The sequence below is a fragment of the Zea mays genome, chromosome 6 (assembly GCF_902167145.1).
Source record: "Zea mays cultivar B73 chromosome 6, Zm-B73-REFERENCE-NAM-5.0, whole genome shotgun sequence".
In the NCBI taxonomy this organism is placed as follows: Eukaryota; Viridiplantae; Streptophyta; class Magnoliopsida; order Poales; family Poaceae; genus Zea; species Zea mays.
In genome coordinates this window covers 152,430,640-152,501,961 of record NC_050101.1, presented here as the reverse complement: position 1 = coordinate 152,501,961, position 71,322 = coordinate 152,430,640, and the positions used below count along the sequence as shown (strand labels likewise).

General features: G+C 45.2%; 4 protein-coding genes across 5 annotated transcripts; 3 read left to right on the top strand and 1 right to left on the bottom strand.

Annotated features, from left to right (window-relative positions):
* The first annotated feature begins 32,005 nt into the window (after nt 1–32,005).
* Nucleotides 32,006–36,028, top strand: LOC100501779 (Pentatricopeptide repeat-containing protein chloroplastic). The gene is made up of 2 exons (NM_001196439.1): nt 32,006–32,717; nt 34,811–36,028. Exons 1-2 carry the CDS (start codon nt 32,019–32,021, stop codon nt 35,582–35,584), a joined length of 1,473 nt encoding a protein of 490 aa, NP_001183368.1. The 5' UTR covers nt 32,006–32,018; the 3' UTR covers nt 35,585–36,028.
* A 16,159-nt stretch (nt 36,029–52,187) lies between these two features.
* LOC103630277 (importin subunit beta-1) lies at nt 52,188–57,242 on the top strand. Its single transcript, XM_008651340.3, has 3 exons — nt 52,188–52,524; nt 54,174–56,586; nt 56,685–57,242. The coding sequence occupies exons 2-3, from the start codon at nt 54,176–54,178 to the stop codon at nt 56,884–56,886; spliced, it is 2,613 nt and encodes an 870-aa protein (XP_008649562.1). The 5' UTR covers nt 52,188–52,524; nt 54,174–54,175; the 3' UTR covers nt 56,887–57,242.
* Nucleotides 57,243–59,240: 1,998 nt separating this feature from the next.
* On the bottom strand, nt 59,241–62,750 carry LOC100281100 (ATP binding protein). 2 transcript variants are annotated; one of them, XM_008649563.4, is made up of 5 exons: nt 62,339–62,750; nt 62,134–62,182; nt 60,403–61,159; nt 60,130–60,262; nt 59,241–60,047 (listed from the first exon to the last, which is right to left on the bottom strand). In XM_008649563.4, the coding sequence occupies exons 1-5, from the start codon at nt 62,517–62,519 to the stop codon at nt 59,464–59,466; spliced, it is 1,704 nt and encodes a 567-aa protein (XP_008647785.1). In that variant the 5' UTR covers nt 62,520–62,750; the 3' UTR covers nt 59,241–59,463. The 2 variants fall into 2 exon arrangements, with proteins under 2 accessions (XP_008647785.1, NP_001350868.1); NM_001363939.1 differs by having other exon boundaries at nt 59,267–60,047; nt 60,403–61,156; nt 62,339–62,664.
* A 139-nt stretch (nt 62,751–62,889) lies between these two features.
* Nucleotides 62,890–64,775, top strand: LOC103631498 (uncharacterized). Its single transcript, XM_020539538.2, has 3 exons — nt 62,890–63,566; nt 63,887–64,067; nt 64,140–64,775. Exons 1-3 carry the CDS (start codon nt 63,169–63,171, stop codon nt 64,761–64,763), a joined length of 1,203 nt encoding a protein of 400 aa, XP_020395127.1. The 5' UTR covers nt 62,890–63,168; the 3' UTR covers nt 64,764–64,775.
* The last annotated feature ends 6,547 nt before the right edge of the window (nt 64,776–71,322 follow it).

The window sequence follows — 71,322 nt, the reverse complement described above, 5'->3', positions numbered from 1 at the left end:
GCAATGGCGTTCAGATTGTGGGAGGATATCTCTATTGTTTTCCAGTCTGTTCGTGTTGCTAACGATATAACTGCAAGGGATGTTAGAGTATATTAGGCATGTTAGAGAATTTTAGGCAACTCCTAATATGTTTTGGTTTAAGATTGATTGTAATCCCGAGATAACCTTCTTGTACCTAGGATAACCTTCCTTATATCTAGGATAGCCTTCTTACCCTCCAAATCATATACTCCTATATATTTATTTCTAGAGGCTCAATGCAATATATCCCACACATTATACGCAATCTCTCCTTCCTACACCATGACGGCTACTCTCCCTCCTTGGATCTCCAACCGGGTCTGGATCTTCAATCTGAAGTTTGGTGGAAGTTAATTTTGTTGGATCTTTTATGGGCTTGGCCCATTTATTGAATAAACTCTATGGTGTGTAATGGTGGAGAATACCAATAGTACCACATTGGAAGTCCAAGGGTCTTTTGCCTTGACTTATATGGTGGGATTTATTCCACTTAACTTGAGAAGTCAAGAAATGGACAAGGGCGTGCCACACGCGCGCGCGCGCCGCCGCCGCCGCCGGCCGGGCCGGGCCGGGCCGGGACGGGCGTGGCGTGGCGTGGCGTGGCGTGGCGTGGCGTGGCGTGGCGAGGCAGGCGAGCGGGCGTGGTGTGGTTGTGTTAATTTTTAGCACTCACTAACCGCGTACGTCAGCCGAGTGACCCTGTCTCTTCGTCTGCCGAGTGACCCTGTCTCTTCGTCAGCCAGCCGAGTGACCCTTCTCCTTCAGCTGCCGACTTATGGCGTGACTCGGCGAGAGCTGGCCGACTCATGGCATAACTCGGCTAGAGCTGGCCGACTCTTGGCGTGACTCGGCGACCTTTCTCCTTCAGCTTCCCTCTGCGAGAGGTTAAATAGAGGAGCATCCCTGTCATTCGGTACACGTGAGAAACACTTTCAGAATCACAGTTCAGCCGCCGAGTGAGGGTATTTCCATCTCGTGACTCTGCGCGCACAGAGAAGCGAGAGGGCAGGTGCCTCCGGAGCCCTTGCCGTTCGAGACCTTGCACGAGGGATCGGCAATTAGGTTTTTGGGGAGCGTCTACGCGACTGCCCAAAACGTCTTCTTCCTGGTGACATGACAAGGGAAGCTGGACAAGGATCTGGATCATCAGAGCGTATGGGAGGGTATGATCAGTTTATTTCCTTACTGTTTTACGTTCTACAAATTACATATGTTTCATATATTCACCTCTGCTGTTTTATATCTAGTCATGTAATTATCTCTTCTGTTGTGCCATTTTATAATATGTTATATCTGTTTGTTTTAGTTTTACCGTCATACTGTTTATATTGCTATCTACTTATTTTTAGTTGCTCCATAATAATTCATGAACCATGTTTATATACTTATTATATTTATATGATTCACATGCTCTATGTTCTCTTGATTCATACTGGTATGGATCAATTTGAGATCACAATTTCTATGGTTAATTATTTGTTATATGTCATCATCATAATGTTGATTTATGGAATTAAAATAATACGGAAAATGCCTATAATTCTAACAATCCAAAAACCTAATATTAGGCATTTTTCTGTCAGAGGTTTTGCTGCTGTGCTAAAGCCTGATCCTTTTGATGGTAAAAACTTCTTGATATGGAAAGCTAAGATGGAATTGTGGCTAACTGCAATGTCTTGTTTTCATGCCGCTGAGGGCAAGCCTGCCAACTTACCTCATGAGGATGAGGCTAAGTTTAAGGCTGAAGACAACCTCTTTCGAGGTGCAGTGATTAGCGCACTTGACACTAAATTCCAGAAAAGCTATATCATCCTTCCCACAGGGAAAGAGCTGTGGGATGCTCTTGTTGGAAAGTTTGGAGTTACTGACGCTGGTAGCGAGCTGTATCTCATGGAGCAGCTGTATGACTACAAGATGGTTGAGAACCGATCTGTAGTGGAACAGGCTCATGAGTTTCAGGCACTAGCTAAGTAACTCGAACTTTTTCCTTGTCCTTTGCCTGACAAGTTTGTGGCTGGCGGTATAATCGCCAAGTTGCCACCTTCTTGGAAGGACTTTGCTACCTCTCTCAAACATAAGAGACAAGAGTTCGATGTGGAAGAGCTCATTGGTACTCTTGATGTTGAGGAAAGGGCTAGAACAAAGGACAGTGGAAAAGGTGTTGAGACCTCTACTGCTAATGTGGTGTAGAAGAGAAACTTCCGCAAGTTTAACAAGAAGAAAAACCAGAACAAACCAGAGAACGCAAATAAACCTGTTCATACAGCACAGTTTAAAAAGAAGAACAACAATAACAAGGGAAAGGGAGGATGCTTTGTCTGTGGCAGTGATCAACATTGGGCAAGAGAGTGCCCTGATCGCAAGTTCACTCAAGACAAGAAATCAGCTAATGTTGTAACCACTGAAACTGAAGGAGGAACATCTGGGTATGGTAATTATTTACCATTTGTTCTTTCAGTCTGTAATTCACCTGAGTGGTGGATGGACAGTGGTGCAAACATTCATGTATGTGCTGATGCCTCTATGTTCACTTCCTATCAGGTCGGGAGGTCTGGCGCCTTGTTAATGGGAAATGGGTCGCGTGCTCATGTTCTTGGTGTTGGTACGGTCATTCTGAAGTTTACTTCGGGAAAGACGGTGCCATTGAAGAGCGTGCAGCATGTGCCCTCTATCAAGAAGAATCTTGTTAGCGCTTCTATGCTATGTCGAGATGGATACAAAGTTGTTCTTGAATCTAATAAATGTGTTGTGTCGAAACATGGTACTTTTGTTGGTAAAGGATATGACTGCGGAGGCTTGTTCCGCTTATCACTGCATGATGTGTGTAATAAACTGGTGAATTCTGTTCATTTTTCTGATGAGTCAGATTTATGGCATTCACGTTTTTGTCATGCAAGCTTTGGCTGTCTTATGCGGTTAGCAAATATAAATTTAATTCCTAAATTTAACTTGGTCAAAAAGTCTAAGTGTCATGTGTGTGTTGAATCAAAACAACCCCGCAAGCCTCACAAGGCTGCTGAGGCGAGGAGTTTGGCACCTCTAGAACTTGTTCATTCTGATCTGTGCGAGATGAATGGAATTTTGACCAAAGGTGGTAAAAGATACTTTCTCACTTTTATAGATGACTCCACTAGATTTTGTTATGTGTATCTCTTAAAAACGAAAGATGAAGCGTTCAATTATTTTAAGGCCTATAAAGCTGAAGTTGAGAACCAACTTGAGAGGAAAATAAAACGGTTAAGGTCTGATCGAGGTGGAGAATATTTCTCTAATGTGTTCGATGAGTTCTGCGTGGAATATGGTATTATTCATGAGAGGACACCGCCATTCTCACCACAATCCAATGGGATTGCTGAAAGGAAAAACCGCACTCTAACAGATTTGGTGAATGCCATGTTGAGTACAGCGGGATTATCCAAGGCATGGTGGGGTGAGGCGATTTTGACAGCATGTCATGTCCTGAATAGAGTTCCAACAAAGAACAAAGAGATCACACCATTCGAGGAATGGGAAAAGAGAAGATTAAATCTCTCATATTTGCGCACTTGGGGTTGCTTGGCTAAAGTGAATGTGCCAATCAACAAAAAGCGTAAACTTGGGCCTAAAACTGTTGATTGTGTATTCCTTGGGTACTCTTTTCACAGCACTGGGTATAGGTTCTTAATTATAAAATCTGATGTGCCTGATATGTATGTTGATACTATCATGGAATCAAGAGACGCAACATTTTTTGAGAATGAGTTTCCCATGAAGAATACACCTAGTGATATAAGTCATGAGGCTATAATTCCCCATGAGCACGAACTGTCGATTCCTATAGATCATGCTGAGGATTCTCACGTGCACATCCCTGAGGAGGATGACACTATAGTCACTCGAAAGAGCAAGAGACAGAGGGTTGCAAAATCCTTTGGTAATGACTTTATAGTGTACCTTGTGGAAGACACACCAACTACCATTAGTGAGGCATATTCCTCTCCTGATGCTGACTTATGGAAGGAAGCAGTAAGGAGGGAGATGGAATCTATTATGTCTAATGGAACTTGGGAGGTCGTTGACCGTCCTTATGGTTGTCAACCTATAGGTTGCAAATGGATCTTCAAGAAAAAGCTTAGGCCTGATGGTACAATTGAGAGGTACAAGGCAAGGCTTGTGGCCAAAGGATATACCCAAAAGGAGGGTGAAGATTTCTTTGATACCTACTCACCAGTGGCTCGACTGACTACAATTCGCACATTAATAGCCGTGGCAGCCTCTTATGGTCTTATCATTCATCAGATGGATGTTAAGACAGCTTTCCTAAATGGAGAGTTGGATGAAGAGATCTATATGGATCAGCCAGAAGGGTTTATTGCGGATGGTCAAGAGAACAAGGTGTGTAGGTTGATAAAATCATTGTATGGCCTAAAACAAGCATCTAAGCAATGGCATGAAAAATTTGATAATACTCTTACAGCAGCTGGCTTTGTTGTAAATGAATCTGACACATGTGTATACTATCGGTATGGTGGGGGTGAGTCTGTTATGCTGTGTCTTTATGTTGATGACATTTTGATCTTTGGATCAAATCTCAATGTGATTGAGGAAGTTAAAAATCTTCTATCGAGCAATTTCGAGATGAAAGATTTGGGAGAGGCTGATGTCATTCTAAACATCAAGCTTGTTAGAGAAGCTGATGGTGGGGTAACTTTGTTACAATCCCATTAGGTGGAAAAGGTATTGAGTCGCTTTGGTTTTAGTGACTGTGATCCTGCTCCAACACCTTATGACCCCAGTGTGCTATTAAGAAAGAATCGGAGAATAGCAAGGGATCAATTGACATACTCCCAGATCATTGGCTCGCTCATGTACCTTGCAAGTGCAACAAGGCCAGACATCTCTTATGCTGTGAGTAAGCTAAGTCGGTTTGTGTCAAAACCAGGAGATGATCACTGGCGTGCTCTTGAGAGAGTGTTGCGGTATTTGAAAGGTACTATGACATACGGTATTCATTATACCGGAAACCTAAAAGTGTTGGAAGGCTATTGTGATGCCAACTGGATTTCTGATGCTGATGAGCTTTATGCCACAAGCGGATATGTGTTTCTGTTTGGAGGTGGCGCTGTTTCCTGGAAGTCTTGCAAGCAGACTATCTTAACGAAGTCTACAATGGAAGCAGAACTCGCAGCATTAGACACTGCTGGGGCTGAGGCCGAGTGGCTTCGTGATTTCCTATTGGACTTACCGGTAGTTGAAAAACCGATACCGGCTATTTCCATGAACTGTGACAACCAAACGGTGATTACAAAGGTTAACAGTTCTAGGAATAACATGAAGTCTACAAGGCATGTTAAGAGGAGATTGAAATCTGTCAGAAAGTTGAAAAACTCCGGAGTTATAACTGTGGATTATGTCCACACATCAAATAATCTGGCAGATCAATTCACTAAGGGTCTATCACGCAATGTGATAGAAAGTGCATCGAGGGAAATGGGTATGAGACCCATGTGAGATCTACTCTAGTGGTAACCTGCTCTATGTGATCGGAGATCCCGTGAAGTAGAGTAGAGAAACAAGCTAGGAGTAGATTGTGAGGAAAGATCCCTTCTTTAACTCATTTCTGATGCACATCTTTTCTATCTGTAAGGCAGGATGGTTTTACCTTAATGTATTCCAAGAGTCTTATAAAGGTGAGATGTTGTCCTACAGAACATCTTCTGAGGAATACACCTATATGAGTCAGACTGCTGGTCACAGTCTATGGGACTTGGGTAATCCCTAAATACTCATGAAAGGCACTGAAGTGTGACTTATATGCTTCTAAACAGCGGGAATACCCTTCTGCAGCCTAGTATCAGCAAAGGATTTGAGTGAATCTTATTTCGCACAAAACTGTCAATTCAAGGCATAGTCCATTGTTCAGTTGTGAATGAGTGAAACTCTTATTCTAAATGGATGTTCAACTTAACAGTCTCCATCGAAACACTGGTATATCAAAGGATTGTGATTCTGATACTTCATCATTACAAACCCTAGAGTTTGGTGGGGATTGTTGGATCTTTTATGGGCTTGGCCCATTTATTGAATAAACTCTATGGTGTGTAATGGTGGAGAATACCAATAGTACCACATTGGAAGTCCAAGGGTCTTTTGCCTTGACTTATATGGTGGGATTTATTCCACTTAACTTGAAAAGTCAAGAAATGGACAAGGGCGTGCCACACGCGCGCGCGCGCCGCCGCCGCCGGCGGCCGGGCCGGGACGGGCGTGGCGTGGCGTGGCGTGGCGAGGCAGGCAGGCGAGCGGGCGGGCGTGGTGTGGTTGTGTTAATTTTTAGCACTCACTAACCGCGTACGTCAGCCGAGTGACCCTGTCTCTTCGTCTGTCGAGTGACCCTGTCTCTTCGTCAGCCAGCCGAGTGACCCTTCTCCTTCAGCTGCCGACTTATGGCGTGACTCGGCGAGAGCTGGCCGACTCATGGCATAACTCGGCTAGAGCTGGCCGACTCTTGGCGTGACTCGGCGACCTTTCTCCTTCAGCTTCCCTCTGCGAGAGGTTAAATAGAGGAGCATCCCTGTCATTCGGTACACGTGAGAAACACTTTCAGAATCACAGTTCAGCCGCCGAGTGAGGGTATTTCCATCTCGTGACTCTGCGCGCACAGAGAAGCGAGAGGGCAGGTGCCTTCGGAGCCCTTGCCGTTCGAGACCTTGCACGAGGGATCGGCAATTAGGTTTTTGGGGAGCGTCTACGCGACTGCCCAAAACGTCTTCTTCCTGGTGACATGACAAGGGAAGCTGGACAAGGATCTGGATCATCAGAGCGTATGAGAGGGTATGATCAGTTTATTTCCTTACTGTTTTACGTTCTACAAATTACATATGTTTCATATATTCACCTCTGCTATTTTATATCTAGTCATGTAATTATCTCTTCTGTTGTGCCATTTTATAATATGTTATATCTGTTTGTTTTAGTTTTACCGTCATACTGTTTATATTGCTATCTACTTATTTTTAGTTGCTCCATAATAATTCATGAACCATGTTTATATACTTATTATATTTATATGATTCACATGCTCTATGTCTCTTGATTCATACTGGTATGGATCAATTTGAGATCACAATTTCTATGGTTAATTATTTGTTATATGTCATCATCATAATGTTGATTTATAGAATTAAAATAATACGGAAAATGCCTATAATTCTAACAAATTTGGCCTCCCAATCAACTTCTGCAAATGGTTGTTGTCAGTAGGAATTCTTTCTGCTTGCTTTGGTTTGGGTGTCGTCGTTTCAGACTCGATGAAGAATCTGTGCGTTCTATGCTTCAAGCATCCATTGGGGCCTTAGGGGATCGGCTGGCGATTCTGATATTCATATTGTCGATCGAGTCTTCTGGTTCTCAGTCTCATCCAAATCAGTTGGGCTTTCCATCTACAATTTGTGCCGAGATTCAGACGTGTGGATTTCTTGGTCTTCTTTAACTTGTGGAACAACGGTGGTGCAAATTGGCAGAAGGAATTCTTGAGTTTTCAATAGGAGGAGGCATCCACCTGAAAGCCAGTCACCAATCGAAGCTTCCTTTGTGGATGTCGTTAATCGTAAACCTATTGTGAGTAGGGCTAATTGTGTGCCTCTTAGCAGCGTCAATTCAGCCAGATCGTCCTATAATCGTTCTTCTGATCCAGGGTCTTCGCAGTTGGCACAATGGGTTTTACTTTTCAAACAGATTTTGTTTCAATATAAGAAGGCGCCACGATATCCTCTCCTGCTCGTCTGTGTTCTCTAGAATTCAATTGGATCTTGATAGAGCTCAGAAAGCGAAAAACACAGATACCTTTGGGAACCCATCGCAAAGGGTGTGTGGAATTCAGGAGAATTCGATTCTCAAACGTTCAAAAACTAATGGTAACTGTAGTCTTTAGTTGGGCCATGACCGATAGAGTTACTATAGCAATTAGAGCATGTCCGTTTTTATATCAATCCGTATGTATTGGATAGGATTGAGTGAGTTTAAATTTCTAGCAAATCAAAATTATTTCTAATATCTTCCAAAGTCATCCAATCCACATGGAAATATTAGACCTCAGATGTCGCGCTTGTTTCTAGGCTAGCCATGTAGTGGATTCCTGTTGTAACTAGGTTAAAAAGAAGCTAGGTGTCTAAATTGGGCCCTGTTGATACTTTCAATGGGGTAAAAATCAGATTGGGGATGTTTTGATTTTACTGGCTGGTTTCGAAATATCCCGCATCAATCTAAGGAGTCCATGCAGTCATATCTCCTAGTTTTACCTCATTTTTTGAACTTAGTCAGACCCTCCTATCAAACTAGAAGCATCACGTTTCACTTTTCTTGCCAACGCTTGACCTTGAACTAGAACACGCACGCTAATCCATGTCTTAGGCTATCCGCACTCATGGAACCCTAAATTTCTACTCTAAAAGGAATATTTCATCCTGGTCAGCGAGATTCTCTACTCTATTCTATAATCCTCCGCAATCATATTTACTCTAAATCTCTACTCTATATCAACTAACATATATTATATCATTTCTTTCCTCATGCCAACACAGCACATACAGGCAAGCACCTACCTCCGGACCACGATCAACCAATCACAGGCCAAAATGCCACAGCGGAGAGAGAACTAGAGTAGAAGTGTATGGACTCTATATATGGCGTACTCTCTGTCTTGTCTGCGTTTAGGGTGGCAGTTGAGGTGCTCCGCTGCAGGAGTTTTTTACTCCATACGTAGCTGTATCAGCATAGCGCATTGGTTTAGAGCTCCCACTGCGGACAGCCTTTACGATCATTCTGATCCAACGTCGTTTTGTCTTCCCCATGGGTTCCACTATCTCTCTGTGTAGTTTCGACCAATAGTGACTTGAGTAGTCTCGCACTCTGAACAACTTCATCATGAGGACTATGCAATCATCATTGTTGATCTGATGATGCCCAATACAATTCACTTTGTAAACCTCATAGTAGTGGTAATGCTATCTCTAAGAGCTTACTCATTCTCATCTCATATTTTAAACTTATTTCTATAAACAGTGCAGTCTACTGTGTAAAATAGTGTTTTACGTAGCCATATAAATGATATGTGGGCCATAGCCTAAGTGAGTTTCTTGAGGATCACTTGTGGATTCATGTGTGTGAAATCCAGGGCACATTTAGGGCTCACTCTAGTTCGGTTTGATCAGCTTTTTATCGACGGATAAACTTATTGTATCTAGTTTGCAATGGAAATGAGATAAGATCGGGATGGACTTTATAGTTGAACTACTTCGAACCCGAGCCAGCTATGAGTCCATCTAGTTAGTGGTGGACCGTTTAACAAAGTCGACTCACTTCATATCGGTCAAGACCGGCTACAGCACACATAGTATTAGCAGAGTTATACATGTCTCGGATTGTCTGTTTACATGGGGTGCCAAAGAAGATAGTATCAGATCGAGGAACACAATTCACCTCTCATTTTTTGCAATAGTTGAATGAAGCTTTGGGTACGCATTTGAATTTCAGTTCAACCTACCATCCATAGACAGTCAGACTGAAAAAACCAATCAAATTCTAGAAGATATGTTGAGAGCATATGAGTTACAAGACAAGTCAGAATGGGTCAAAAGATTATCCTATGTAGAGTTTTCCTACAACAACAATTACTAGCACAGTTTAAAGATGTTGCGGTTTCACGAGCTATATGGGTGGAGTTGTAGAACTTCGTTGCAATGGGATCAACCTAGAGAGAGGCAAGTGTTTGGGCTAGACATTTTGCCAGAAGCCAAAGAGAACATCAAAGTGGTTTGAGAGAATTTGAAGATAGCACAATCAAGACAGTGAAATTATGCCGACATCTAAAGAAGAGAGTTGAGTTTTGAAGTGGGAGATTATGTTTATCTGAAGGTGAAACCTATCAGAGGAGTCCGAAGGTTTGAAGTCAAGGGCAAGCTAGCACCCCGGTATGTTGGACCATATCAGATTTAAGCAAAGAGTGGAGAAGTGGCCTACCAACTCAACTTACCAGAAAGTCCGTCAGCAGTGCATGATGTATTCCACGTGTCTCAGTTGAAGAAATATCCGCGAGTGCGCCGTGCTCAGTGTCGTGTCTAGACCCACACACCTGCACCCCGCGCAGTGCACGATGTATCCCCCTGCACCCCGTGCGCGTGCTCGTGCAGTGTCTAGACCCGCACACCTACGGTCACTGACCAGTGAGCCTCGCCCACCATCCTCGCCTCCCCTCCTAGTGCTCGCGCCTGCCTCACTGCACCATGGGACACCCCCTATCAGCTCCACCCCCACCTCCCATAAACGCCACCTCTGCTCTCCTCGGCTCGACGCGCTCACGCCACGTGTCCATCTCGAAAACCACCCCTCATGCTCGGCCCCTTTTTGAACCCCCCCCCCCCCCGACGGACCCGCTACCTAGGGATGTAATCGGGTCGAATACGGACGTATATCACTAAAATCATATTTGTTTTTATATTTTTTATTCGGATTCGAATTCAAATACGGATAACTTTAGATATGAATACAAATGTTTTCTGATACACATACGGTTAGTTGCATGTCGAATACAAAACTAGTCGGATATGGATATCGTCAGTAACGAATGTTTTTCAGATGTCGTGTAAGACATCATTCCACACATATCATGGTTGTAATCATTTATCCACTCCTTTAGTCCAAACATTTTTTAGCATTATATGTGTACATGTGTCGCGTTTTTGTAAAAATTCATAAATTTTTAGGCTATGTGTGTATTATTAATTTATTTTTGCATAAAATCGTCGAAATGCAAATAAGTTACCAAGACTAATAAACATTCTATAAGAATATAACCTCAAGTATCCACATAAAAATGATAAAGTGAAGTATTGATTAAGTTGAAACTTGGATACTTAGAGTGATTTCACATGTAATTCACACAATAAGTGAGTGAAAGTGAAATAAAAGAAACATTACCATATTATAGATTTTATGGTCCAAATATTTTGGAGGATTATATGTGGACATATGTTATGTCTCCATAAAATTTCATAAATTTCTGAGGCTATTTGTGTATTATTAATTTCTTTCTACAAAAAATCAACAAAATGCACACAACTATCGGATATTCGAGAAGATATCCGGATATTCGATATCCAATGGATATTAAACATATTGTATTTGAATTCGATATCCGAACAGAATATCTGTATTCGTATTCGTTATCCGAAGAAAAGTCTGGATATCCGAAAATTCCATCCGAACCAGTGTTCACTATCTTCGAATCCAGATCCAGATGGATATTTTCCGAACCATACTACATCCCTACCGCTATAGATGGCCAAAAAGCACGAGGCCCGTGAGCCCGGCACGAAGCCCGCTTTTTGGGCCCGGTCCGAGCCCGGCACGGTAGAATAAGCGGGCGGGCTTGGACAGGAAACTAGGCACGGCGGGCTAGCCCGGCACGGCCCGTTTACCTCTAAGCCCGTTAAGCCCGTTTTTTTACACTAAAACGTGCTTACCGGCCCGTTTAACCCGCTTTTCGGCCCGTTTTTTTCGTGCTAAACGGGCCGGCCCGGCCCGTTTAGGCCCGCTGCGGGCCGGGCTTGGACAGAAAATTAAGCACACTGGCTCATCAGGCCCGGCCCGGTTTTTGGTCGGGCTTCACCGGGCCCGGGCCGGGCCGGTCGGCCTGTTTGGCCATCTCTACCTACCGCTACCCCCACTCACCCCCTCCCTCAAACCAGGTGTGCCCACACCTCGCCTCGCCAACTAGGAACTATCGTCCCCGCACCTCGCCTCGTCGCGCTGAAGCCTAAGACCATCGAGTTGTCGCCATGTTGTGTCTTGCTCCACCGCGCTTGGAGTATCGCCATTGGTCGTGCCCCATAATCCACCACCAATGCACTGGACCGCGCACTGCCAAGCTAAGTCTCACCCTTGCCTTCGTCCACGCGGGTGAGAGTCTACCCCCTTCCTTCCTTTCTCCCCTGTCGTGGTCGTTAGGCCAAGCGGCTAGGCCACCGTAACCTAGGGTCGTGCGGCGACGTCGCGCCTTTGTCCCCCACCTCGGTCAACACCGACGACCATAGATAGATGTCGCGCACCATGCTTCCACTCCATCCCCCTTTTCTCTTGCTAACCACCGATGCCCCACAAGCCCCCCTTCTTCTCTTCTCTCTTGTCCCAGCCACACCGCACATCGTGCCTCGACGCCGGCTAGCCCCTCGCCAAGAACCCCCCCCCCCCTCTATCCTTTGTGACTCATGCGACTGGAGAGAACCGGCAACCTAGACGTACAGGGCCCACCTGGCAGCCCCCTGTCGTGTCCTTCCCCCTCTCCCTAGGTCCCTAACTAGTGGACCCCACCGGTAGACCCCTCCATCGTGTTGCGCCCGCGCCACCGACCAGTCATTGTGGTCTCCCTCGCGGTGTCAGACACACACCAGGTGGTGAGAACGTGCAAGGGATGCCAGTTTTATGCATAGCAGGCCCACTTGCTCACATAAGCTCTTCAGACCATTTTGGTTACCTAGTCGTTCGTCGTCTAGGGACTTGATCTAGTTGGGCATCTCAAAAAGACGTCAGGGGGCTACACACAAATCTTGGTCGTAATTGATAAATTCACTAAGTGAACCGAAGTGTGGCCAATCGCGAAGATCACTTTCGAGTAGGCCATGAAATTCGTCACCAACATTGTCCACCGCTTCGAGGTATCGAACTCAATTATAACGGACAACGGTAGGTTCACCGAGGGCAGGTTCCTACAGTCCTGTGATAAATACTGCATCCGTATCAATTGGGCCACTGTGGTCCATCACCGAGCAAACGGACAAGTCGAGCGGGCTAACAGAATGATCATGCAAGGCCTCAAGACCCGGGTCTTCACCTGCCTCAAACAACTCAGCCAGTAGTGGCCGCAGGCACTAACCGCAGTCCTTTGGAGCTTGAGGACGGCCCTGAACCGCTCAACAGGCTACACGCCTTATTTTGTGTTCTATGGAGCAAAGGAAGTTCTCCCCACAGACATCGAGTACGGTGCCTCGAAGGTAAAGTTGTATAGAAGCGAACAAAATGAGTCGAATCTAAAGGACACGTTGGAGCAACTTGATGAGTCTCGCGATGTAGCGCTCCTACGGTCGGCAAGATACCAGTAGGCATTACGAAGGTACTATAGTCGTCACGTTCGAAAAAGGAACTTACAAGTGGGAGACTTAGTACTCCGATGAGTTCAGACCAACAAAGACCGACACAAATTGTCCCCGCCATGGGAGGGGCCATTTGTGGTCGGAGAGGTACTTTAGCCAGTCATTTAGAAGCTAAAGGACAAAAAGGGAAGGACGCTCGCCAACACATGGAACATAGAGCAGTTGCGGTGATTCTACCTGTAGCAGGGCCCCGAAGCTCCCAAGGTGACTTGTGCCCGACCCCAGATCATACGCCCAAGGGCTTAGGGGCAGGAGGGGGAGGAGAAGGGGAAAGCACATCACATCAGAGAGCCAACATCTTCCGTTAACAATTTTTGTGTCCTTCCAATAGGTATGACATTTAAACTCTTCTAAAAAAATATAGCCACGCTAACACCTCTCTTTTTTCTTTGTTGTCTACCCGACTCATGCAGGGGCTCGAGGAATTCGAAGGGAACAGGAACCGACCCGGTCACACTTCGAAAATGCCCTAGCCTAAGGAACTAGATGAACGTCGAAGGATCACTTCTCAACAAGGACCCGAACACGTTCACGGACGACAAGGGATCACTTCCTGGTAAGGACCTAGACCCATTAAAATTCCTTTGCAGGGACGAAGAGCCAAAAACTCATGGAAAAGCAGCCATGAATGTTTGGAGTTCAAAAGCCGGTCCACGAAGGCCTCGTGGTTGCTCTAGCAAAAATAAGTGAGGGACAGCCAGAGACGGGCACACTAGTGGCCAGGACCCTGACATATGGAGCGTTAAGGGCATCACCAGCTCGTGCCTGAATTCTAGGAGAATCTGACTCATGGTTTATCGTGGAGAGAGGCAGCGAGCCGTTGGTTTCAGTCGAACGGAATTGGCAACTATATGAGTCAGTGCCTGGCGGTATGACGACAGTCCCTTAGCGGACCCTGCTCTTGGATCCTGCGAAAGGAACCAGGGCCTCACTCGAATTACCCGCCTGAAGGTCACCGAGCACCATTGCTAGCCGTCGAGGAAAGCGTGGTTCTGCTCGCCTCCCCTCATTCCCACGAAGGGGTGCATGGGGGAGAGTAAATAGAAAAGGCAAGACAACCCCCACTGAAAGGGAAATAGGGTTTAACCTTTTCCTATAAATAATTTTGGTGGTTGAATGCCCAACACAAATAATTGGACTAACTAGTTTGTTGTCCGGTGCACCGGCAACACAAATAGGGTTTAACCAGAAGTCAGAACAGAAGTCAGAGGCACATCGGACAGTGAACAGTGCCTATACAGAGCGGCACCGGATTGTCCGGTGTCACTAGAAGACAAAGGCCCCAACGATCGTCTGCGCCCAAATCCTAACGGTTGGGTGACGTGGCTGGCGCACCGGACAGTGTCTGGTGCGCCCATCGACAGCAGCCAACCCCAACGGTTGTTTTGGTGGTTGAGGGCTATAAATACCCCCCAACCACCTCCACTCCAACAATCCAAGCATTCATCACTCTCCATTCAATACAAGAGCAAAGTGCAACACTCCAAGACACAAATCAAAGCCACCGATCCGATCAAAGTCCCAAATTCAATTCTAGTGCTTTAGGACTTGTGAGAGGATCACTTGTGTTTCTTGTTGCTCTTGTTTGCTTGGCTTGGCTTTCTTTTCTTTCTCACTTCTTACTCTCAAGTGCTTTGTAAGCGAGGCAAGAGACACCAATTGTGTGGTGATCCTTGCAGGGTCTAAGTGACCCGTGAGATTAAGGAAGAAGCCTCACTCGGTCTAAGTGACCGTTTGAGAGAGGGAAAGGGTTGAAAGAGACCCGGTCTTTGTGACCACCTCAACGGGGACTAGGTTCTTTAGAACTAAACCTCGGTAAAACAAATCACCGTGTCATCCACTTTATTTTCTTGGTTGATTTGTTTTCCCCTCTCTCCCGGACTTGGATTTTATTCTAACGCTAACCCCGGCTTGTAGTGTGTTTAAAGCTGTAAATTTCAATTTCCGCCTATCCACCCCCCCTCTAGGCGACTTTCAATTGGTATCAGAGCTGGTACTTCATTAGAGTCTAACCACTCGAAGTGATGCCGGGAGGATCCACCAAGAGGGAGATGGAAATGGCCACAAGCCACGGTAAGGCTCCATCAAGGGAGTCCGGCGCCAAAGGAAGGGAAGAATCACATCCCCGCATCAAGTCGCATCGGAGTGGCGACAAGAAGAAGAAGATGAAGAGAGTGGTCTACTACGAGACCGATTCTTCGTCGCCCTCCACCTCTGGATCTAACGTCGCGTCCGTCACTTCTAAGCGCCATGAACGCAAGAAGTTTAGTAAGATCCCCCTATGCTATCTCCGCATTTCTAAACGCGCTCCTTTACTTTCCGTCCCATTAGGCAAACCACTGGTTTTTTATGGTGAGGACTATTGTATGTGGAGTGATAAAATGAGGCATCATCTAACCTCACTCCACGCTAGTATTTGGGACATTGTTGAGTTTGGAGCACGGGTACCATCCGTGGGGGACGAAGGATATGACTCGGACAAGGTCGCCCAAATCCGGCACTTCAACTCCCAAGCCACTACTATACTCCTCGCCTCTCTATGTCGAGAGAAGTATAATAAAGTGTAAGGGTTGAAGAGCGCCAAGGAGATTTGGGACATGCTCAAGACTGCGCACGAGGGAGATGAGGTGACCAAGATCACCAAACGGGAGATGATCGAGGGGGAGCTCGGTCGTTTTGTCCTCAACCAAGAAGAGGAGTCACAAGCTATGTACAACCGGCTCAAGACCTTGGTGAATCAAGTGCGCAACCTCAGGAGCACCGAATGGGATGACCATGAAATGGTCAAGGTTATTCTAAGATCACTCATTTTTCGCAATCCTACGTAAGTTCAATTAATACGTGGTAATCCTAGATATAAGCTAATGTCTCACGAGGAGGTTATAGGAAAGTTTGTGAACTTTGAATTGATGATCAAAGGCTCCAAACAAATCGACAACTTGAAGCAAGGTGGCACCTCCACACCCGAGGTGCAACCCGTCGCATTCAAAGCGACGGAGGAGAAGAAAGAAGAGTCTACAACATCAAGTAGGCTCCCCATCGATGCCTCCAAGCTCGACAATGAAGAAATGACGCTCATCATCAAGAGCTTCCGCCAAATCCTCAAGCAAAGGAGGGGGAAGGATTACAAACCCCGCTCCAAGAGGGTGTGCTACAAATGTGGTAAGCCTATTCATTTTATCGCTAAATGCCCTATGTCTAGTGATAGTGACAGGGGCAACAACAAGAAGGGGAGGAAGAAAGAAAAGAAGAAGTACTACAAGAAGAAGGGCGGCGATGCCCACGTGTGTCGGGAATGGGATTCCGACATGAGCTCCCCCGACCCCTCCTCCGACGAGGATGCCGTAAACATCGCCGTCAACAAGGGACTTCTCTTCCCCAACGTCGGCCACAAGTGCCTCATGGCAAAGGACGGCAAAAGGAAGAAGGTAAAATCTAAAGCCTCCACTAAATACACAACATCTAGTGATGAGGGTAGCTCTAGTGAAGATGAGGATAATTTGCTTACCCTTTTTGCCAACCTTAACATGTAACAGAAAGAAAAATTGAATGAATTGATAGGTGCTATTCATGAGAAGGATGAACTCTTGGATATCCAAGAGGAATTTCTTATTAAGGAAAACAAAAAGCATGTTAAAGTTAAAAATGCTTATGCTCAAGAAGTCGAAAAATGTGAAAATTTGACTAAGAAGCTTAGCATTTGCCATGACACTATTTCCAACCTTAGAACTGAGAATGTTAGTTTAATTGCTAAGGTTGAAAAATCAAATGTTTGCCATGATTCAACTGCCAATCTTAGAAATGAAAATGCTAGTTTAATTGCTGAGATTGATAAATTGAATGGATCAATTTCTAGCCTTAAAACTGAAAATGCTAGTTTAAATTCAAAAGCTAAAGATTCGAATGTTTGCAATGATTCTATCTCCTATCTTAGAGATGAAAATGCCATGCTAAAATCTAAGATAGATGAGTTAAGTGTTTGCAAACCCTCTACATCTACTGTTGATCATGTCACTATTTGTACTAGATGTAGAGATATTAATGTTGATGCTATTCATGATCACCTTGCTTTAATTAAACAACAAAATGATCATATAGCTCAATTAACTACTAAAATCAATGAGCATGAGATAGAAAATAAAAAATTTAAATTTGCTAGAAGCATGCTCTATAATGGGAGACGCCCTGGCATCAATGATGACATTGGTTTCCAACAGGGAAGCAATGTCAAAATTAATGCCCCTAAAAGATTGTCTAATTTTGTTAAGGGCAAGGCTCCCATGGTTCAGGATAACGAGGGTAACATTTTATATCCTCCTAATTATCCTGAGCACAAAATTAGGAGAATTCATGCTAAGAACTCACATTCTATTTCTCATCATGCATTTATGTATAAGAATGAGGCATCCAGCTCTAAGCATTCTACACATGTTAAAATGCCTAAAAAGAAAACTCCTACTGCATCAAATGATCATAAAATTTCATTTAAGACTTTTGATGTTTCTTATGTTTTAACTAACAAATCAGGCAAAATAGTTGCCAAATATATTGGGGGCAAACACAAGGGCTCCAAGACTTGTGTTTGTGTATCCAAGGTGCTTGTTTCTAACATCAAAGGACCCAAGACTGTTTGGGCACCTAAGAACAAGGCCTAAATTGTTTTGCAGGTTTATGCATCCGGGGGCTCAAGCTGGATTATTGATAGCGGATGCACAAACCACATGACAGGGGAGAAAAGAATGTTCTCCTCCTACGAGAAAAACGAAGATCCCCAACGAGCTATCACATTCGGGGATAGAAATCAAGGTTTGGTCAAAGGACTTGGTAAAATTGCTATATCACCTGACCATTCTATTTCCAATGTTTTTCTTGTAGATTCTTTAGATTACAATTTGCTTTATGTTTCTCAATTATGTAAAATGGGCTACAACTGTCTTTTTACGGATTTAGGTGTTACTGTCTTTAGAAGAAGTGATGATTCAGTAGCATTTAAGGGAGTATTGGAGGGTCAACTATACTCAGTTGATAATAACAAAGCTAGACTCGATGCTTGCTTAATTGCTAAGACTAATATGGGTTGGCTCTGGCATCGCCGACTAGCCCATGTTGGAATGAAGAATCTTCACAAGCTTCTAAAAGGAGAACACATTTTGGGACTAACAAATGTTCATTTTGAGAAAGACAGGGTTTGTAGCGCATGTCAAGCAGGAAAGCAAGTTGGAACCCATCATCCACACAAAAACATCATGACAACGGACATGCCACTGGAGTTACTCCACATGGATTTATCGGCCCGATAGCTTACATAAGCATCAGCGGGAGTAAGTAATGTCTTGTAATTGTGGATGATTATTCTCGCTTCACTTAGGTGTTCTTTTTGCAGGAAAAATCACAAACCCAAGAGACCTTAAAGGGATTCTTGAGACGAGCTCAAAATGAGTTCGGATTGAGAATCAAAAAGATAAGAAGCGACAATGGGACGGAGTTCAAGAACTCTCAAATTGAAGGCTTTCTTGAGGATGAGGGCATCAAGCATGAGTTCTCTTCTCCCTACACACCTCAACAAAATGGTGTAGTGGAGAGAAAGAATAGAACTCCATTGGACATGGCGAGGACCATGTTTGATGAGTACAAGACTCCGGACCGGTTTTGGGCTGAGGCGATTAACACCGCCTGCTACTCCATCAACCGGCTCTACCTTCACTGAATCCTCAAGAAGACATCATACGAACTCCTCACCGGTAAAAAGCCCAATGTTTCATACTTTAGAGTCTTTGGTAGCAAATGTTTTATTCTTGTTAAAAGAGGTAGAAAATCTAAATTTGCTCCTAAGGCTGTAGAAGGCTTTTTACTTGGTTATGACTCAAACACAAGGGCATATAGAGTCTTCAACAAATCCACCGGGTTAGTTGAAGTTTCTTATGACATTGTGTTTGATGAGACTAATGGCTCTCAAGTGGAGCAAGTTGATCTTGATGAGCTAGATGATGAAGAGGCTCTGTGTCGCGCTAAGGAACATGTCCATTGGGGATGTGTGTCCTAAAGAATCGGAAGAGCCCACTCAAGCACAAGATCAACTGTCATCTTCCAATCAAGCATCTCCACCAACTCAAGAAGAGGATCAGGCTCAAGATGATGAAAATGAAGATCAAGAGGATGAGCCACCTCAAGAGGAGGACAATGATCAAGGGGTAGATGAAGTTGATCAAGACAAGGAAGATGATCAAGAAATTCAGGGTCAAAGACCGCCACACCTAAGAGTCCACCAAGCGATTCAAAGAGATCACCCCGTCAACTCAACTCTTGGTGATATTCATAAGGGGGTAACCACTCGATCTCGAGTCGCTCATTTTTGTGAACATTACTCTTTTGTGTCCTCTATTGAGCCATAAAGGGTAGAGGATGCACTAAGAGATTCAGATTAGGTGTTGGCAATGCAAGAAGAGCTCAACAACTTCACGAGGAATGAGGTATGGTATTTAGTTCCACATCCTAATCAAAATGTTGTAGGTACCAAATAGGTATTCCCCAACAAGCAAGACGAGCATGATGTGGTGACAAGGAACAAAGCCCGACTTGTTGCTAAAGGATATTCACAAGTCGAAGGTTTGGATTTTGGTGAAACCTATGCACCCATAGCTAGGCTTGAGTCAATTTGTATATTACTTGCCTATGCTACGCACCATGGCTTTAAGTTTTATCAAATGGACGTGAAAAGTGCCTTCCTCAATGGACCAATCAAGGAAGAGGTCTATGTTGAGCAACCTCCCGGCTTTGAAGATAGTGAGTACCCTAACCATGTTTATAAACTCTCTAAGGCGCTTTATGGGCTCAAGCAAGCCCCCAAGAGCATGGTATGAATGACTACGAGATTTTCTTATCACTAATGGCTTCAAAGTCGGTAAAGCCGATCCTACTCTCTTTACTAAAACCATTGCAAAAGATTTGTTTGTATGCCAAATTTATGTCGATGATATCATATTTGGGTCTACTAACAAATCTACATGTGAAGAGTTTAGTAGGATCATGATTCAAAAATTCGAGATGTCAATGATGGGGGAGTTAAAGTATTTTCTAGGATTTCAAGTCAAGCAACTCCAAGAGGGCACCTTCATCAGCCAAACAAAGTATATTCAAGACATACTCAACAAGTTTTGGAATGAAGGATGCCAAACCCATCAAGACACCCATGGGAACAAATGGGCATCTCGACCTCAACACGGGATGTAAGTCAGTAGATCAAAAGGTATACCGGTCGATAATAGGATCTTTACTCTATTTATGTGCATCTCGACCGGATATGATGCTTTCCGTATGTATGTGTGCACGGTTCCAAGCCGATCCTAAGGAAGTTCACCTTAGGGCCATGAAAAGAATCATGAGATATTTAGTTTACACTCCTAAGTTTGGTCTTTGGTACCCCAAGGGATCCACCTTTGATTTAATAGGATATTCAGATGCCGATTGGGCAGGGTGTAAGATTGATAGAAAGAGCACATCAGGGACTTGTCAGTTTCTGGGAAGATCCCTGGTGTCTTGGGCTTCAAAGAAACAAAACTCAGTAGCTATTTCCACCGTCGAAGCCGAGTATATTGCCGCAGGTCATTGTTGCGCGCAATTACTTTGGATGAGGCAAACCCTCAGGGACTATGGCTACAAATTGAGCAAAGTCTCTCTCCTATGTGACAATGAGAGTGCAATCCGCATGGCGGATAATCCCGTTGAACACAACCACACTAAGCACATAGACATTCGATATCACTTTTTGAGGGATCACCAACAAATGGGGGATATCGAGATTGCATATGTTAGCACCAAAGAACAATTAGTCCATATCTTCACCAAACCATCAGATGAGAAAACCTTTAGCAAACCTAGGAATGAGCTAAATATACTTGATTCTCGGAACTTTGATTGAAACTTTGCACACATAGCTCATTTATATACCTTTAATCATATCTCTTTTATGTCTACGACTAATGTGTTTTCAAGTGTATTTCTATGCTAAGTCATAGATTGAAAGGGAAATGGAGTACTCGACGAAGACAAGGCTTCCACTCCACTCTACCGGTATCTTTTATTCTTCGTCGTTACTCCGCTCTCCAAATTAGTATAATCTTCACTCATATTTTATTCACCAATGGCGGAGAAAGATAAAGGGCTCTCAAAATTCTCCGTTTTTTGCGATTAATGCCAAAGGGGGAGAAAGTATTAGCCCAAAGCAAAAGGACCGCACCACCACCTTTCGAAAATTTTTAATTGATATATTTCAAATTGGTATATTGATTTCCAATTGGTATATTTACTAAACTGGCATCTAAATATATTTCCAATTGATATCTATTAAAACCCTCTTGAAAGCTAAGAGGAGAATTTCATTTAGGGGGAGTTTTGTTTAAGTCAAAGGAAAGGCATTTGAAACAGGGGGAGAAAATTTCAAATCTTGAAAATGCTTCTCGAAATCTTATTCATATACCTTTGACTGTTTGCAAAAAGACTTTGAAAAGATTTTCCAAAAGAATTTGCAAAAACAAAACAAGTGGTGCAAGCGTGGTCCAAAATGTTAAATAAAAGAAAGCAAACCATGCATATCTAGTGAAACTATAAATTGGTTTAATTCCAAGTAACCTATGCACTTACCTTATGCAAACTAGTTCAATTCTGCACTTATATATTTGCATTGGTTTGTGTTGTCATCAATCACCAAAAAGGGGGAGATTGAAAGGGAAATAGGGTTTAACCTTTTCCTATAAATAATTTTGGTGGTTGAATGCCCAACACAAATAATTGGACTAACTAGTTTGCTCTAGATTATATTTCACAGGTGCATAAAGGTTCAACACAAACCAATAAAAAGATTAAAGAAAGAGTTCAAAAAGAAAGGAGCAAAGAAACCCAAGTGTGCGCTGGTCTGGCGCACCAGGACCGTACAACCCTGAACTAGCCACATTCGGGTTTCTCCAGCGCCACTCCACTATAATTCACCGGACTATCCAGTGCACCAAGCGGAGCAACGGCTCTCCAGCGCAACGATCGACTGCACAGTGCCCTGACAGCGCTACAGTACGCGACAGAAGTCAGAACAGAAGTCAGAGGCGCACCGGACAGTGAACAGTGCCTATCCGGTGCGGCACCGGACTGTCCGGTGTAACTAGAAGACAAAGGCTCCAACAGTCGTCTGCGCCCGAACCCTAATGGTTGGGTGACATGGCTAGCGCACCGGACAGTGTCCGGTGGCGCACCGGACTATTCGGTGCGCCCATTGACAGCAGCCAACCCCAACAGTTGTTTTGGTGGTTGAGGGCTATAAATACCCCCAACCACCTCCACTCCAACAATCCAAGCATTCATCACTCTCCATTCAATACAAGAGCAAAGTGCAACACTCCAAGACACAAATCAAAGCCACTGATCCGATCAAAGTCCGAAATTCAATTCTAGTGCTTTAGGACTTGTGAGAGGATCACTTGTGTTTCTTGTTGCTCTTGTTTGCTTGGCATGGCTTTCTTTTCTTTCTCACTTCTTACTCTCATGTGCTTTGTAAGCGAGACAAGAGACACCAATTGTGTGGTGATCCTTGCGGGGTCTAAGTGACCCATGAGATTAAGGAAGAAGCCTCACTCGGTCTAAGTGACCGTTTGAGAGAGGGAAAGAGTTGAAAGAGACCCGGTCTTTGTGACCACCTCAATGGGGACTAGGTTCTTAAGAACCGAACCTCGGTAAAACAAATCACTGTGTCATCCGCTTTATTTTCTTGGTTGATTTGTTTTCCCCTCTCTCCCAGACTTGGATTTTATTCTAACGCTAACCCCGGCTTGTAGTGTGTTTAAAGTTGTAAATTTCAGTTTCCGCCTATCCACCCCCCTCTAGGCGACTTTCACCCCCCCCCCCGATGGACCTTTGCATCGAGCAGGGGCGGGGCTCGGGTGCTCGCACTCCCTTTAGACCCAAGGAAGGCTCGAGACAAGGCAGGGTCAGGGGCCTGGAACCCATACATGTTATCAAAATAATCAAGTCACATGGGAAGCCATGGAAGATTACAAACCATGAGACTACAGACGATTGCATAAAATGCTTCCTTTACAAAGTATAGCCCCAAGCGTGATGATTGTAGCAACGTCAAAATCACCCAGCAATGGGTTCAGATCCGTAGCTAACAAATTCTACCGATGGCATTATGGTAATTACCACCGACGTGTGGTGGTGTGGTGACAATAGTCCACCGCCATGCCCAGTGAAGTTCTGAGCTCCACGGTCTCACACGCACGAGCTTGGAAATAATGAAGACATGAATCCTAGCCTCCATCACAGACAAGGGCATGCTTCATGACTCAAATCATGCATAGGTAAGGGATCGAAAGGTTAGGTTTCCGCGAATGACACAAATAATATCATCTACGAGAAACTGTAAAAACAACGAGGTAATTTTTTCTATTATTTCAAAGAGGTTGCACCAGAGGCACGCTACGACATCAGGTCAGAAGTACTACGAACGATATCATCCACAGACGGTCCACACACAACACGACCCGCTGCATCATCGTAATACTCTAGCACCTCTTTTAGACCCTCGTCCGGTAAAGCTAGGGGCTTACGACTTCTCGTAGGTTACAATCAGTCTAGAGCTCCCCGACGAGTAGTGTCGTGGCACCCTAGCGAGCACTGAAACCAGTGACACCCCAAACGTCGCGTGGAACGTTGTCCAAATGTCTCTCTAGAGAGGAGCCATGAGTCCCAACAAAATACAGAACCTGACCCAAACAAGAGCGTAGCTCCTCTACCTCGGCCTCTTGGGTTGTTAGAAGAAAAGGCGATAAGAGCGGGGGAACCGCCGAGGAATCTGGAAAGCAAGGGGTGAATGCCTTACAGGCCACACAACCATCGGACTCGGCAAGTCGGGAGCAGAGCAACTCGGCCTCGGCCTCGGTGGCCTCTTGCGCCATACAAAAGTTCCATAACTCTCCCGAGAAGCCCATGAAAGAGGAAGAGGGGATAGCGGCTCCGACCATGATGAACCAACAAACCATCCCTCGTAGATCCCATTTTAAGGTAAGAGCCTGCGGGTCAAAAGCTTGAGATAGCGGCAGGCAGACGCTCGCTTAAGTTTTTGAAAGAAGGAGCACTCATCCCCACCTTAAGTAGAAATCGACTGCGCCCAAAGATGGCACGCGAAGGGACGACCATCGCAATGGCTTAAAAGGTGGAAAGACAAACGTCTCCCAACCGGAGAAAATCCCCCTAAGGGGATATACACCCCTCGGGGCTCGGGGGCTACTATCGATGATATGATCCCCGGTCCCTAGGGCCCATCGGTCATCGAGCACACTAGGAAAGGGTCCTTGGCAGCTAGGACCCACTAGACAGTCGGAGGAGACATGTAATGTCTACCCTAGAAGGATCCGCCCCCAAACGAACCTGCGACACCGAGCCCAGAGTCGGATGTGGCAGAACCGGACAAGGGGGGTGGCGTGTCGAAGAGAAACCACTCGAGTGGATCCCACACTTGGCCCAAGACCGACCTATCGTAAATGACCGACCGCATTAAACTACACCTAGCGCCGAGCCACAACAGGGACACCAGTTTGCCTCCCACTCATGACCTATGAACCTCTCGGACGTAGACCACTCATGACCTACGATCCCCTTTGACCGCAACGCATTTATGGCCAACGCGCCCCTAGCCGGCGGCGCACTCATGACCTATCGGGATTAGGCCTGAGTGCACAGGATACTAACCGGGTGCAACATGATGAGCCGTGCCGAACCACAAGCCACGAATACCGGGGGGTCGGTATAGCCCAAATGATGACGCCCTGGCCCACGCTGCCCACGTCGTCCATAATAAAGAAGGTTTTATCCCATGATAAGAACATTCAGTTCTAGCTTCACGAGACGACTACTTCCTAAGAAAGCCACCGCTGGTCAACCCCCTTCCTTAGCCTATAAAAGGAAGAGACCGACCCCCGGGCGGACGGACGAACCCCAAGGAAGACAACACCTAGAAGACCGACAAACAGGAGGAGGACCTGGAGGCTGGAGCCTCGTCGCCAAGCCAAAACTTAGTTAGGACTCCACTTCGTAACCAACCCTACCTCGAACAAGAGACTTGTGAGCTTCTCCTCCCTCTCTCACTTTGCTTGTAACTCCTACTACGAGGTTTGATCATCAATTGTGCCGACCAATGACTAGATCTAGGGACGTTCTGTCCGAACCAGTATAAATCTTGCGCCCACCGCGCACGGGTGCTAGTCTGCTTCCCAGATTCTCCTACTAACTTCTTTTTAGTAGGGAGGCACCTGACATGAATCGCCTGCTAAATGCGTGTACAATTATTGTGCTGGTATGCAGGAGCTAGGAGGTATGCTTAAAAACATGTGGCACAAATGAAGTTAGACGATAAACCAAACAACTACGAGACTTTTATAGACGTGCATAACCTTAGACGTAGTAGCAATTGAAACAACAACCACACAATTATATGTGTGTCTAACCTTAGGCATGGTGATAAACGAAACACTTACCTAATCTTAGAGGGTGTTTGGTTACATGGGCTAAATTTTAGTCCCTGCAATTTAGTCCCTTTTAGTCTCTAATTTACCAAACATAAGGTCTAAAGAAGGGACTAAAACAATTTAGCCTCTAGTCCCTTAAGGGGAGGCTAAAGGGGACTAAATCTGATTTTTCCTTGGCTGCCCTTATCCCTAACCTGTGTCTGCCGCCAGCATCGCTCCTTCCTCCCGCCTTGCGCCGCCAGCACTCCCCAGCCTTCTGCCGCAACTGTGTCGTGCAGCTCTGTGCCTTCTGTTGTGCCTTCCGCTGCTCTGTGCCGCATCTGTGCCTTCCGCCGCCAGCATCGCTCCTTCCTCCCGCCTTCCGCCGCCAGCACTCCCCAACCTCCGAAGTGCAGCTGTGCCGACGTTCCGCCGTGCAGCTGTGCCGACGTTCTAGGGATTCAGCCGCTGCTCACCTCCGAAGTTGATGGAGAACAACCGCAACCTCCGAGACTTCTTCTCCCAAGCCGGATCTTCCTCCTCGGCTAGGATCCCCCATGGTCGTGAAGCTCCTGAAGAAGATCTGGGCGTCTTCTACCAGACGCAGTTGTCTCGGCCACCGTCTATCAGTGCCCCAGCCACTCGTCTACACATTGAAGATCTGGATCTCAACTCCCTTGGTAATGACTTCCCAAATTTTTTCCTCCTACCAAAAAGTACTCCAGTCGGATGGTGCTACACCCTACCTAGGGTTGCCTCCCTCAGGTCGTGGAATTAGAACAGGGCGCACACCCTGTCAATTTCCCCGATCCAGTGCGGGAGCCATGAGATCCAGAGGTGGCTCACAAGTTTTTCGTGGTCGAGGTGGATCTAGGGGATGTCGTGGAGGTCGAGGAAGGGCCACAGTTACTCGTGGTGGACGCTCTGGTGTCAACCCAACCACTGACCATGCCTTTGTTCAAGATCTGGAACATGAAGAAGAAAATGAATTGAACACTCGATCTCTAGTGGTAAGGAAATATGTATTCATTTTTGTGTTTACTAGCTGCCACTGTGTTTAATTCAGCAATACTAGTATTGTGAACTATTTGCTTTGTAATGCTACTGGTGAATATATAAGAGTATTGCTTGTTCATTAAAATATATAAGAGTAGTGCTTGTTCTCTGTCTTTTATTGTGTTTCCTATAATCAGTCATTTAAATTAGAACAGCAGCACCTGTGATCTGCTCATTTAAATTAAAATATATAAGAGTATTGCTACTGCTGCCCATGGACTTCTTTTTCCTGAGTATTAGACTATTGATGAGGCTCCTCCACTGCACATTGTGGTTTGATTCTCCTGACTGCTCGACTGAACATTGTCATCCAAGTCCATGCTACCAAATACTGAGATATATAGGATAGCTCGCAGAGAACTCCTAAATACTCACTGAACATTGTCATCTAAGTCCATGGCCTACGTAGTGATATATAATATATATGCATACCTGTACAAGCAAGTATAAATCACACATGCATGGATTGCGTTTTTAGAAAAGAAAAGCCTCACAGTGACACAGTATGCATGCTTTGAATTGGATCCTCCCTAGCAGGCTCTCAGACCTCAACAGGCTAGCAGATCGCTTGGGTACAGTACATTGCATTGCTGGCACTGAGGCGCTAGCTAGGCCCTGCACAGTTCCACAACTGTTGTGAAGTGACTGCTTGTGCAGTGAGTATTTGCCCTAGTAGTACAGCAGAAGTGGCTCTACTTAAATACCTACATCCCACTACAAAGCTTGCACACACATTGACACTGCTGCAAGCAGGCACCAATATAATGGCCACAGAGGTGTGGTGGATGCAAATGAGGATGTTACTTTCCTGTTTGCCTTTGTACTCCTTTCTGTTAAGTAATGTCATATGGTGCTGTACTAGACACTGATTGATGTCAGCACAAGCAGTTTCCTATAGAACTGGGCAGAAAACTCGAGCCCGAAGCCCTAAACCCGAAATACCCGAACCCATACCCGTTAGCCCGAAGCCCATTACCCGAAGTGTTCTAACGGGTAACAAAATTGAATACCCGAATTTAGTTCGAGCCTAATCGGGTTTTAACCCGCGGTACCCGAAGTACCCATTAAACCCGAAATTCAAAGAAGGGTTCTGAAGGATCCAAATTCTTTCAGCAGCTCCTGCTCTTTCCAGCCAGTGCAGCCTCTGTCGTACTTACTAGTTGGCCAACACTGTATCATATCCTAAGTTGAGTCTAGGCTTTACGCTTTTATGTACAGTCGACCTAGATCTTGTAAAATTCCCTCAAGGAGCAACATGAACTGTACAACTCTTAGATCCATGAGATTTTGGTGATCTCTCCTCCATGGGAATGATAGTGTTTGCCTGTATGTACATTATAAAAGCTACCAGGGGCATTTTGACGTGGGCGTTGGGTGCCATTCTCCATAATTTTTATTCTAAACTCGTAGAGTGGCCATTTCCAGGCATGGGGATCTGCCGGATTTTGCAGTATAATTTCTAGGATTTTTTAGGATTTGAACTGTCGTATGTTGCTAGCTCGCTATAGTGTCATGTTCTTGTTTGCCTGGGTTTAGGGTGTGTGTCGTGTTCTCCCAGCCTAACTATGTCGTGTTCTGTGAGTGTGGTTGTGTTGTGTAGATAGTGGATGTGTGTGTTGTTCGATGAATGTTTGGTAATATCGGGTAGGCTGCGGGTACCCGAACCCGAAATTGTGGTTGCCCAAAATTGCGGGTACCCGAAATTTCGGGTTCGAGTTCGGGTTGAGCTGCTGGAAACCCGAAATATTAAAAACCCGAAAAGCCCGACCCGAAATTTCGGGTAAACCCGAACGCCCAGCCTTAGTTTCCTATATATTTCACGGTTTACTGGTTCTTATTTGCTATCATGTACAAATGCTTAGTCAGTAGCAGTTACATGTGTTTTGTTATACATTAGTTCATAGTCAGATGCTTACTAATATAATTCTTAATTCCACTGGCTGCTCTTTTGTTTTGTACAAAAGCCTCGTGTTGACAAAGCCAATTGGAACGAAGAAAACACACACATTTTCTGTGAATTATGTGTTGAACAAATAAGAGCAGGGAACTGTGTTAGTGGTACAATGACAACAAGAGGTTACAACTTGATAAAGGAAGAATTCTTTGCTAAGACTGGCCTTAAACATGACAGAAAACAATTCAAGAATAGATGGACTCAGTGTAAGTCCATGTATTCTTTTTGGTTGTTTCTTAACAATCAAAGTGGCCTGGGTAGAAGGGCTGACGGTGTAGTTTTAGCTTTAGAGTCCTTTTGGAAGACTCATACTGAGGTTAGTTCACTATGTGTCTTGTCTTTCTTAGGATGCATGTAACTGTTTAGTAATGTTAGCTAAAGGGGCGTGTTACATTTGATTGCAGAAAAGAACTGAGTGCAGGAAGTTTCAATATGGGATTCCTACATACATGGAACACTTAGCAGAGATGTTTCATGGAATCGTGGTTGATGGGTCTAGTTCTTGTATCCCTGGAAGTGACAACAGACAATCAGAAGAAGTGTATGAAGAAGGAGATGATGGAGATGGTGAAGGATTCCTAAACTCCACACCCACTAGTAGCAGCCGCAAAAGGGCCAGTAGTACAACAGACACAACCACTAGTCCACCTAAAAAAGGAAAAAGTTCTATGATAAAGGTGTTAGAAGGAATAATTAATGAAATGCAAACATCAAGAACTGCAGATACTGAAGTTTTCACCCAAATTACAAATACCCAACAAAATAGAAGTACACTACCCATAGAAGAAATTGAAAGTTGTTTGAACTTGGCAGAAGCAAGTGGAGCTGATAAAGCATCAGATGAATACTTTGTGGCCACCAAGTTGTTTAGGGATGACTACAACAGAGCTATCTTCAACCGATTTGATACAACAGACCAAAGGTTCAACCGCTCAAGTGGCTGCAGAGATGGTGCAGGGAGTACTATGGTTGACTAGGAGATTATGTCATTTGAGAGTCTTTTAGTCTATTGTGTGGACTTATGTCATTTAAGAGTCTTTTAGTCTGTTGTGTGGACTTATGTCATTTGAGAGTCTGTGTTGTTACTGCTTCAGTTTTATGCCAAACTATTTACATAATATGTCTGCATTGTTATTGTGCTGATGCTAGTAGAATTAACAAGAATTGGTGTTATTCACTTATTCACTTGTTTCTGTGAAGTATATTTTTCTCTTATAATATTTGTGATGGTTATAAACTTATTCGGTGTCTCTGTCACTGAAGGTTGCAGGAACTGGTCTGGTGCAACAAGCAGCCATGCTTCTAAGAATGAGAAATAAGAGGAGAAGGTACATAGCATGTGCAGCAGCTGTTATTGGTATGTTTCACTATGAGACTTACATGAACAAAGGCTCTTATAGAATTCCAGCTCAATCTGGCTATGCTTGGGTAATGCAAACACTAGGTAATAGAACTAGTTGCTATAACATGTTTAGGATGAGCAGGAATGTGTTCGATAAATTGCATAGTGTGCTTGTTGAATGTTATGGGCTGACAAGCACTAGACGAATGTCATCATTAGAGGCATTGGGTCTATTTTTATGGATCTGCGGTGCTCCTTAGTCATTTCGGCAGGCAGAAGATCGTTTTTGTAGGTCACTAGAAACATGTAGTAGAAAATTTGACAAAGTTTTAAATAGTGTAAACAAACTGGCAGCAGACATCATTAGGCCAGTAGATCCTGAGTTTACATGTGTTCATCCAAGGTTGCAGTCACCTAGATTTAGCCCTTTCTTTGACAATTGCATTGGAGCCATTGATGGCACACATATCCCAGTTGTGGTTCCTACTACCAAAGTAGTTCAACATACTGGAAGACATGGGTACACTTCACAGAATGTCATGGTCGTTTGTGATTTTGATATGAGGTTTACTTTTGTTGTGGCTGGATGGCCAGGATCAGTTCATGACATGAGAGTTTTCAAAGATGCAATTGGAAAATATGGAGATAGGTTTCCACATCCTCCAGAAGGGAAATTCTATCTTGTGGACTCGGGGTATCCAAATCGTATTGGCTATCTTGCTCCATACAAAGGTACAAAATACCATCTTCCTGAATTTCGTCAAGGTCCAATGCCAAGAGGTAGAAAAGAAACTTTTAATTATGCACATTCTTCACTTAGAAATGTAATTGAAAGGTCATTTGGTGTCTTGAAAATGAAATGGAGGACTCTATTAGATCTCCCTAGATATCCTATGGCAAAACAAAGTAGAATAATTATGGGGTGTATGGCACTTCACAATTTCATTAGGGAGAGTTTTTTGGGAGATAAGGATTTTGAGTTGTGTGACCATGATGAAAATTATGTGCCTGAAGTTGGTGAGTCGAGTACACAAGAACAAGAACAAGTAGCAGGTTCAGTACAAGGTGAAGAAGATCGGAATATGAATCAATTTCGTGATTGGATAGCAGATGGCTTGTTCAACAAACTGTAATGTTTTTGTGTGTAATAAATATTACAGAAATGCACTGCTTCTTGTGCTTTGTGCTTTGTCTGTGCTTTCGTGATCGAAATGTTTACTGTATTGTTCACTGTAATAAATATTGCTTTGTACTTTCATGATTGAAATGTTTACTGTAATGTTCACTGTAATAAATATTGCTTTGTGCTTTCATGATCGAAATATTAAAGAAGATCGAAATGGTTACTGTAGTGTATATTGCTTTGTGTATCTGTATCTGCACCAGACGTGTATAGCAGGTGGCTTGAATAGCGCAGAGGCGATTTCAGTATTTGCACCAGGCGTGTATGCATGCAGTAGATAGCAGGTGGCTTGAATAGCGCAGATAGCAGGTGGCTTTGTGTTACAGGCAAGGGTATTTTAGCCTTTTTGTAGTGTTTAGAATCTAATTAGTTCTAGAACCAAACAAATAGAGACTAAAGTTTAGTCTTAGGATTAATTGAAACCAAACATGACCTTAGACAGACCGCAGATATGGCAATATGCTAAGCTTTAACATAGCAGTTTAGACGTGCAACCAAACCCGGAATTTTAGAGAAACCCAAACATCCATTCCGTCTACAGACCCATCCGAATTCAGTGAGGTACTGGGTGGTACTGCACGTGGCTATCCCCGGAGGCCAGGACACTCATCTGCCCTTCCTCTCCCCCGCCCCAGTCGCCGTCGGCATTCAGCCCTCCCTTCCTTGGCTTGGGCCACGTCGCCCCTTCTCCTCCCCACACATCCATACTGAAGCCTCAAAATCCTCCGCCTCACTCCCATCCCATGCCCTCCTCTCAACCCTAGTCCTTCCCCATCCCTTACTCATGGCGCTCTCTTCCCACGCCACCACCGCTGCTGCGGCGGCGGCCGTCGGCACCTTTCCCCAATCCACTCGCTCCTCTTCCCGGCGATTCCCCGCGTCGTCTGTCTCCCCCCGCCCCCCGCCGCCCCCGCGCTCCCTACGCCTCGACCATGCCGTGGCGCCGTCCCTCTCCCCCGCCACCATGCCCGCGCCCGACGGTCTCCTCGCTGCAGCCATCGAACACCTGGAGCGCGAGCCAGCATCCGTCGCAGCCGACGAGGCTCCGCTCGCGGCGCTGTCCCCGCGGGAGCTGCAGCTGGTGCTCGTCTACTTCGCGCAGGAGGGGCGCGACACCTACTGCGCGCTCGAGGTCTTTGACTGGCTCCGGCGCGCCAACCGCGTCGACGGGGAGACCATGGAGCTCATGGCCGCCATCGCCTGCGGCTGGATCGAGCGCCTCGTGGGGGCCGGCGGGGACGTCGCCGACGTTGCTGCGCTGCTCGGGGAGATGGACTGCGTCGGGCTGCGGCCCGGGTTCAGCCTCGTGGAGAAGGCCGTCGCGCTCTACTGGGACCGCGGGGAGAAGGAGCTAGCTGTCGAGTTTGTCAGAGACGTGCTCAGGAGAGGGGGACTCGGAGCCGGCGCGGGAGGGGAGCACAGCTCTGCCAGTGGCGATGGTGAGCGGGGAGGGCCCGTTGGCTACCTCGCCTGGAAGATGATGGTAAAGAGGCCCCATTTCACATTTCCTGCAGTTCTTACCCGTTTTAATTTGATTTTTCCATTGTTTTGTCTCAACCATTAACTTTGTGCGATTACTGGTCCTGATTTACTTCTTGCTACTGCAAAATGACTACTATTGGGTCGTTTTATTAAAAAGTTCTTGTGATTCTGATGTGCTAATGTTCAACTTGATTTCTGCTTGTTGCCCTGTAGTTCTGATTTCTAAACTTGTCGTGTATGTGATGGTACCTTCGAGTAAGTTGTTGCCAGACCACCAGCTGTATTGAGGTGTTAGTATATGACAAGCTTTGTCTCTCACGGTCTCACCCTTTATAAATTAAGGCATGTGTATGTGGCACTTCAAAGTTTAAAGTGATCTTTGTTTGCAGCAGACTACTCATATTGGTGGTTGAACCCTATTAAATCTTTTTAAGATATCATGTGTTCCTAATTGACTCTTTCATGGTAGTTGCCAGCACATGGGTGCTGCTATAATGTAGTCAGCACGTTTCACATATGTAATTGTTTATTTATATGTAACTTAGTTTTATATATCTCTATTAGCTGTATTAAAATTAAAAAATCAACATGTGTATCATCCTATCAAGTATAAACAATGAATTAATTATCTAGCAATTATGCGCCCATGCCTCATTCATTTATCAATTGTTTACTTTGCCCCTATGTCATTTGGCAAAATTCTAAGGATTCCTTCCATTTTATTGCTAAATGCTTCTAGTTGGTCTATATTTGCTATAGGCCAAGCCCTCCCTGTGTTTATCTATGACATCAAGTGCACTAGTTGGTCTATATTTGGTGTACCAAGGACTAGGGTATTTGTTCCATTTAACTTGTTCATGACCAGATAATTCTGGGGCAATGTTTTTGTTAGCAGCCTCTCAACGCTGTGCGGTCCCATGGAGAAGAAGCAAGGATAGAGTGGGATAGAGTCAGAGATATATTAGTTCTTAGTTCAGAATTACAGAAATGTTCATGTCCATCTCCCTCTCTCTGGTTACACATATATCTGATAAGGCCTCTTGGGCCACCACCTACTGCCACTCAGGGCCCGAATAGCGCATGTTCGGTTTCATCTGGCGCCGGCCTGACAACGATGGTATTCCCGCGCTTGCCACCCGTTCCTCCATCGACTGTGCCGTAGGAGAGCTGACAGTTTTGCTAATTGCCAAATCCTTCTCCCTGTTTATCTGTGGCATGCAGGGAACACATTGGTTGTCATATTTGGCATACCCAATACTAGGGTAATTATTAGGTTAAATTTGTGCATGAATCATGATCAGGTATTTCTAGGGTCAATCTTGTCATAGGGTCTGTACTATAAGCACCCTTGAATGGATATAAAATTTGGGTAGTTATTGTGGGCTTGCTTTTAATATCAGAGATCATTTGGCAAAAGAATTGCCCAACTTCAGTTTTTCATTGTTCTTTGGGTGTGAATATGCGCCATATTTCATGGTAGAGGAGAAAGAGTTGTGCCAAACTATAGCCAAATACTCAGAGCATATCCTTCTGTACGAAGCACCAATAAATCTGAAAGAAATCCATGGTAGTTATCCATGAGTAGAAAATAAGAAATGCAGCAGTCACTCGTCCCTTCGTCTTCCGAAAGGAAGTCTGTCTGTTCTGCACTTTCCAACAGACTTTTCTTTGTGTTTAACAGTCCTTGGTTTTACTCAACTTATAGAAAGAAGACATGGTATTCCAATGCTTCATTTTGATATTAGAGTATGAACTGCAATTAGAGTCTGTACATTGGATAACATAAACAGATGTCATTAGTTATATGAGAATCAAAATGTTCTATCTAGGCAATTCATAGTATAACAATCATAATATGGATTCATGATATCCAGATTATACCAATCAAACTTCAGGACATAGATGATGCTTAAGGTTATAAAGGATGATGTGTAATGCCATAATCTACCATCTGTTCTATCTAAACACCTATTAGATCAAGTATTCAATATAATTTATCTGCTTATAAAAGCCATCCAATATTATCATATGACACTTTTTTTAAAGAAAAATCAAGTTATAATTTTTTTTTTGTGTTGCTTTTTTTCCTGACAGATGGATGGAGACTATCGGAATGCTGTCAAATTGGTCATTGAATTTAAGGAGACCGGTCTCAAACCTGAGGTGTATAGCTATCTCATTGGCTTGACTGCCTTGGTTAAAGAGCAAAAAGAATTCTCAAAGGCTCTGCGAAGATTAAATGCATCGGTGAAGGATGGCTCAATTTCTAAACTGGATGCTGAGAGCATGCATAGTATCAACAAGTATCAATCGGATTTGTTAAGTGATGGTGTTCTTTTATCGAACTGGGTAGTACAAGAGGGCAGCAGCGAAGTTCTAGGACTTGTGCGTGAGAGGCTCCTATCATTGTATACTTGTGCTGGTTGTGGCTTGGAAGCTGAGCACCAACTTTGGGAAATGAAGCTTCTTGGCCGAGAACCTGATACACAGCTCTATGATGTTGTATTGGCAATTTGTGCTTCTCAAGGGGAAGCTGCTGCTGTTCGCCGCTTGCTTGCAGGAGTCGAGTCAACCAGCGCCGGAAGAAGGAAGAAGTCTATGTCATGGCTACTGCGAGGCTATGTCAAAGGTGGCTTCATTCTAGACGCCTCAGAAACACTCATTCAGATGCTGGACATGGGCTTGCTTCCTGATTACCTGGATAGAGCTGCTGTACTGACTGCACTGCGGAGGAACATACAGGAATCCGGCAGCCTAGAGTCCTACTTGAAGCTTTGCAAGCGACTATCTGAGACAGATCTGATTGGACCATGTATTGTGTATCTATATGTCCGCAAATTCAAATTGTGGATGGCACACATGCTTTAGAGTTCTGATGAACCCTTTCGTCATATATCCACTCATGGCAGGTACAAAATGGAGATCTCTAAAAAATGTGTGTGGCTCAAACGCTTGTCCCTGATGAACAAGACATAGAAGCTTCAATTTCGGTGAACCGGTTGGTACATAATAATGGTTCCTTGTATATTTTTGACCGAAGTAGAGGTATCAACTGGTTGTTTGTTGTAAACAGCGCTGTTGTAGTACTCTGAACAGAGTCCATATCGTACATGTAAATTCTCTGTGTCACTGTTCTCATATGCAGTTGCTGTTGAAATCTGTGCGTTACTGCAGCCTGTAGGGGATAGGCAAAATGGAAACTTTTGTTGATATAAATATAATGTACAGTTCTGTCGTGACTGAACTTCTAAAGTTGTACCGAGATGAACTTCTAAAGTTGTACCGAGATTACACGATACATCTCTGTTTTTCTGTTTGTGGTGTGGTTTGTGGCAGTAACTGAATGTAACTTGGTTTGACGCATGGACATATTTACAAAATAGCTACTTCGTATGTGCTCTCTGTACCGGACAATAGAGTGAACCTATTCTTTTGCAAAAATCCGTCAAAGCAAGAATGGACAACAAACTTCAGCAGACGTAGAAATGATCTGGACCTTCTTTATGGCCAGCCTAGATGAATTTGTTGTCACATCAAGTTTTGTGTAACCATTAAGGATATTCTCAATGATAGTTTTATCACACATTTTCAATGTTGTTACGTCAATAAGAGAGATAAAATGAAAATAAAATGTGTTCTCTCAACGAAGAGTTTCAAGACAATTTCACATGCACTTTTAAATGTTGCATCTAAATAACCGATAGAAATAAATTGCTCTCAATGTTTGTTTCATGCTCTTTTCAATATCTTGGAAACGAGTTGACATAGTTTCATGTGACATATTAATTAATGTTATAAAATATCTCATAAAACTCCCATTGAGAATGACCTAACCAACTACCCATTGTGAAAGTAATTAAACTCGCTATTTAATCGCTTAACACCTTGACTACCTTCTCTCAGAAATTTAAATTTCCTTGTACAAGATCTAAAAGATGGTTGGTGATCAACATAACCGTTTGAATTAATGTGTTTACTAGTATTTGTGTTTATAGTTCAAATGACGTAGCATGTAGTTGGACAAGGGCAACGAGGTGATCAAGAAGATCAACACATCAAAGCAATACATTAGAAGACTTATTGAAGACCTATCAATCAAGACTATGGAAGAGTTTAAGACACAAGACGAAAGAAGTCCAAACGAAAAAACATGAAGACACCAAGAAACATGTTGTACATAGAAGCATCGGACGTGTCTGATGGTGCATCGGACGTGTCTGATGGTGCATCGGATAGAGCACCAGATATGTATAGTGCATGTGCTAAAGATTGGGCTAGAGACAAAGTGCATCGAATGTGTATGTGTGCACAGGATGACACACCGAATAGGGCACCTAGTCAGACCTATAGCGCGTACATGGGCGTCCACAGCGCACCGGACATATCCGATGATGCACCAAATCACACATATAAGATATGACACTCAATAAAAGTAGCAAACGCAACCGGAGCCGAATATAACTCATCAAACATGTTCGGTGTCACACTGGTAGCACATCAGATACCTATAGGCTCATCATTCAACGATGACTACCTCGCAATGGCTACCAGACTACCTGACGTGGAAGGCTAAAAACCTAACTTCACTCAACATGTGAATATTAGCATTTTATGCAAAATTAGGAACTCAACTCTCCATTCACATGTTTAGAGGGAGATCCTACATCTATGGATTAAAAATCTATCTTATGTCTTCAATCTTTTGTAAGATCTAATTATGTTGTCATCAATCACCAGAAAAAGGGAGATTGTAAGTTTGTCCCATTTGACTGAGCAAAAGTTGCATACACCGTGGCAGCAACGGGTGTTTTCTAAGCTTCTAGGACTTCAGTATCGCGTGGTCTACAAAAAAGGAGTTGAGAATGGGGCGACAGATGCATTGTCTCGACGTCCCCATATGGATGCAATGTTGTTTAGTCTGTCCACGGTTATGCCCCAATGGATACTGCAGGTCGTTCACAGTTATCAACAGGATACAAAGGCGCAACAATTGTTGTCTGCTTTGTCTATCACTGGAGCAGAATCTGGACCTTATACGTTGCAGTCTGGTATTATTCGATACAAAGGAAGAGAATGGGTGGGAGCAGATCCTAGTCTCCATAAGACAATTATTGCAGCCTTGCATGATAGTCCTTTGGGTGGGCATTCGGGCTTTCCTGTCACATACCGCCGAGTCAAACAAACATTTGCATGGACTGGTATGAAACTGGCAGTCAGAGATTATGTTGCTCAGTGCAAGGTGTGTTAGTAAGCCAAGCCTGACTGGATTAAATACCCGGGGCTGCTACAACCTCTTCCTGTTGTCACACCCGGTTTTAGAAGGCAAACCGAATGCGAACCATGTACGTGCCAGGATCAGTTATTCACGTACACAGCAGTTACATAATATGGACATCATCACACAGTGCTCAAAATAGTATTAATAAGGGAAATAGTCGATTACATCATACGTCTGAGACGTCCATATAGGTCCTTACAATAAATCAAAGTGCAGAAAAGAAACGTAGATAACCGCGGCCTTCACAGGCAGCCGACTGGGGGTTGCCGCTAACCCACACCTAGAACTCGTCGTAGTCTTGGAACTCCTGGAAGTCTCCTTCCACAGCTTCATCTTCGCCTGAGCAGTGGTTGCAATGCTGACAACCTGGGGGGGGTTTGGTGTGTAGAGCAAGGGTGAGTACACATCAACATACTCAGCAAGTATCCTGTTTGGCTGTAGTGGACTAGCTTTATGTGGGGATAAGTCAAGCAGTTGCTTTTAGTTGGTCAGGTTATTACTTACTAGTAGAAAGCCAGGTTTTAACATTAACCCAAGTTATTAGCCCAATGTATCCTTTCCAAACGGAAAGAATACCACTTACCAATACCATAATCGTAATCAGAACCATCAATCTCATTGTCACCTGTACCAAAGTATCTCTGATCAAGTATCACTAATCTCTGGAGCTCCCTTGGCCGCTCATAACCGCTAGCACGGCTGATATATCAGTTTTCAAACACTCTGCAGAGGTTGTGCACTTTACCCACGAGCCGTGATTCCCTCTCTGGCCCGGGCTTGCAAGACCCTTATTCACTCCCGAGGTGAATGGCCAAGGATTCACTACGAAGCCTTTACAAAGATTCCCCGGGGCTGTAGCCACCCGTTAGGTTTCCTAAATGTACCGCACTCCTCCCCAAGGGACAAATCAACCTTGGTAGAGCGAGCCGCATACACCGAGCCCCATTGACGGCACGACGGCGAAGCGAACTACACCCCGGATCCTCTAATTATTCAGCTAAGGGCACCCCATTCCACCCTCATGGTTGCACTGTTTTCCCGGGCGGTCATCCATTGAACAGGTCCTTACGGAGAGGCACTCGAGAAACCGCTCGAGTCCCCTTAAATGCCACAAGTATAATCATAAATAAGAACGGGAAAACAGCGTATCATAGATAACCACATCATGTTCATTGATTAAAGTTGAGCAATAGCATCTAACTAAGCAGTAATAATCCGACCCAAATAGGTAAACAAGGACATGGATAACAAAAGCTAGTCAATCCTTAGGTATAAATGTGTAAAGCGGGAGGTGAATTAAATAATGAATAGGACATAGATAGGTCAAAGGACACTTGCCTCCACCAACCGACTGCTGCTCAGGGGCTTCTCCTGCGAATTCCTCGGGCTCTTCGACCGGATCGTTCTCTATGCGAGCGCAAACATACATACATCCATATATTTAATACAAAAGAACAGTACACCATACAAGGGAACAAATAAAGTGAGTATGCATCAAGTATGACATTTGATATCGCATTTATTATGATTAAAAAGAAATGGGAAAGGGTCTCGCAGGGGGTTAAATCTTATGCACTAACGATCAGTTACAATTGGTTCTTAACAAAAGAACTCTGTTACATATACACTAATGGAAACCTAATCATTTTAAGTTGATCAACATTGCACGAGATAAACAATTAACTACATGAATCAACTAGCATAACGGAATTTTAAATTAAACTTCCTATTTCAATAACATGAACAATGATTAACCTACCTAAAATAAAGTAACTAGGATCACAGAAAGTAAATAAAATAAAATAAAAAAATAAAAAAAACAGGGGGCGGTTGAACCGGCCCTAGGGCGGTTGAACCGGCCCTAGGCTGGGCGGCCGAGCTGGGGGCTGGCGCGGGCGCGGGCAGCCGAGCTGGGGGCCGGGGCGACCGAGCTGGCCCGGTTGAACCGGCCGGCCAGGCGGGCGCGCGGGGGGGTCGGGCTGGCAGGCGGCCGAGTCGGCCAGGCGCGCGGCCAGGCGCGCGGCCGGGGCGCGGGCCGGGGGACGACCGGGGTTGGCCAAGGGGCGGGCCGGGGCCGGCTGGGGCTGGCCGGGGGCCAGGGCGGCGCGGCAGCGGCCGGCTGGGGGCGCGGCCAGGGCGGCCAGCGGCCACGGCGCGGCCGGGCGCGGGCTGCCGAGGAGAGAGGAGGGGAGAGGGGAGAGGGAGGGAGGAGGGAGGGAGGGAGGAGGGGGGGCTCACCGGCGGGGGCGGCCGACGGCGGGGAGCGGCGGCCGAGCGCTAGGGCAGGGCGGCGGTTGGGCAGGGGGTAGGGGCGGCGCTAGGGAGAGAGAGAGGGAAAATGAGAGGGAGAGGGAGAGGGTTTTGGGAAAAAAAGAAAAGGGAGGTGGGGGGCGGCTGGGCCTGCCAAGGCCCAAGAGGGGGCGCCAGGGGCGGCTGGGCCGGCCGGGGTCGGCCCACGGCGCGGGAGAGAGAGAAAAACAGGAGAGAGAGAAAGAGAGAAAAAGAAAGAAAAGATCTTCTCCTCATTTTCGAAATCCGATCTTTCTACATGAATGCATTTGCACTTTCAAAGCAATCAAAAGAAATGCAAGGTTCGGCATGGTGCATCAAACAACATAAAGTATTTAGGGTTTTTCATTACACGGGAATTCCAAACCGAATCCCGCTAAAACTTTGGAAAAGGTCAAGGTTTAGCGAGGGAAAAAAGAAAAAGAAAAGGTAACGCCCGAATTTTGGCGAGTAAAGAAAAGAAAAAATTCAACTGCAAAATTCGGGGCGTTACAAACCTATCCCCCTTAAAAGAATCTCGCCCTCGAGATTCAGGGCTGGCTAGCAAAGAGCTCTGGGTACTTGGCCATCAGATCATCTTCACGCTCCCAGGTTGCTTCTTCCTCAGAGTGATGATCCCATCTGACTTTGCACATTCTGATGGTCTTCCTTCGGGTGACTCTATCTGCAATCTCAAGGATCTGAGCTGGCTTCTCAACATAGGTCAAGTCCTCCTGGACTTCCAGACCTTCCACTGGCAACTGCTCTTCTGGCACACGCAAGCACTTCTTCAACTGAGACACATGAAAGACATTATGCACAGCAGACAAATTCTCGGGCAAACTGAGCTGATAGGCCACTTCTCCACGTCTTGCAAGAATCTGATACGGACCAATGTAGCGGGGTGCTAGCTTGCCTTTCACTCCGAATCTTCTGACTCCTCTGATCGGTGACACTTTCAGATAGACAAAATCTCCGACTTCAAAACTCAGCTCTCTTCTTCTTGTGTCTGCATAGCTTCGCTGCCTCGACTGCGCTATCTTCAGATTCTCTCGGACCATCTTGATGTTCTCTTCGGCTTCAAGCAAAATATCTGGCCCAAATACTTGCTTCTCTCCAGGCTGATCCCATTGCAACGGAGTTCTACAACTCCTTCCATAAAGCGCTTGAAACGGTGACATCTTCAAACTGGCCTGATAACTGTTGTTATAGGAAAATTCTGCATAAGGCAATCGCTTATCCCATCCGGACTGATCTTGCAACGCACAGGCTCTCAACATGTCTTCAAGAATTTGATTGGTTCTTTCAGTCTGACCATCTGTCTGCGGGTGATAAGCTGAACTGAAATTCAGATGCGTGCCCAAAGCTTCATGCAACTGCTGCCAGAAATGAGAGGTGAACTGCGTTCCTCTGTCTGACACTATCTTCTTTGGCACACCATGAAGACAAACGATCCGAGACATATACAAATTTGCCAATACTGCACTGCTGTAGCTGGTCTTGACAGGTATGAAGTGGGCTGACTTGGTCAAACGGTCCACCACTACCCAAATAGAATCGTAGCCGGCTCGAGTGCGAGGCAATCCGACTATGAAATCCATACCGATTTCATCCCATTTCCACTGAGGGATCTGCAACGGTTGCAACAATCCAGCAGGTCTCTGGTGTTCCGCCTTAATTCTTCGACAACTATCGCACATAGCCACGTGCTCTGCGATTTCCCTCTTCATCCCGTACCACCAGAATTTCTTCTTCAGATCCTGATACATCTTCTCACTGCCAGGGTGAATCGAATAAGCGGTCTCATGAGCTTCCTTGAGAATCAACTCCCGAATGGACTGGACATTGGGAACACACAAGCGGTCTTTGAACCATATCACGCCTTCTGCATCTTCTCGAAAATCTTTGCCTTTGCCATCTAGAATCAGTCGCCGGATCTCACTGATTTTCTCATCATTCTTCTGCGCTTCTTTGATTTCACGCTCCAAGGTAGGTTCCAACTCAACTGTGACTCCTCGCGAATTGTTCAGAAATCCGAGACTCAACCTGTCAAACTCCTTGGCCAACTCATAAGGCATCGGACGAGCGACCATCAGATTGACTTGACTCTTTCTGCTCAAAGCATCTGCCACTACGTTTGCTTTGCCTGGATGGTAATGAATTTCCAACTCATAGTCTTTGATCAATTCTAACCATCTTCGTTGCCTCATGTTCAACTCTGTCTGAGTGAATATGTACTTCAGACTCTTGTGATCTGTGTAAACATCGCATTTCTGCCCATACAAATAGTGCCTCCATGTCTTCAGTGCGTGAACCACTGCTGCCAACTCTAGATCATGGATTGGGTAATTCTTCTCATGAACCTTCAACTGTCGGGACGAGTAAGCCACAACTCTTCCCTCTTGCATCAACACACATCCCAAACCTGTGTAACAAGCATCACAATACACCGAGAAGGGCTTGTGCATATCAGGCAAGACTAGGACAGGCGCTGTAGTCAACTTCTCTTTCAGCGCTTCAAAGGCCTCTTGGCATTTCTGGGTCCACTTGAACTCAACTTTGTTGCCTAGCAACGCTGTCATTGGTTTCGCAATCTTCGAAAACCCTTCAATGAATCGCCGATAATATCCGGCCATTCCAATGAAGCTCTTGATTCCTCTAGCATCTGTTGGCGCTTTCCAGTTCAAAATGTCTGCCACTTTCTTCGGATCCACAGCCAATCCTTCTTTGTTGATTATGTGACCCAAAAACAGGACTTCACTGATCCAGAACTCACACTTACTCAACTTTGCATACAACTGGTGCTCTCGCAATCTCTGCAATATCATCCTCAAATGATCTGCGTGCTCTTCTTCGCTTTGAGAATAAACCAGAATGTCATCAATGAATACCACCACAAACTTATCGAGATAATCCATGAATACACTGTTCATCAGATTCATGAAGAACGCTGGTGCATTGGTCAAACCAAAAGACATCACTGTGAATTCGTACAACCCATACTTGGAAATGAATGCCGTCTTCGGAATGTCCGAAGGTCGGATCCTGAGCTGATGGTAACCTGACCTCAGATCTATCTTGGAGAACACACTGGCTCCTCTCAACTGGTCGAACGGATCTTCTATTCTGGGCAAGGGATACTTGTTCTTGATCGTGACTTCATTCAGAGCTCGGTAATCAATGCACATCCTTTTGGTGCCATCTTTCTTCTCCACAAATAGGACAGGGGCGGCCCAAGGCGAGGTGCTTGGCCGAATGTAACCTTTCTCTGACAGCTCATCAATTTGCTTCTTAAGTTCATCCAACTCTGGTCCAGATATTCTGTAAGCTCTCTTGAAAATAGGGGCGGTTCTAGGAAGAAGCTCTATAGCAAACTCAACTTTCCGCTCTGGTGGCATACCCGGTAAGTCCTTTGGAAACACATCTGGGAACTCGGACACAACCTTGATGCTCTCAATTGGGTCTGTTTCACTGCTATCGACAGCTATCTGATAACAACTTCCTTTCTTTGGCTCGGGCGGGGCTAACTCGGTCACCACTTCCTCTCCTAGTGGGGACACCAACTTGATTGTCCTTTTATCACAACTGATAACTGCCTGATACTTATCTAGCCAATTCATCCCTAGGATGACATCTATTCCCTGAGTACCCATTACTATAAGGTTGGCGGGAAACGCTATCCCCGTTATTTCCACACTTATATTCAAACAAATGCTATCGGCTCGAACTCTACCACCGGCTGAGTCGATTTGAATGGGGTTGACATGGTAGTAATTGGAAGATTATGTGCTTCTACCCATGATGCAGTAATGAAAGAATGCGTTGCTCCAGTATCAAATAACACTTCTGCAATATGGGAGTCGACTGGGAACATACCTACTATCATGCCGGGGGTCTCCTGAACTGCTTCAGCCTCCAAGTGATTCAATCTTCCATGATTATAGCGCTGTTGAGGGCGGTTGCCTGCTCCGGGCTGAGCCACATTCTGCTTTGCTGGGGCATTGGGGCCTGACTGCTACTGGGCTGCCTTCTTCGGACATTGCATCACCTAGTGGCCTTGCTCTCCACAGTGGAAACATGCCCTGTTTCCAACCTGAGCTGGTGCTGCCTGACTGTTCTGCTGGCTTGCTGGGGCAGGAAGGCGAGGTGCCTGCTGATTCTGTCTTTGAAACTGACCTCCTGACTGATTGCTCTGACGGTTCTGGTACTGATGCTGAGGATACTGCCTTTGGAACTGCTGATGCTGCTGACGCTGCTGAGGTGGACGCTGGTTCTGCCTGAACTGCTGAGGTTGATTGCCTGAAAAACGAGGGCGGCTGCTGCTTCCAGGCTGGGGTCCACTGATCTTGCGCTTACGATCTTCCATCTCCTTACGCTTTCTCTCTGTCATGATCGCTCTATCAATCAGGTGCTGGAATGTCGGGAAGGTGTGATTCATCAGTTGGTACTGCAGAGGGTCAACCAAGCCTCTCAAGAAACGGTATTGTCGCTTGGCGTCAGTGTTGACATCTTCAGGAGCATAGCGAGACAATTGCAGAAACCTGTCCCGGTACTCACTGACAGACAATGACCCTTGCTTGAGGGCCAGGAACTCCTCCTTCTTCACTGTCATCAGACCTGCAGGGACATGGTACTGACGAAAGCTACTTCTGAACTCTTCCCAGGTGATGGCGTCAGGATGGGCATGGGTGGCGAGGTAAGACTCCCACCATGACTGGGCTGCTCCTCTCAACAGACGGGGACCATACAGGACTTTCTCCCTGTCATCGCACTGAGCGGTATGCAACTCCCGCTCCACAGTGCGCAGCCAGTCTTCAGCATCCATGGGGTTAGAAGAATGAGCGAACGTTGGTGGATGACCTCTCATGAATTCAGCACGCTTGTCTCTGGGCACCTGAGGCATCTGAGGCTGAGGTGGGGCCTGCTGCTGCTGCTGCTGCTGCTGAATGGCGGCCAAAGTCTGACCGATGGCTTGAACTGCCTGAGTCTGCATCAGAAACATCTGCTCGATGGACATCGGGGGCGGGGGCGGCAGGTGCTGCTGCTGGGGCACCTCTTCCTGTTGAGCGGCTCGCTCCTGCTGAGCACGCCTTTCTCCTCTGCGCCTGTTTTCTGACATCTGCAGAATGCAACCACACATCAAAACTGATCTGGCAAATCTTGCAGCATAAGAAAAGAGTATAGAATTCTTCAACAGCACTGAACAGATGAGCATCTTCACTGATCTCCAACACAGACCACACAGCTTCTCAGATAAAGAGGAGAGTGGAATAAAAGGTTTCCCAACTATATAACTAACTCCATTAACATAATAGATAAACCAAAATGCAGGGGATACCCACACTCTGGTAACAGTCATTACAAAGATCCAAACCAAACATAGTTCATCATGACAATCATAAATGCACAGGATATAGCAAACTACCCTGTCTAACTAAGACTAACTAAGACCGAGACTAACGCTAAGACTGAAGCTTCTATGTATATATTTCGTATTAATTACAAGATCCAACTCTAGCGATCTATGGTTCTAGATTTATCGTGGTCTTGCAGTCGGGATTGCCATAAGGTTGGTGTCCACGCTGAGGTGAGCGGTACGGGTGCTGAGTCCCGACGGGAGCGGGGGAACCACCATCCAGATGACAACGTTCCGCGCGCTCAGCCCGCAGCAGGGCGATCTCAGCACGAGCCCTACTCAGCTCATCTAATGCATGGTCCAGCTCCGTGTTTAGCACGGCGGCTAGGTTGACTGTGCTGCTCAACCTAGGATTGCCCTCACCGACAGGTGAGACAATCACGCCTCCTGTGCTGCCAGATGGACGGCGGGGGTAATACTTGTCAAGACCGTCAGCTGCCCCACCGAAAACCGAGCAGTAGTGCGAAAGCGCACGCCGTGCAGCATCTTGCATGGCTGCCTCAGCTGAGTCCCGTTCAGAGATAGAATAGTGCTCTGAGCAGGCCTCTGCACCCTGGAGACTGTCCTCCGGGCAGCGCACCAAGCAAGTCGCCTCCCAGCGGTCCGGGTAGACCCCGCGACTATGCTGGTAGACCACACAGCGATACTCGACGGACCAAGTATGCCGGTCAAATGCCCGACGTAGCAGGGTGTCGAGCGCATCGTGGAAGTGACACCCGCGAGCAGCGTCGCGAGTGATGGGTCGAGCAACCCATCCTTCCGGCTCAGGGTTAGCAGAGAAGTCGGTGTCGTGGCTCGAGCTGTCGTCGCCATCTCCGTCGTCTGGGTCTCCTCCAGCAGCTACTCCAGAAGCTGGGGCGCCCAGTGGTGGTGCAGGGGGCGGCTCCAGAGGAAGCACAGGGGAGCAGCTCCTCACAGACTCTATCTCCTGGTGGAGCGAGAAGGAAGAGTCCTGCTGCTCCTGTCGTCGACGTTCCTGCTCCTCACGCAGGCGGTGGTGTAGTCTCTCCAAGTGGCTGGACTGTCCGGCCACGGGACGGCGAAGCGGACGCTCAGCAAGGCGGGAGGGTAAGAAGGGGATGACTGACTTTCGTGCAGTGTGTCTAAGTCGAGCCATCTACAAAAGACATCGCAAGCAAAAGGGTGAGAACAGAATTAATATGACCAGCAAATAATGAATCATAATTAAATGAAGGATTAGAATAAAACATGATTTTCAGCAAGGTATAATATATAGTAGAACATAGGTTTGGTCGGTATGACCAACTTTTGAAGGGATATCAAAGTCAAGGCAGAGACAGAGGTCTATAGTCCTTAGAGCGACCATTCTACTCTAGGTTAGCGGTCCTACAGTCAGCACGACTTTGATACCACTTATGTCACACCCGGTTTTAGAAGGCAAACCGAATGCGAACCATGTACGTGCCAGGATCAGTTATTCACGTACACAGCAGTTACATAATATGAACATCATCACACAGTGCTCAAAATAGTATTAATAAGGGAAATAGTCGATTACATCATACGTCTGAGACGTCCATATAGGTCCTTACAATAAATCAAAGTGCAGAAAAGAAACGTAGATAACCGCGGCCTTCACAGGCAGCCGACTGGGGGTTGCCGCTAACCCACACCTAGAACTCGTCGTAGTCTTGGAACTCCTGGAAGTCTCCTTCCACAGCTTCATCTTCGCCTGAGCAGTGGTTGCAATGCTGACAACCTGGGGGGGGTTTGGTGTGTAGAGCAAGGGTGAGTACACATCAACATACTCAGCAAGTATCCTGTTTGGCTGTAGTGGACTAGCTTTATGTGGGGATAAGTCAAGCAGTTGCTTTTAGTTGGTCAGGTTATTACTTACTAGTAGAAAGCCAGGTTTTAACATTAACCCAAGTTATTAGCCCAATGTATCCTTTCCAAACGGAAAGAATACCACTTACCAATACCATAATCGTAATCAGAACCATCAATCTCATTGTCACCTGTACCAAAGTATCTCTGATCAAGTATCACTAATCTCTGGAGCTCCCTTGGCCGCTCATAACCGCGAGCACGGCTGATATATCAGTTTTCAAACACTCTGCAGAGGTTGTGCACTTTACCCACGAGCCGTGATTCCCTCTCTGGCCCGGGCTTGCAAGACCCTTATTCACTCCCGAGGTGAATGGCCAAGGATTCACTACGAAGCCTTTACAAAGATTCCCCGGGGCTGTAGCCACCCGTTAGGTTTCCTAAATGTACCGCACTCCTCCCCAAGGGACAAATCAACCTTGGCAGAGCGAGCCGCATACACCGAGCCCCATTGACGGCACGACGGCGAAGCGAACTACACCCCGGATCCTCTAATTATTCAGCTAAGGGCACCCCATTCCACCCTCATGGTTGCACTGTTTTCCCGGGCGGTCATCCATTGAACAGGTCCTTACGGAGAGGCACTCGAGAAACCGCTCGAGTCCCCTTAAATGCCACAAGTATAATCATAAATAAGAACGGGAAAACAGCGTATCATAGATAACCACATCATGTTCATTGATTAAAGTTGAGCAATAGCATCTAACTAAGCAGTAATAATCCGACCCAAATAGGTAAACAAGGACATGGATAACAAAAGCTAGTCAATCCTTAGGTATAAATGTGTAAAGCGGGAGGTGAATTAAATAATGAATAGGACATAGATAGGTCAAAGGACACTTGCCTCCACCAACCGACTGCTGCTCAGGGGCTTCTCCTGCGAATTCCTCGGGCTCTTCGACCGGATCGTTCTCTATGCGAGCGCAAACATACATACATCCATATATTTAATACAAAAGAACAGTACACCATACAAGGGAACAAATAAAGTGAGTATGCATCAAGTATGACATTTGATATCGCATTTATTATGATTAAAAAGAAACGGGAAAGGGTCTCGCAGGGGGTTAAATCTTATGCACTAACGATCAATTACAATTGGTTCTTAACAAAAGAACTCTGTTACATATACACTAATGGAAACCTAATCATTTTAAGTTGATCAACATTGCACGAGATAAACAATTAACTACATGAATCAACTAGCATAACGGAATTTTAAATTAAACTTCCTATTTCAATAACATGAACAATGATTAACCTACCTAAAATAAAGTAACTAGGATCACAGAAAGTAAATAAAATAAAATAAAAAAAATAAAAAAAACAGGGGGGGCGGTTGAACCGGCCCTAGGGCGGTTGAACCGGCCCTAGGCTGGGCGGCCGAGCTGGGGGCTGGCGCGGGCGCGGGCAGCCGAGCTGGGGGCCGGGGCGGCCGAGCTGGCCCGGTTGAACCGGCCGGCCAGGCGGGCGCGCGGGGGGGTCGGGCTGGCAGGCGGCCGAGTCGGCCAGGCGCGCGGCCAGGCGCGCGGCCGGGGCGCGGGCCGGGGGACGACCGGGGTTGGCCAAGGGGCGGGCCGGGGCCGGCTGGGGCTGGTCGGGGGCCAGGGCGGCGCGGCAGCGGCCGGCTGGGGGCGCGGCCAGGGCGGCCAGCGGCCACGGCGCGGCCGGGCGCGGGCTGCCGAGGAGAGAGGAGGGGAGAGGGGAGAGGGAGGGAGGAGGGAGAGAGGGAGGAGGGGGGGGGGCTCACCGGCGGGGGCGGCCGACGGCGGGGAGCGGCGGCCGAGCGCTAGGCCAGGGCGGCGGTTGGGCAGGGGGTAGGGGCGGCGCTAGGGAGAGAGAGAGGGAAAATGAGAGGGAGAGGGAGAGGGTTTTGGGAAAAAAAGAAAAGGGAGGTGGGGGGCGGCTGGGCCTGCCAAGGCCCAAGAGGGGGCGCCAGGGGCGGCTGGGCCGGCCGGGGTCGGCCCACGGCGCGGGAGAGAGAGAAAAACAGGAGAGAGAGAAAGAGAGAAAAAGAAAGAAAAGATCTTCTCCTCATTTTCGAAATCCGATCTTTCTACATGAATGCATTTGCACTTTCAAAGCAATCAAAAGAAATGCAAGGTTCGGCATGGTGCATCAAACAACATAAAGTATTTAGGGTTTTTCATTACACGGGAATTCCAAACCGAATCCCGCTAAAACTTTGGAAAAGGTCAAGGTTTAGCGAGGGAAAAAAGAAAAAGAAAAGGTAACGCCCGAATTTTGGCGAGTAAAGAAAAGAAAAAATTCAACTGCAAAATTCGGGGCGTTACACCTGTCCCATAACAGGCTTGGCAAGTGGTCAGCCTGGACTTTGTAGAAGGTTTGCCTCATTCTCGTAATGCTGATACTATGCTTGTGGTGGTGGACACCTTTTCTAAATATGCTCACTTCCTACCACTGTTACATCCATTTTCGGCCCTCAAGGTGTCTCAAGTTTATCTAGATTCAATGTATAAGCTTCATGGTTTACCACTTTCAATCGTATTTGATTGAGACAATATCTTTACTAATCACTTGTGGCAAGAGCTCTTTTGGCTATCAGGGACCACATTGAAGATGAGTTCATCATACCATCCCCAAATCGATGGTCAGACAGAGCGTGTAAATCAATGTCTTGAAACCTTCCTTCGCAGCTTTGTACACGCCTGTCCATCCAAATGGTTGTCATGGTTATCTATAGCCGAATATTGGTACAATTCCAGTTATCATTCTTCGTTGGGACGAACGCCCTTTGAAGTCCTTTATGGCTATCTTCCCAGGCATTTTGGCATTACTCTGAATGACACGCTTGTCTCTGGAGATCTTTAGGACTGGCTGAATGATAGAGAATTGATGGTCCGTGTTGTTCGCCAACATCTTCTCCGGGCTCAACAACGCATCAAGGCACATGCCGACAATAACAGAACTGACAGAGTTCAACGTGGGGGATTTAGTTTACCTCAAGTTGCAACCTTATGTTCAGACATCTATAGCGGCTCGTGCAAATCACAAAATTAGTTTTAAATATTTCGGGCCATATGTGGTGCTACAGAGAATTGGTAAAGCTGCTTACAAGCTTCAGTTGCCCCTAGGTGCCACTGTCCATCCCATCTTCCACGTATCGCAACTCAAGCTTTCCAAAGGTGACAATCATGTCAGTGTTACCTTGCCTGGGACTGACAGTTCTCTCCAAGTTCATCTTCAAGTCATGGACAAACGAGCGATATCACGAGGAGGGAGCCCAGTGCAGCAGGTGCTTGTAAGGTGGTCATAGTCGGATGTCACATTGGATTCATGGGAAGATGAAGAAGCTCTCCGTACAAAATTTCCTAAAGTCAATGCTTGGGGACAAGCGTTCTTTCGAGGAGGAGGGAATGTCAGCTCTTCTGGAATAGCTGAAGGGCATTCTAAAGATGGAGCAGGGGAGATAGCGCTGGAAGGGCCACAAGACAGGATGGTGGGCCGACGCACTAGGAAGCCCAGCTCCAGAATTTATGGTGCCAAATGGATTTGTTAAGGCCCGTGTTAAATAGTGGTTGTAATAGAATAAATAGGAGAGTTCGGGGAAAGTCATTCAGTTTTTGAATATAACAGAATACCAAAGCTCATGCTCAATCCTTCTTCTTCGTCTCTTTTTGCTTGTATTCTCCGTTCAGTGTTCTTCCTCTAGTAAGAACGCTGACACACAACTCGCCCAACCTCTCCTGCTCTCACTGCTAGCGCGCCCTGCCAAGCGCGCGATTCACTAACAGCGGGCCCCACCTCGCCTAGCTCTCACTGCCTGAGTGCCTGTGCCCAGCGCCCCGCGATCAAGCACACAACCGTGTCAAAAAATCAAAATATTTGTAGCCTTGAGAGATCGAACCCTGGTTTGTTAATATCAAGGTCACACCTTGTGCCCAACCCAACACGACTCAAGTAATTTTGGTAAATATGTAGTAGTTGTTTTATATTCGTGTGTATATACAGGCCTCCAACTCGTAGACCTAACTATTGCAATCTGTTTAGGGGCAATGTGATTAATGTGATTATCCTGGCCTCGCAATTATGATTTTATCTCATTTTTAACTTTGTGATTTTACCCCTCTATTTTAGAAACGAAGTCGTCGTTTGCCCCTTCCCTTAACAACGTCGGTGGAAATTAGAATTAGTCATTAAAAATTAAAAATAAGGGATAAAATCATAATTGCAAGGTGCGAGAAGGTATAATTACAATTAAGCATAAAAATTTCAACATTATTTAGACTACAAGATAAGTATAGTATTGCCCTTATATTTTAGTACACCTATGACTTTGGTACAGACCAGTATTCACATGCATGGCAGCATATGTACTACATACATAATATGATTTGAGGAGAAATAAATATATAGTTGAACATTAAACATAGTACTCCACACACCCTTACAAATTTAATTCGCCGATTATTCTCCGACAAACATACTTCACTCATTCTAACTGATTTTTAGCATCGTACGAGCAAAAATCTAATCTAAAATGAAATTTTACGCTTAGTTTTTCTTGACATAGTAAACAAAAAAATTTGGGCAGCGTGTGCATCCTACACTTCCGTTTTCCGAACAACGCAGAATCACAGAAGTAACGCGCATAATAGCTTTTCTCCCAATAAAAAAAAGAAAAATGAAATTTGAATACTGGCACTGGCACTCTGTCAGTCTGGCACAGGTCATTTCCCAAAACCCCGCACGCAAACAGGCCGCCCGCCCGCCCGCAGCCCACTACCCGACCTCCTAAACCCTAGCCGCCTCTGCTTCTCTCCTCCGCTCCGCACCCTCTTTTTCACTCCCCCTCCCCCGCCGGAGTTGCGTTTCATTTGAATAGGCGAGCGGGGAAGCATCTCCTAAACAACCTCCGCACTCCCCAACCGCCCCGAACACTCGCCTCCATTCCGCGCCGCCGCCGCCACCTCGCGTCGCCGTCCGGATCTCTTGGGCTCGTGTGCGGCAGGGATCCATTGATTTCTCCTCTGCGAGGTAAGGAACCCTAATCCCTCCTTTTTTTTGCTTGGATAAGTCGCTATTTTCGGTCCGCGGGATCGTTCATTTCGATGCTGCCACTCTAATCTTATTGTTTGTTTCTCTGGAATCCGTAGAGTTCGTCGGGTATATGCTTGCTTGCTGCATGAGTAATGCCGTGCTCTAGTAGCAGTTCATTTCTGTCCGTTTTTTTGTTTGTTTGGGGTTTAGTGGAATCCTCCTGGCCCTTGCCATAGGTGTTGGTTTACGCGGTAGGCTTTGTTTGGGTGCCGTGCTAGTTATAGGTTTGTCTGTAGTTTTCAGAGTTTTGGAGTTGCTCATATCACGATTTGGCAGATGATTATGTTCACCAAGTATCCAGATGGCATGGAGAAGGATTTAGGGCATTCATGTTTCTTTTGTCCTTCGCACTGGGTAACCGTTTTAAACTGTTAAGCACAAGTGCTTCTGTTGTTGTGTAGTTCTCTTTTGGCAGTGTTCCCTGTTGCTAATGTTAGGGCGAAGCCAGTCGGAAATGAGGTTGGGGTCAGCTCTACCAAAATGATAGAATTAAGCTGCAGATGTAATGGATTTGTTAAGAAATCATAGGATTTTGTCCGGGTCAGTGGACTCTGGGTAAGGGCCTAGCTCACTCCCTGTAATTGTAGTCAGTACATCCATTTGGCATGGCTTCGATAAAATTGTGTGAAGCACTTGGTGTCCATATGCTTTAGAAGCTAGGGTCATGTTAGGTTTTCCTTTTTTATTCTTTGGATCTTAACTGACACAGGCTGTATGTGCTTAATGGGGGGTCTTTAATCTTGTCGAAACTATGGTCATCTCCTTTCTTAATATGTTGCCAGCATCTAGTCACTCCATGATCATGTTGTGCCTAAGTTTGGTGGATCAATGGATTCATACAATGTGTTGTAGATATGTGTGTTTGTTCTCTGTGGAGCGATATACCTTTGTTATCGGTGCTTAATATAATTTAATTTGCATTGGATGCTGACGATATTAGGGTAGTGATTGCCTCATCCTTTAATATATTTATTTATTTGCAATTTGGGTGCACAGTATTTACACTGTTGCTTTTCTTTATGTTTTTTCCCTGGGACACACAAGAGAGCAGTGCATCATTATATAAGAAGGAATATTTATGTTTTCTGCTCCTGTAATATTCAGCTGTATCATGAATATTGTTGCTGTGTAATTTCTTCATTGCCCATAGGCTGCATGGCAGCATGGTGTCCTTTTCTGCTATTAGGTAAAAAATCGTTTACAGAGTTAATCATTTCTGCTCATGTTGTATTGTATTTATGGCATCTTTCAGCATGTTCTTTAGCTTTAAATGGTCGCTCATATACATTGGTTGATCTAGCTGTTTAGTGATAGTCTTGGATTGCTGATGAGGATAAACAAATATTATGGGTGTGGGCTTTAATATGGATGAAAAATTTGCATGTACCTTTGTTGAATGAGTTGTTTGATTAATATATGTTGCGTGAACAATGTTGTTTTGAATCTAAAGCTTTAAGCTACGCTCAACTGTCTCAGTGTATGACTAATCTTTAGTAATATGCACTGTTGATGTATTATGTTGCTTATTGATTTTCTGTGATTCCTTGCTGACTGACAAAAAATGTTACTTTTTATATTGGATACAGCCATGGATATCACTCAGGTTCTGCTAGCTGCTCAATCTCCAGATGCTAACCTTCGAACAGTAGCAGAAGGCAACCTCACACAGTTCCAGGAGCAGAATCTTCCTAACTTCCTCCTCTCCTTATCAATAGAGCTCTCGAACGATGAAAAACCTCCAGAGTCTAGAAGGCTTGCTGGTATTATCCTTAAGAATTCTTTGGACGCAAAGGATTCTGCGAAAAAGGAGCTACTGACTCAGCAATGGGTAAGCGTGGACCCATCTATCAAATTGAAGATTAAGGAGTCGTTGCTGGTGACACTAGGATCTTCGGTTCATGATGCAAGGCATACCTCTTCACAAGTCATTGCCAAGGTTGCTTCAATTGAGATACCACGTCGAGAATGGCAAGATCTCATTGCCAAATTACTGGAGAACATGACTTCTCCAGGTGCATCTGCTCCTTTGAAGCAAGCAACACTAGAAGCATTGGGGTATGTGTGTGAGGAGATTTCTCCACAGGACTTGGAGCAGGACCAAGTGAATGCTGTTCTGACTGCTGTTGTCCAGGGAATGAACCAGGCAGAGCTCAGCCCTGAAGTTCGTCTTGCTGCAGTTAAAGCCCTATATAATGCTCTTGACTTTGCTGAGAGTAACTTTGCAAATGAAATGGAGAGGAATTATATAATGAAGGTGGTTTGTGAGACTGCTATGTCTAAAGAAGTGGAGATCAGACAGGCTGCATTTGAATGCCTTGTTGCAATAGCATCCACATATTATTCACACTTAGACCCTTATATGCAAACCATATTCGACCTGACAGCTAATGCAGTGAAAGGCGATGAAGAACCGGTTGCACTTCAAGCTGTCGAGTTCTGGAGCGCTATTTGTGATGAAGAGATTGCACTCCAAGACGAATATGAGGGATCTGAGGATGGCAACTCTACTGTACACTTTCGCTTTATTGAAAAAGCCCTCCCTTTACTCGTTCCGATGCTTCTAGAAACTTTGTTGAAGCAAGAGGAAGATCAAGATCAAGATGATAATGTTTGGAATATTTCTATGAGTGGTGGGACGTGCCTCGGACTCATTTCTAGAACTGTTGGTGATGCAGTTGTCCCTCTTGTGATGCCATTTGTGGAGGCCAACATCACAAAGCCTGATTGGCATTGTCGTGAGGCAGCTACCTTTGCATTTGGTTCTATCCTTGAAGGTCCCTCTGTTGAAAAACTTGCTCCACTGGTCCAGGCTGGGCTTGATTTCTTGCTCAACACAATGAATGATGCAAATAGCCAAGTAAAAGATACTACTGCTTGGACTCTTGGGAGGGTATTTGAGCTTTTGCATTCTCCAGCTGGTGCAAACCCAATCATTAATAATTCAAACCTTCCTCGTATCATGTCTGTGTTGCTTGAGAGTAGTAAAGATGCTCCAAATGTGGCCGAAAAAGTCTGTGGAGCTATTTATTTTCTTGCCCAAGGTTATGAAGATGCGGAGTCAATGTCTTCTGTGCTCACGCCTTATCTACCTAATATCATTGCTGCACTTCTTTCTGCTGCGGACCGTGCTGATTCCACCCATTCCAGGCTTCGTGCTTCTGCTTATGAAGCACTGAATGAGATTGTGAGGGTCAGCAACATACCTGAAACTTCAGGCATCATAGGCCAATTGTTGCAGGAGATCATGAGAAGATTAAACCTTACATTTGATCTCCATATACTTTCTTCTGGTGATAAGGAGAAGCAAAGTGATCTGCAGGCTTTGCTATGTGGTGTTCTGCAGGTCATCATCCAGAAACTGAGCAGCACTGATGCAAAGTCCATAGTTTCTCAGACTGCTGATCAGCTGATGATGCTGTTTCTGCGTGTCTTTGCCTGCCACAATTCTACTGTCCATGAAGAAGCAATGCTTGCAATTGGTGCTCTTGCATATGCTACTGGTCCAGATTTTGTGAAATACATGCCTAACTTCTTCACATACCTGGAGGCTGGTTTGCAGAATTATGAAGAATACCAAGTGTGTTCCATCTCTGTTGGGGTGGTTGGTGATATTTGCCGTGCCTTGGAAGATAAAATTTTGCCCTTCTGTGATCGCATTATGACTGTTCTTCTTAAGGACCTATCAAGCTCTATGCTCAATCGGTCTGTGAAGCCTCCGATTTTCTCATGCTTTGGAGATATTGCTCTTGCTATTGGTGAGAATTTTGAGAAATACCTACCATATGCCATGCCGATGCTTCAAGGAGCTGCTGAACTTCTTGGTACTCTTGATCAGAGTGATGATGATATGGTTGATTATGGCAACCAGCTCAGACGTGGCATTTTTGAGGCATACTCTGGTATACTCCAGGGCATCAAGGGCCCAAAAGCTCAGCTGATGATCCCATATGCAACACATCTACTACAGTTCACTGAAGCTGTCTTCAAAGATAGGAGCAGGTGTCTTTCATTTACATTGTAATTTCTGTTAAATTATTTTTTGTTACGTTTCTTTCAGTTATAATATATCCCTGATCTGTTGTTGTTTGTGCCATCAGGGATGACAGTGTGACAAAGGCTGCAGTTGCTGTCCTTGGGGATCTTGCAGACACGCTTGGCCAGAGCTCAAAGGATCTGTTCAAGACCCACCTATTCCATGTTGAGTTCTTGAGGGAGTGCCAAGCACAACAGTTGGATGATGAAGTTCGGGAGACTGCACAATGGGCCCAGGGGATGATAAACCAGGCGGTGGTCTCCTAATGTAGGTTGATTTTGGTTTGTTTGTTATGGGAGATTTCTTGTGGTTGTGCCAAGTTCATTTGCCACAGACGAAAGAAAGGCTACCAATATATATGTAGCGTCAGTCGTAGGATCCTGGTAGACATATTTGTGCGTTGTTGGTCTGTCAAGTCGGTGCGCGTCACATTGTACCGAGTGGTTTCTGTCCGAGTATGTCTTGAACAGCAAAACTTGGTTCATTTATCTTGGTATTTTTCAATGCTGGTCATGTGTTTCCTTTTTTTTTCATTTCTTGTCCAGCTGATCAAGTTTATATATGATACACACGCAGACTGATACATTTAATCAAAATTTGATCTGCTTGACATGGTTTGTTACTGATTATTCTATTTCCATTTCATTATAGCTTCTACGTTATGCAAGGATGTATGTGGGGCAGGTCAGTGGTAGTCGAGATGTCAGGTGTGCTATCTGTTACCGGTAGAAATTGACTCGGTAAACAGACGCAGCAAACGAGAGAGCCCCGCAACGTTATTGGATTTGAATTGCCCACTCAAAGGAGTGGATCTGATGGAGGTTGTAGTTTGAATTGTATATTCTTTGGACATCTCTCACGATTCATCCTGACATTTAGATTTAAACTATATAAGTATATATATATTTAAAAAACTGGTCCTAAACCGAAAAAATAGTCATACAGTTGCTCGCTCTTGTCCTAGTTAAATCACCACCAAGAATTTAATTTTAAAAAGTAAAATACGCTGTAGATTAACTTTTTATGGCTTATCAGTCAGGTCCTCATGTTTAAAAGTATCTATCTATATTTTGTGTGTGTTTGTTTTAAGGAATTAGTTGGGTCATCTTTTCACTCAATTTTTTATTTGGTTTGTAAAATATAATGAGTTGATCCATCGTTAATTCATTCCTTATAAGCTAATAATTAGTATATACATGATAAATGAGTTGATTCTATCAAAATTTATGAGATGAACTCATAATGGATCACCTTATGAAGCATAGGTTGACTCCACAAGCCAAACACACCGTTAATCAACCATTGGGCTCAACTAAAGATCTAAAACCTTCCACTATATATGATATGTGGAAGCGTAAATTATTCAACCCTATTTTGCTAACCAAACAAAAAACTTGTAAATGATATGTATGGAAATGAGTAAACAAGAGAAACGAGACAATATAATCAACAAATAAACAAACTAGCAATAAGTAAATGTAATAGCAAGAATAGTTAGAGCAAACCATATGGGTCAAGAGATGACACGGTTTATCCTCGAGGTTTGCTTGCTTACCATCAACCTAAGTCATCCACGATAATGTTACCATAAAATCATAATAGAGAGACACTTCAACAAGTCACTATTTCAATAGAGTTCTTTTTACAAATCTCCCGCGGGGATGAGCACAAGAGCCCATCACAAGAATGATCAGAACCAACAATAGTCACATATAGCTGTCGATCTCACAATCATCAAGTTGTGTAGGTGACGACAATCACCAAGAGTAATAGGCGTAGAACTAGCCTAACTGACTCCACTAGTGCCACAAGTTGCATGAACACTACATGAAGCACTAGAAGTGATCCAATCTCATCTAAGTGATGAACTATGTGTTTGAAGTAAGTAGAGTATGTTTCTCAATCCAAAAGTGGTGTATACAAGTGCTAGAGACTATATGATAGTAGCCAAGGTCGACCAATGGATATATTTATAACCAAGTAAAATGCAGCAGCGATCATTGATCTTGACATGTGTCACTTGAATCATCGAACTTAAAAAACAACAAAATGTGTCTTCTAACTTTGTCAGCATGTGTAAAATCGTTCAAAACTGAGTTTGTTCAAACCGGATACCAATGTGATGTGCCATGTTAAAGCACACTGATGAAAGTTCGTGGTCATGTCAAGTTTAGGATTAGGTAACTCCAACATGGCACGTCACATCCGATATGAACAAACATGATTTTAGATGGTTTTGTATGGGCCGACAAAGTTAAAGAACCCACTTTGTTGATTTTATAAGTTCAATGACAAGTGACATTATAGCAAGATCGATGACCTCTACTGTATTTTACTCTTTATAGATTCTCAAGTCTTAAAAGAATCTAGCCATTATAACCCTACTCATCCAAACCTATCAATATTGAAGTGGAGCCAGTACTGACCGCCCACCCACTCACTCACTTATGGATGGTAATCGGCTCTAAATCTTACACTATAAATTTTAAGGATCAATCAAGTTAGGACCGATATTTATTTCTATTCATTTTTTAACTAAAATTTGTTAAGAGCTCAAATAAATTGCGAAGAGATATCGTTACCTATGAAGGTTGGAACCAGCTCTTAAGACAGACAGATCTTGAAATCGTACAACTTTTGCAATTCTTTTTAATAATTAATTATTAAAATAATATTTTAAAACAATCAGCTTGGTTGCACACTTCATTTTGTTCATATGTACAGATGGACACAAACTTCAACATAAACCTAAAAAATAAAAATATCAAAAAGAAGCAACCTGTGTATCTACCACGAAACAGCCTTTTCACGACAAACATTGGCACGTCCGTCTCAGGTTGACCTCAGTTGACCTCTGCGCAGATGATCTCCAGCTCCGCCCACCACAGCGGCGAAACCTTGGGGGTGGCCGCGTCGGGTGACATGGCAGTGATCTCCCTCAGGCGCTTGGCGACCTCCGCTATGGTCAGCCGCCTCCTGGGCTCCCGGTCGGTGCAGCCCCTGATGACGCCGTCCAGCCTGTCCACGGTGGCGGCGTGGAAGGACCGCCGCAGGGCGGGATCCATCACGTCCCGGAGCTGCCGCTCCCCTCTCAGGTAGGCCGCGGCCCAGGCCTCTAGCAGGCCGCCGTCGGACGCCGTGAACCGGCCGGTCATGGTCTCCAGCAGCACCATCCCGTAGCTGTACACCACGCTCTCCCGGTCCGACAGCGCCGACAGGGACAGGCTCCCCTCCTGCCGGCGGGGCTCGTCGCAGAAGAAGACGTCGGAGATCTTGGCCGCGAAGTCGTCGGTGAGGCAGATGGTGGACGTGTCCAGCGCCCGCAGGATCTCCGGCGGGCTCAGCTGGTGCATGTGCTCCAGGCAGTAGGCGACGCCGACCGCCACGCGCAGGCGAGTGGGCCAGTCCAGGTAACCGTCTTCTCTGACTGCAGCGCATGCAGAACACCTTGTCAAACAACACAACACAAAGAGCTCCTCCAATGCAGTCCAGTGCAGCCGAGTGACTACCGTGCAGATGCTCGAAGAGCGTGCCGTTTGGAGCGTACTCGAACACCATCATCCTCGTAAACGGCTGCTCTTCCTGGCAGTAGCCCAGCAGGTTGACGAAGTTCTTGTGGTTCACTCTGGACAGGCTTGTTATCTGAAAGTGAAAGATTTGCATCGCTAGTATATTACTACTCTAGCTATTGATGTCAGCTGATTTGTTACTAGTTTGATGCTGAGCAAGCACGTATATCGGATGGACAGTCTCAGAGTGGCAGCATTTATTTTATTTTGAACCTTCTTCCTGAATTGTGACTCGCAGTGCTTGGACCACTCCTTGGCAGAGTTCTTGGTGGTGGACACCACGGCGATCTCCACGCCGGTGGACAGCGTCCCCTTATACACCATGTAATCCGACAGGGAGCCGATGACGTTGCTGAAGTCCTCGCACGCGGCCTCGAGCTCCGACCTCTTGAGCGACGGCACGCCCGTGACGAACGCCTTCTGCAGCTGCCCGCTGAGCCCCGTCGCCCAGGGCCTGACGGTGACCACGCTGCTGGACCGGTAGCAGAGGACGAGGAGCGCCACGGCCGCGGCCGCGGCGAGGGAGGCCCCGGCCGCAGCCATGGCGTAGACAGGCCTGCCAACACCGCCAGAGCGCGGCCTCGCTCCCGCTCCTCCAGCCGGAACGCCGGCACCCACCGCCGGCCTACTGCCGGCGTCGGCCGGCACCACCACCGCCGGCTGCGGGGGCAGCGCGATGCTGTGCCCAGGGTTTGAGACCACCCCCGCGGGGAAAGGTGCCGGGGCCTGCGCTGGAGGAACGCTCATCGGTGGCGGGGCCTTGGGTGCCCACGGTAGCCATGGCTGCCACTGGTCTGGCTTGAACGTCGACGCTGGGCTTTGAGAAGAACTGCCTCCACTGTCTGGAGGGTACTGGCTGGAGTCTGTCAACGACGACACCTTGTCGCCGAAATCCCCGGACCAGTACCTGTTCTGCTGCTGCTGCTCGTGCAGGAATTTCCTGGTCCGGTCACCGTGGTGGGTTGTCCTGCTGCCAATAAGGCAATAATTGAGCGGAGGCAAAAAGGAGTGTGAGCACAAGAGGCGCAGAACAATCTGAGAAGCGTCGATGTGTCATCATCATCTGAGGGATGAGGCTGCTTGGTGCCTTGGTGTGTGTCGTTGGTTCAGCTGTCAATTCCTGACAACCAATGGATGGATGGATGATTCCAAGCCCATCCTTGTTTCTATCGACAGTAGTGTAGTTGTTGGTTGGTACTACGTACAGTTTGTGAAATGTGATCCATGCATGAAGGGTAGATATATAGGTGTGCCGAATATACAGGTGATCCGCATTGATTTTTTCTATTCGCTGTTTCCAGGTGAAAACTGAAAGGCATGGCGCTGAAGATGTGTCATCTGCTACATGAAAGAAGTCAAAGCTGAATCGGTATTGGCTTTTCAGCTAGCATAGTTAGATGCCTTGATACGCCTTTTATATAGACTTTTGTTTATATTATGTTTGATTATAGAATATAAAACATAAAAAATATATGTTTTGTTGGTTATATGTGAGAATAAAGAGTAAATAACCAATGATTAAACCTTCACTTGTGTATAATTTTATCGTGTGACGCAAGATAATGGTAAAAAAGTGAGAAGTCATACTTTATATAGTAGAGATTAAGAAAAAAAAGAGCGGGGCCTAATGCCATCCCTGTTCGGTAGCTAAACACCAATGTTTGAGCTAAAAACACTTAGGTTAGTTTAGAAAATTAAATTCCCTCAGGAATTCACAGGAGAAATTGAGCTAATTTCACTATCCTCGGGAATACTTCCAAACCAGTACTTATATAAACTGAGAAAAAAACACGACTAAAGGTAAAAATAAGCACACCAGAAAATCCGAGAGCATCAGCTTAAAAAACCCTATTTTTTAGGAGAACTGTCCGAATCTGGAATGCTCAAAGAAAACTAGAATCGGACAACCGGTCCGGCTCAGGATTAGCTGAAAGAAGATCTCACCTAGCTTCGGAGACAGAGACCATATCTTCCTCTGGGTTCGTAGTTCCTCCTACAGCCAGTTAGCATCAGCCGAATATGTTATTAAAAGGAGAACCCAATGATTAAGGTAATCCATGCCCATGGAGCGGTTGCCCAATTATCTCATATATACTCACATAGACACACGAAGAGAGACAACAGATAGAGACGCACTGCCTTGACATACCTTGTCCGGCATCATCTTTGTGGCAGCTCCCGAGATCAGGGAGAGCGGAGACCAGCACCACCACCAGCAGCAGCAGCACAGCCAGCACCCGGTGACGGCGCGTCTTCTCCATGGACGCCGACGAGATTCTGCTACGGAGCAACATGGGAACGTACGCCCGGACCAACCATGCACTGGTCATGAGAAGAAGGCCACTCTCGCCTTAGCATGCGGCCAGTGCCGGCGAGGGAAGAGCTAGACGCCTCAGCATTAATTCGTCTAGCTCTTGCAGTGGAGAGTGGAGACGAGGAGGAAGATGGCCACGCGGAGCGGGTGGTGTTGGTGTGGTTGGGGCTAGCAAACTCGCAATAATTTCGCGCTTGGCCCGATGCCGCGATGGCGATTTATGTATGGAACGCCCAAAGCAACGGCTCAATCGAGTGCGAGTTGGGAGGTCGAAGCAGATAAACTTTAAGGTGGAGTTAAACTGTACTCCAGCTACTAGTTTTGGAGACTGTGTGCGCTACTTGGCCAACCAATACATGGACTTAGGGCGTGTACAACGCCATTTAATCAAGCGTCTCCACATCTGTCTCCAGGGGGTTTTCTAAAAAAAATCTCTGCAGCCGGTGCTTGGTGGAGAGACGTCTTTGGCTCCCGTCCCTAGCAAGAACCGACGCCGCCTCTTCCGATTGTACGAGTTCCGGCCGTCTCTTGCAGATCCTGTGCGGCCGCGCCACCAATTTTTGTTTTTGGCGCGAAATCCAGGTGCTAAATCACTTCCTCTCCTTATTCCCTCTATTTTCTCTCCCAAATCTTACCTCTGCACCTTCTCTGAACCGGCGGCAACCATGCAGAGATCCACCGGCCATCAGACCTCTGCCGCCGCTCAGCGCTTGGCCTCCAGTCGCCGGCCCTTTGTGGCACCTTCCAACACCGCTGCGACCCGGTTCCCGTCCCCTACTGGTGTTCATGGCTCGTCCAACGGCAGCGTCGGGCTCCATTCGGTCGGCATCGACGGATCTCCAACAAGTGCTGGATTCCACTCTTCCCCGAGCAGCGGTGCTGGATTCCACTCTTCCCTGAGCAGCGGCCCTGGATTTCAGTTGGGTTCCGGCATCCACAGCTCTTCCCCCCGCGGTGGCCCTTCCCCTGGCAGTCGCCCCTCATTCGGCCCATTCTCATCTGCTAGCTCTGCTTCATCTATGGCATCAGGACCTTCTTCAACTTATTCGGATTTGCTTCATAGGTAAGTCATGCTGCTGGTAACCTTGTTCAGTATGGAGTTGCTTGTATGGATTCAGTAAGCTTATGCAGTACACATTGTTCATGTTCCAAAATTCATTTTCTGAAAAGAAATTTGCTTGTATACATTGTTCTGAAAACATATTCACTATGAAATTCATTTTCTGAACAGAAATTTGCTTGTATACATTGTCCAGTACGTATGGCTGTGTGCTCGGGTGTTCAACAGAATTATTTGATAGTGCAGATTGTTTGTATAGATTGTTTTAATTATACAAATGCAGTATGTAGGCTTACATCTTCCTTTTTGTGAATTATTTTCAGCTCTGATGGGTTCATAAATTATATGATGGGTCAGAATTCTCATTTTGTTAGAGGAACATCACATGTCACACAATTGGATGAATCACATGACAACCCTGTAGACAATGATAGAAACGATGGAGATGAAGAAGTTAGGACTGAGGCCAAGCTAATATGGAAATCAGAGGAAGATGGGAGAGTGGTATTTTCATTATTTAACTTGTCAATTTTATAGCTGCTTCACATTGTACTTACAAATTCTCTTTGTATGCAGATGAGTGCTTGGCTCAAACACTCCATCGACCCAATTGGTGGAAACAACAAGAAGTCTGACAAATATTGGACGGATGTGATGCAGGAGTACAATCAAGCTACTGTCAAGAATAGATGGAGGACTGCTAAGCAGGTTAAAGATAGATGGCACAAAATCAATAAATTGACAAATTCGTTCAATGATTGTTGGGTGAAAGCTAGGAGGGTTTACACCAGTGGATACTCGGATGAAATGTGGTTAGATAAAGCACATAAATTTTTTGAGGATGAGAACAAAGGATTACGTTTTCAGCTTATGAATGTTTGGTACATGGTTCGTAACGAGGCTAAGTGGATAAGTTATAACAATAATATCCATGGCAAGAGGAAGGAGATGGAGAATGGCAGCACACAAGGAGGAGGACTAGAAGATGTGGACCTTCCTCGACCAATGGGACAGAAGGCAGCTAAAAGAGCTGCACTTGAAGCAAAAGGAAAATATAAAGCGAGTGCGATAAATGTGGAGGAGCTTGATAGATTTGAAAAAATTCAAAACAATGTTGCAGACAATCGTATGAAGGCTCTTGAAATGCAGGGAAAGATTCATAATGATAAAATTAGTTTCTATATGATATATTTATTGTAAATTTTACGTTTTTGAAAGAATATATATATATATATATATATATATATATATATATATATATATATATATATATATATGGATACAAAATGTGTGTGCACATTTGATCAAGAGTGTTTTTAAGTCTACTCTACATATGCATTTATTAACAGACTGCATTTATAGACACTCCATTGTATGAAAGAGTCTCTTAGTTGTCTATTATACTTGGAGAACCGTTTTGGTGTCTAAGCATTGTACATGCCCTTATTGTACCGTGGGAGTATGCTTTTTTCATAGATATATGGTAAAACAGACCTGGAAGAGTTTTACCCGGTGTGGGAAGTACGTCACACAGAATTCCTTGAGCCTATAAAAACTAAATATCTGACTCATGTACACGTCCTAGAAGAGATATGGTATAAGACAATGTATTTGGTACGACTAATATGATGAAGTTCTAATTGGTTAGAGAGCTAGGCACATAAAGGTATGGCTGGTCTCTAGCGTAATGGTTAAAACATTTGAGTAGCACCTTTAGGTTATAGGTTTGATCCTCTTGAGGACGAATTTCGGGCTCGATTAAAAAATCTCCTCGCTGTGACCTGCCCGCTCCTGGGTTACGTCTTGCGCGCCACCCTCCGGCGGGGCCGTTGCAGAGTGGACGGTGACAGCCTGCTAGTGATGGGGGACCAGTGTTCGGGGATTTTTCAGGTGGGGCCATGTTTTAGTTTTTCTTAATATAATATCGGGAGGACGATCTTTCTCTTCCCGGTCGAGTTTTTTTTGATACCTAGACATTATACATCATCTAGGACAAATCTAGAAGCAACTCAAGACACCAGTTCACGACACCAACTCACCTATACTCATTACTCAATACAAGCATCAACCACCCCATACATACATAGGGTACAATGATTAGGTTGCTCGAATCAGTCTAAATCTTGCGTCCTTTGTCTTAATGTTGGCTCTGATTCAGGACCGGGACCATGTTGCGCTCTCTACGGGAGTGCGGACGGTCCGCGACCTTGCTGCAGGAGCTTCTCCTCTCCGTGTCACACCAGACATTCCCCACACAGGGCTCAGACGGTCCGTGATGGCACATAGCGTCTTCTTCTCCGTGGAGAACCTTAGATCTCACATCCCAGGAGGGACCCCATCGGGAAGAAGAGTTCTAGGCGGTGCTTCGAGGTCGGTAGGCCACTCGGGGCATCCCTAGACGATGTAGAGTCAAATAGAGATGAAGGAATAGGTCGAGGAAGACTAACACTAGATCTAAGTTACTTCTACTCCTAATGCTAGGAAGAACAAAGTAAATAAATTAGATTGTATTGATATGATTCGATTGTGTCGTGCACCAATCGGTCGTACACCTTCATATATATATAGGGGGAGACCTGGACCCGTTCCTAGGTGTTCCCCAATATAATCCACGTGATCAGTTGGATAATCACACATGAAAAAATCATTTTCTTGCCTGAGTTAATCCTACTGTGGACCATCCAGGCTACCCTGCAGACTACCCGGGGCACGGATCGTCCTGGCCACATGGCCAGACCGTCGGACCTTCCTAGCAATATATGGTGGCCAACACACACCCCCTATCGTTTGGGGAAGCTAAGTGAACCAAAAGCACCTGGTACATGCTGTTACGAACTCGATGCGAGAATATCAGTTTTCTAAGTATCTTGCCATACACTAGGATCATATTGCTTTAAGAAACGACCATTCAACGTCTTGGGTGGTTCATCAGCTTGCAAAGTTTGTAACATGTATGCATTGTCGGATATCACCTGTGTAACTCTGTAAGGCCGTTCCCAGCTTGGAGACCATTTGCAAACTTTCGGTTCCTGCTCCTTAATGGCAAGATGGTCTTCCAAACTAGATATCCAACATGGAATGACTTAACCTTGACCTTCTTATTGTAGGCTTTGGTGACTATGATCATGTCCTTTCAATATCCCTTAGAGTCATCAACCTGTGGTCGATCATCTCATCAATATTATCCATCATTAATTCAAGATAGTCACTGATAGTTAAATCATTTTGCATAGCAAATCTGATAGCATATAGGCTTATCTCTACAGGAAAACAACTTTCGGTCCATACACAGTCTCAAACGGAGAAACTTTACTAGCATAGTGCTTAGATATTCTATGAGCCCATAAAGCTTCAGACAGAAGCTTATCCAGTGCCTAGGATGATCATATATCTTCTTCTTAATAAGGCTAATCAATGTCCTATTACTTAACTCAATCTGACCATTGGCCTGAGCATAATATGTAGATGAATTGAGCAATTTCATTTTATATAATTCAACAAACTCATGTACTTATTTTGACATGAAAGAAGTCCCATGGTCAGTAGTCAAAGTCTAGGGATAGCCAAATCTATGAATAATATGCCTAGATATAAATACAATTACCTCCCTATGTGTTATAATTTTTAGAGCAATGACTTCTGTTCACTTGTTGAATTAATCTATGGCAACTAGCACAAATCGATGCCCTTTTGATGACGAAGGATGAATTTCACCTACTGTAACACCCTAAATTTGGGGATATAATTTTTTCTCTAATACCTACCGAATTCATGTGTTACTCTTTTTCTCACCTCTATAGATTTTCCTTTCCTTCTCTTTATTAGAATTTTGGGTTAATTATGTGAGAGATGTATTATTTTCTTTAGAATATTAAAACCTATGGGAGATATGAATGTTTGCATCATGCTGAGATTAAACTTTATTTTGGTTGATGCACATGTTTGAAATATTTGAATTTGAAATTGTGGTTTGATTTGAATTCCATAGAGCACCGGACTGTCCGGTGCGACCCATGACAGTGAGCCCAAGCAGCCCCCGGGGCAGCCCCTCTGCCCCCGAGAAAACCGAGAGCAACGACTTCGCGAAGTCGATTTTTAGCCACACACCGGACTGTCCGGTGCGCTGTCAGAGCAACGGCTAGCTGTCAGAACTAGCCGTTGGTGCGCATCGTTGGCGCATTGGACTGTCCGGTGCGCCAATGCGCAACAGCCTACAGTAATGGCTAGTTTTAGTGGTTAGGGCTATTTATACCCCCTCCACCAGCCACATTAAGTGTCTTGCTGCCCACATTCACTTGTATTCATTGCTAGTGCATTGCAAGCTCACAAAGCCTAGTGAGGTGATTTGGAAAATCATAATCCCATGTTAGGACCTCATTAGTGCGTATAATAGCCACCTAGAGCACACACCACATGCATTAGGCTTCTTTTGGTCAAGTGAAAGCCTATAGCTTGTTACTCTTGGTGATCGGCATCACCTAGACTGCTTGGTGGTGATTGGAGTGCGGTGATCACCTCGAAGGACTTGTTGGTGACCCGACTCAAGTTTGTACGCGGTCGTGAGGGATCCACCGCGTCGGAGTGGCAAAAGATCATCTCATAGAGATCACTTGGTTCTTGCAAGGACCAAGGGGGAGCGATACCCTTGCACGGGTGCTCCAACAAGGACTAGGGAAGAATGTCGAATTTTCGATACCTCAGCAAAAAATTGGAGGAGTCTTCTTATTCTTACTTTAGATTCCGCATTTACTTTGAGCATTTTACTATGTTCAATTGCTTAGTTGGTATTTGTAGAAATGACTTAGAGTTGTTGTTTATCTAGTAGTATTTACCTTGCTAGTAGTTTGGGTGAAGTTGGGCTCATGCTTAGGGTTTAACTTTTGTTGGAGTTTTAGAAAAGCCCAATTCACCCCCTCTTGGGTATCGTGATCCTTTCAGAATCAAAGACAATCCAGAGAAGATATATGCCATCAAAAGAATGAATCCTATAACTTCACAAAAACAAAGTACAAAATATAACTAGATGCATGGTGTATGAGTAGATTCATATCTCAGCTTGGCAAACATGCATCCATAATAGAAGGAGAAGAAAGAAGATTTTCCATTAAAATGACTAAACTACCCTTAACTACCTTTGATTACCATCGATTTATTTCTCAAGTCACACGATCGAAAGTAATTCAACAACGTGGATGCAGTGGTTCGTCCCAAGCACAATACTCGATCCATAAAAACAAACTGTGATATCATTGTAGATTTTTTGAAGCAGAGCAAGCCATGTAATGTTCAAATGTTAAGAGTAAAAGGCATCTATGATTCTCAAATTTGGCAATGCTGTGTTACTTGGGTCCTTGAGCTCTCAAAACTAGAAAAACAGCTACTGGAACTTGGTCGGCCCATCCAAAATTGGATTTGAGAATCCAGTTCTAGCATTCACATTGGTGGCTCTTGGATGGTCCAAACCCGATTTTGGATAGACCGATCAAGTTCTAGTACCCATTTTTCTGGGTTTTGAGAGTTTGAGAACTCAAGTGACACAATATACCAAGTTCGAGGACCACAAATACATTTTACTCAAATGTTAAATTCAATAATGTATTTAGAAAGGGAAAACAATAAAGACTGTCAAAACTGTAAGAAGTGAAATGAGATCCATAAAACGTCTAATAGTGTGGTGATAGATCATCTGCTAGTCCTAATCATGGTTTGTAATGTTGGCTGAAATTTGATGATTTTCAATCCTACTAATGATCGATCTTTGGTAAATGTGTATACTCTGCAAATTTCGTTCTTATTTAGATGAGATAAGTTTAGATGTCCAAATTTTAGCTAAATTTTCGAAACAAAAAACACATATTTTATGGAATTTTCATGATTTCGCATCTAGCGGTTTCCTCTGCTGGTATCGTAGACTAAGGACATGTTTGGTTCGTGGCTAACTGTGCCACACTTTATCTAAGGTTAGTCGTTCGAATTGATGAACTAAACTTAGATAAAAAAAGTTAGCCAAAGTGTGGTAAGTTAGACAACGAAACAAATATACCATAAAAACCCTGGATGTGCAATGCCATGGTTAAAATCCTAGGTCTAAAAAAATGCTTCTTCCTATATGGCTTAGACGGGCAGATCTAGAAGTTTCTTATGCCTTGAACTGAGAAGTATATTTAGCTATATGGCAATGCCAGGATTAATGAATATATATTTAATCTAAAACGAATTATATTATGAGACGGATCGAGTATATGCTTATTTGCTCTACTACTATATATATACTTTCAGCCTTACCACGCATGCAGTTCAGTCAGTGTGCGCGCGCGCAGATTCCTGCTTGCTTTTCATTCTCCTGCCGACAGTTGAGAAGTAGAAATACTGATCTGGATAACTCCTGGGAGACAGAGGGCGGATGGATGGATGGGCATGAGAGATGGGTCGACGGGTGATTGGTCCACCTCGCTCGTGGCGGAGACGGTGGTAGGGTACACGTAGGGTGGCGCCTTGCGAGCGGCCGCGCCCCGGTCCTTTCTCTCTTTGTGGCGCGGCCGATCGATTAGATTAGATTAGATTAGATCATTAGATGGTCATCGCACGCCTACCTAGCTACTGCTACCGCTACCGCTAGCTAATAATCCTAATCCCGTCTTCGACTCCTCGTCGTCTTCTTCCTGATGCGTATGCGTCGTAGTAGTAGCCATGCATGCATCGCATGCAAACGTTCGGTACCCAAGCTTAAGTGAATCGCAAGCAACTAAGCAACAACCAACGATGGAGGTACCTAACTTAAGCACGTACGCATGCACTTGCCGGTACTCTTTTTTTATTCGTTTTCGAAGACCGTTAGCACTTGCCGATGTGTACTAGCTCTTCAGTACTTGCATAAGTATATAGTTTGCATTTAGTTCAGCACCGCAAGAAGCTTTTACTTAGAGAAGAGAGACAGTGAAAGACGGTGTGCCCTGCATCTCGACGGCTGCCATTTGTTGTTAACGCGCCTTCAGATTAATATGGATTAGCTTCTTCATTTTGCTACAACTACAAGGGACATGCAGGCCCACCGGTGACCATCGACACTCAGCAAAAAAGTAATCTTTATTTAGTGCCTTCAAAGAGACTGTTAAAGGGGTCCAATGATGCCCCGGTTGCTCAGAGCTAGCCCAGCTGACAATTGGCAAAGAGGAAGCTTTTGCCGAGAGAACACTCAGCAAAAGCTCCGTCACCATCATCTGACGTGGTGACGACGACTTTTTTTTTTGCCGAATGACTGACAAAAAGTATTCGGCAAGAAACTATTACCGATGTAAAGTTTGTCAAGACTTCTTTACCGAGAGTCACACTGGACAAAGACTTCGTCGGTTTTATCGAGTGTCTGAAGCACTCGACAAAGCAGTTGTGTCTGGTAGCGAGAGTCTCGCGGTCTTGTCCAGCGTATGATTGACTTTGCGGAGTAGTGTGTCTTGTTGCTCACCTAACAGAAAACTGAAGCGGAATCGATTGGATCGTGTCCTCTCATCCTTTTCTGACTGACTGCATGCCATATCTTACACTCTGAGCGACATATATACTACTACAGTAGACACCCTTCACAAGGAATTCTGAATGGTTGCTACTTATTACCCATGCAATCTTTATAAGGCAGAGTCGGAGGACGATACAGGCTCTCTCTTTGGACACTGAAAGTGACATTCAGATGTACATGTCTTCAGTGCACGGACACTACCATTCATGCAATGCAAAAATACTAAAGGGCGCACTGGTCCTCCCC

What these genes read in the sequence shown, in the direction of transcription:
- LOC100501779 (NM_001196439.1), top strand. Translation starts at nt 32,019, where the DNA reads ATGGCGCTCTCTTCCCACGCCACCACCGCTGCTGCGGCGGCGGCCGTC. An exon ending in ACCTCGCCTGGAAGATGATG is followed by an intron (nt 32,718 to 34,810) that starts GTAAAGAGGCCC and finishes TTTTCCTGACAG; the next exon opens with ATGGATGGAGACTATCGGAA.
- LOC103630277 (XM_008651340.3), top strand. Translation starts at nt 54,176, where the DNA reads ATGGATATCACTCAGGTTCTGCTAGCTGCTCAATCTCCAGATGCTAAC. An exon ending in GTCTTCAAAGATAGGAGCAG is followed by an intron (nt 56,587 to 56,684) that starts GTGTCTTTCATT and finishes TTGTGCCATCAG; the next exon opens with GGATGACAGTGTGACAAAGG.
- LOC100281100 (XM_008649563.4), bottom strand. Translation starts at nt 62,519, where the DNA reads ATGACCAGTGCATGGTTGGTCCGGGCGTACGTTCCCATGTTGCTCCGT. An exon ending in AGTCACAATTCAGGAAGAAG is followed by an intron (nt 60,263 to 60,402) that starts GTTCAAAATAAA and finishes TTTCACTTTCAG; the next exon opens with ATAACAAGCCTGTCCAGAGT. An exon ending in GCTCTTCGAGCATCTGCACG is followed by an intron (nt 60,048 to 60,129) that starts GTAGTCACTCGG and finishes CATGCGCTGCAG; the next exon opens with TCAGAGAAGACGGTTACCTG.
- LOC103631498 (XM_020539538.2), top strand. Translation starts at nt 63,169, where the DNA reads ATGCAGAGATCCACCGGCCATCAGACCTCTGCCGCCGCTCAGCGCTTG. An exon ending in TATTCGGATTTGCTTCATAG is followed by an intron (nt 63,567 to 63,886) that starts GTAAGTCATGCT and finishes AATTATTTTCAG; the next exon opens with CTCTGATGGGTTCATAAATT. An exon ending in CAGAGGAAGATGGGAGAGTG is followed by an intron (nt 64,068 to 64,139) that starts GTATTTTCATTA and finishes CTTTGTATGCAG; the next exon opens with ATGAGTGCTTGGCTCAAACA.